Raw genomic sequence first — 72,089 nt, 5'->3', positions numbered from 1 at the left:
CAATCCAGGCGGTTGATGACCATGCCCCATAAAGCCCCAAGTCCGTCCCTAGACATATGTGCGTCACGTCGACACGCCGTGACTCTACATACTACTCATGCGTGACCACCGGTGACTTTGATGTTTCACAAACATTCCCCCTTTCTGAAACCGTGTGCTGCCGAATGCCACCAACCTACAGAATGAGTCTGGCATGAGTACAAACGTGACTCTCTAAATGAGTATTCAAACAAATGCATGTGGTGCCACCCACTCACGCCGTTAGAGACCTCACACCTATGCATCCACAATGGTGCCTTCCTACCTTAGTATTAGCAAGCAAGCCTCTCCGACAACACCACCATGCATCTAGAGGGTTAAGGGCCAGTGATGCCTCTCAAAGCCCCACACCACTCCATGCCCGTGATGCCAGACACGCGTGACTCTCTAGAGGCTTCACAACCGTGACTCCCTAACTTCGTATTCGAAAGCATGCCTCTGGTATCACACTTTTGAACATCCACAGGATTGATAGCTGTTCGCAACAACAAAACCCCACTTTCGTGCCTCTTGGGTCTTCACCTCCATGCCTTCCATAACTGCATCTACGTGCCTAACGTGTCACGCCTCGCGACTCTTACATGGTCACGGTACCACGCCCATGTCTCTTCACAAACGTCACAACAGTGCATCTCTAACCGAGCATTCCAACACATGCCTCTGAGACCACTCTATTGTGCACCCACAACGTTGATACCCGTGCATCGAGAAGTCGCAATCCCGTGCCTGGCGTACCTGGATCCAGGTGCCTCTCTCACATGACACTTGCCATGACTCTTACATGCCCCATGACGTCGCACAACCTTGACTCTGCACACTTCCAAACCGTGACCCTGTAACTATGCATTCGGAGCTCAACTCTGCTACTCCGTCCACGTGCCTTCGGCCCCTGTAGTAACACACGCCGGTGACTCTAGAGACAGCAAACCCGTGCCTCTCTAACTGCGTATACCGACCCATACCACTCCTGCCACTCCTCAAGAAGTCGCGCTTGTGTGAACAACTAAAGTGTACTTAGCGCAAAAAGACTGCTTTGCATTTTGTTGTTTTTAGAGTAAAAAGCAACATTACTACTTCAAAATCACATGATTGCTGAATAAACATAGTACTTATCAAGCGAAATAACTTGCTCAATCACATAAACAAACTACAACTTGACATAAGGAAACTTGTTTAACCTGATACAGATGACATTAGAAACTGCTTCGTTCTAACAGAAGTAAACTACGAACCTGATACAATAGAAAGGACAAGCATAAACACAAGCAACTCCACGACCAGTTTTCTATGTTTTCGTCATCACTAGTATCCGTAGTAAGGATCATCATAATTCTTCTCTGCCTCTTTTGCACTCTCCAGACCTTCTCTGATGTTTTCAATTCTCTTCCATGACTCGTAGGTTGCGTACGCATCTATCGCTGCATACTCAATGAGGTAATTTGGCAGTGGGCTGATCCCCCATAGTTTATGGTCTTCAACCCTATCAATCTTATCCTTCATCTGTTTGTAGAATGGGTGGATCACGCTCCCTACAACATCAGCCAAAGAGTGGCACCTCTTTCTTCCCTTGAAAGGAACTCTCCATTTGCGTTGGATGTCGATGTACTTGTCGGGGTTGATCTCCAAACCAGAACTTCGCATCATCTCTTTGTCACCTTCAATACTGAACCCGACAAAGGTGTAGAACCTGTCCTCCTTCAGGAATGGGCGCAGGCTCTTGGGCCTGTAGGGGGATGGCACATTTAAGGTGGATCCATCAAGTATCGATCAAGTACATGCTTGTATAGTACGTATAATTCATGGACGAAAACATTTCAGAAACTGCTATGCAGAGTTCAAAAATAATATACAAGCACAGCATGTTATTTTTATTTTTGGAATTTACACTTGAATCAATTACCTATCTACTTCTTAGCCACGCTAACACATCAATTCAAGAAACTGAACTACACTAAAACATGAAATATAGAAAATACACTAGAACAGAAAGTACGCTAGAACATCGAGTTCAGAAAATAATCTCGTACATCAAATCCATAAATTAATCTAGTGCATCAAATACATAAACTGATCTGGTGAGTCAAGTTCAAAATCTATTCTGCTGCATCTACTTTAGAAACTTCACTAATACATCAAGTCAATAAACCAATTTAATCAAATTTCCGGGTGAAAAGCTAATTAAACAGAAGCATGGAGAGGTCGAAACTGTAGGATGGTTCACCATTTTGTTGCCGCGGTGATGTGATATACCAAACAGAGTTCCTCCATGCATAACTGTAGAACCGCTGCCCTCTGCGGAGGTTCGTCCTTCCTGGTATACTCGACATCAACGCCGATGTACTGAGGGTACAAGCCGCAGACCCTCTTCAGGATCCTGCTGATCATATTGTCGGCTTCCTCGGGATTGCTGGTGCATACGACATCCAGCTTTTCCTTGCCGTGGATGTCAACCTCCTTGTGGTGCACTTTGTAGTCGTGCTTCTGACCGGGGACCTGAACATGGTCGACCTCTGTGCTCTGGTCAGACGTATCACCACGGGGACGCTTGGCAGATGGTTCCTCCGCCATTACGCTCCTCCAGCGATGGATGGCCGCCTTGACACGGAGATTGTGAGGAGATGCTAGTTGAGATGGAACGGCAATAGTGTTTTCGGAATTGAGCGGCTGTGGAAGCGCACTTACCCTTTTGTGCCAAGGTCTGGGTCATGGATGAGGCGGTTGGACACGGCCTCGTCGTGGTAGTGAGGGCGGAAGACATGCGCTCGTCATTGCTGTGCGTCGAGGCAACCGCCGAGTGGCAATGCTCGCGGTTGCCGGGAAAAAGCAACCGTCAAATCGTCCGATTAAGCACGTAACAAATGTTATTGCTCGCACCTTTCCCGATGCACGCCGCTACTACCACACGACCAATGCTGCACAGACTTCACACATGTGGACCCACAACCGATACTCTCGAAGTACTATTCGCACCGATGCCTCTACTACCAAACTTCTCGACGCATCACTCTCACGTGCCCGTGGCGACACACGCTCGTAACTCTAAAGACTTCACAACCGTGACTCTCTGAGTAAGTCTTCAGATGCATGCCCCTGCCACCACATATTTGTGCATCCACAGAGTTGATACCAATGCCTCTAAAATTCCAACGTCGGTGCTTATAGAGCCTGGTGTTCCGTGCCTCACACGTCTATTAAGATGCTATAGCGAACAAAAAAAACCAGGCAACACGAATCTTGATACTAAAATCAGACCGTCGAAGATTACAGACGGTTCCATCATTTCCATTTCTCCCACCTCCACTACTCTCTTCCTTCCTCTCTTCCACAGCAAAATCTCGAAACATTCCACACTCACACAAGATCTCCTCATAGGTTCATTACACGGACCCAAATTCCAAGTAGAGTTCACCTCGCAAAACAACCGCCACCATGCTTCGCCAATCACCCTCCCACTTCGAGATACACACCGTCAAACGGTGCGCCGAACAACACAAAGTACCCACCCGACGACGACGAAACAAGGACTTCAACACCGCCGGCGGAGATCACAACAAAAAAAACAAACAGACAGAATCGACCGATGGAAGCGAGAAGCCGAACACAAGCAATCGAATGTAAATAACAATCTATCCCATTACATTCCATTTTCCAGGGACAACAACCCTAGCCACCACAAAAGGCGAGTTTTGCACTATCCAAAATCAACTTGTCTCAAAAATTGAAGTACCGTACACACGACATTTAATAGAAACGCTACTGCTCTTCGCTACAGAATTTTCACCACACGAAATGTGCTTAAAAGTACTACACCTGCCACATCACTAACTATAATACCTCAAATGATCCAAAAAGTTCGAGCATACTGAGAGCTCAAACTTGGTAATTACACCAAATTTTCTCTACCCGTTGTCCCTTGATTGTAACTATTTTCAAGTTAAGTGCCTCGTGTCCGTCACAGCAGTGTTTTTACTTCAGTGCCTCCTGTACCAGAATCCGTGCCTCCTGTACATTCTAAGCCCTGCCTCATGTGCGTACATCCACATGCCTCGCATGACACTTGTCGTGACTCCTACGAGGCCCGTGGTGCCACACCCACATCACTTCACAACCGTGGTTCTCTAACCGATTAAGCGGACCCATGCCTCTGCTGACACACGTTTGTGCATCCAGAGAGTGCACACCCGTGACTTGAGAAAACACATGTACGTGCCTGTTGTGGATTCACCTTTTCTGCCTTCCATGCCTGAACCAACATGCCTTTATCGCTCTCGAGACTTCACAACCATGCCTCTTTAACTGAGCATTCTAACACTCGGACCCATGCCTCTGCCGCCACACGTTTGTGCATCCATAGAGTGCACACCCGTGACTTGAGAAAACACACGTACGTGCCTGTTGTGGATTCACCTTTTCTACCTTCCATGCCTGAACCAACATGCCTTTGCCGCTCCCGAGACTTCATAACCATGCCTCTTTAACCGAGCATTCTAACACATGCCTCTGCCACCGCACTCTTGTACTACATCCACAGGGTTGATACCCGTGCCTCGAGAAGCAGCATGTCCGTGCCTGTATTAACTGCATTTCCGTGCCTCCGCTGCTTACATCCACGTGCCTCACATGACACTGGCCTGTCCCGTGGTTCTCTAACTGCCTGTAGAACCCACACTTCCGTGCCTCCTGTGCTTCCCTCTGGAACTGTCTGTAGAACCCACACTTCCGTGCCTCCTGTGCTTCCCTCTGGAACTGCCTGTAGAACCCACACTTCCGTGCCTCCTGTGCTTCCCTCTGGAACTGCCTGTAGAACCCACACTTTCGTGCCTCCTGTGCTTCCCTCTGGAACTGCCTGTAGAACCCACACTTCCGTGCCTCCTGTGCCTACATCCACGTGCCTGTAGAACCTGCACTTATGTGCCTCGTGTGCCTGCATCCACATTCCTGTAGAGAGGCTCCACTTCAGCACTAACAGTCTCAACACTAAAAAATATATTGTAGCACAAAAAACAAGCCAAGCATAACGAATCTTGATGCCCAAACGGACGGTTGAAGATTAGAGACGGTTCGATGGTTTCCATCTCTCCCTCCCTCTTCTACTAGCTTACTTCCCCTTCCGCAAAGTAAATCTCGAAACCTTCATCACTCCCGCACGCTCTCCTCCTTCCTTCTGCACACAAACACAAACTCGAAATCGAGTTCGCGTCACCGGACAACCACCACCGCGTTCGCCAACCACACTCAAATCCGACATACAAATAGCCACACTCTGCCCACGACAACACCGATAACCCCGCCGGCTGCGGCGACCGACGGCGAGGACTTCAACAGCAGCGGCGGAAATCGCAACAAAAAAGGAGCAACGACACAATAAGCGGATGGAAGCAAAGAACTCCGCACAAGCAACTGAAGGTAATTATCATTCTATCCCACTCCATTCCACCGGGTAGATCGTAGTGATTTTTCCACTTCCAGGAACAACAACCCTAGCCACCGCTACCAAGGAGTTTTCTAATAACCTAAATCAATTTGCCTAACAAATTGAACTAACGCAAAGATAAGATTTAATAGAAATGCTACTGCTCTCCGCCCTGGGATTTTCGCCATATGATTTGTGCTCAAAGGTAAAAAAACTTGAAACATGAGTAACTAGAATATGTCGATAGATCCAAACCCCGCAAGCATCCTGAGAGGCCTAAACTGATAATCGTACGAGATTTTCTACATCCCTTGTCCCGTCAATGTAACCGTTTTTCAACTTAAGTGCCTCTGCTGTGAAATACCGAGCGCAAAGAATAGGTGTACCCTGTGCTTCTAGGGTAAAACAACCCGTGCCTCTCTATCCATGCAAATTTGTTTTCACACCACACAGGGTTTTTTCCTGTGACACTCGACTCTGCTTCTAACACCTGCCAATTTTTATGCATCAATGACAAATCCTCGCGAAGAAGTTAAAACCCAGCAAAATACTGACGAAGACCCTGCTGAAGAGCATGCAAATCAGCAAGCTCGTGTCAAAGGTTTTAGCAAAAAGTCTCCACTGTCCATCTACAAAAAATTATATTGAGAGTTATTAATAACTTAACTGCTATCCTCGACAACAATAACTTAAATATGTCTACAAATAAAACTACCTGCCACTTTTTATATATTTCATTATAGAAAACATTAAAAATGTTCGCACACTATCTTATTTTTAATTCAAGAACAGTTTAACTTACCCAATAAATCTTGAACTATCATTGATGATATTCCTCCAATTATGAAATATCACCTGCAGAGTGCATTTTTTCTCTCAGAAAATGCTTCACCCTAACTTCACTACCCAAGCTGCACTCATAACCATAATCATGGAAGACATATATTTTAAATGTGTATCAGCTATTTTAGGACAAAAAGAACATCCTTTTTTGTTACCTGGTCATTATACAGGACACGAAGACGGTGATATTCAAAGCACAGAAACAGGCAGCATGTCTCCTCATTCATCAGAAAAGGACACAGAACAAAACATAAGGAACAAACCACCTGTAGAAGAAATGATAACTTACACCAGGCTCAACAAGAATAAACATCTAGCAACAAGCAAAAAAAAGAGGAAATCAGATACAAGCACTGTTTTTACTCCTGGAGCAAAAAGGCAAAAGCAAAAGGACAATGCTGAAGACATCATCGACACTAGTACCTTGCAGCATTAGCTATTACCTCTAATGGTACTCCCGCCAACAGCACCAACTGCCACGAAGAAACAAGCTGAATGCAAGAAGAAAAACAAACAACGAAGGATAGAAAAAGAACAAGACGATACCAACAGCAAAGGTTCAGATATCAATGATGACGACGATGACAGGGAACATGATGCAGATTTCATTCCTACAGACGGCGATGATGCCGAAGAGCATGAGACCGACGCAGAACATGACGACGATGTAAAAACACACTTATGTACTAATTTTGAATACGACTATTAAGGACTCAAGATCTAATGTTCCTTTCTAACGAAACCCTTTCTTTTTGTCTTCTGAAACAGAACAAATCAGGACAGAAGGACAGAAAGAGGAGAAAGACAAGCGGAAAAGAATTGGCAGCACCACCAGTTGACGAAGGACAGCAAGAAACAGACGAAGAGAAATGCCAAATCAAGGCAAGGGCAGCATTCGCTCATGTCAAGAAAGCATGGAATTTACTTAAAGACCGTCACAGGCAAGATATTAGGACGGCAGGATTTGGCAGCATAGAGAACTGCAAAATAACGGGCTCCATCTGCAGACCACTTGCAGCACACATCTACGACAACCTGGACATAGAAAGCATGACAATAACCTTCGGTGATGGTACCGAAGACAAGAAACTCAAGATTACCACGGAAGCTATACACAAGGTGTTTGGATACCCAGACAACACGGAAAAGTCAGCACCAAGGCCAGCGAAGAGCCCAGCTTCAATGAAAAAACTGATGTCAGACCTTGGCTTCAAAAAATACAAATTTCAGGCCAAAAGAACTATTCACGGAGCTAAATGAATTGGTGGAACTAGATGACGAACAGTCAAACAGGAAATCGGTTAAAATATTTTTCCTTATTTTTTTCCACAACGTTGTCTGCGGATCAAGTGCCGCTATCTTCGCCAGACAAGCTATAATGGTAGAGGACATGGACTATCCAGAGATGGCAAAGATGGATTTCTGCGAGGTAATCGTCGAATGTATTAAGGAAGGAGCCAAGATATGGCAGAAACACAGAAATTTGCCTCAGGAAGAAAAGAACAAAAAGCATGTCAATGGTTTGGCACAAGGGCCAGTAATCATGTACCTCGACTCCCTGCTGCTGCCAACCAACACAAAAGAAATGCGGAAGATTGCAAAGACAATGGACAAGACCTCATTACCACGAGCAAACCATCTCAAAGAGAGTGACCTAGCGAAAATAGCTAGAGCAGACATGAAAAGGGACGGAAAAGCACGACCAGATGACTATGAATTTGGCAAAATACAGGTATAGCTATATTGTACATAAATCAGTCCTTCCCTTTTTGAAAACGGTTTCTATTCTAATTAACTACATTCCACCAAAACGATGCAGACATGGAAAGGAACAACAGAGAGGATCTTCTATGCAAACACAGCATCAACTTCGTCTTCAATTCGGCAGATAGCAGGAGAACATCACAAACAACAGCAACACCAGAACACGACCAAACTGCTACCACCTCCACCCAAACGCCGGCGCGAACCACGTGTCGGCACCAGTGGAAGCAGGGAACCAAACAAAAGCATCAACACAGGAGCAGAAGAAAGATTCCAAAGGATAAACAAATTGTTGGAAAAAGTACTCCATGAAGCAGAACAGATACCCGCAGTAACCACCAGGGCTGAAAACCAATGCATCGAAAAGGAAAAAATATTGGATGAAAAAACAAGGACCTAGTCGTGCAACAAACAATTGCCCTGATGGATTCATTGGAACAACTCAAACAATTTCAGGACATAGTTTGCACAAGGTACCTGACAGACAACACGACCCTGCAGACACTAGAGCAAGCAGATCCAACAGCCTCAAGTAGACTAGCCGATGCCAGCCGCACGAATGAAATCGTAGCCACAACAGAACCTAGAGAAAGGAGAAAAAGAGAAAGAAGAAGAAGACGAAGAGAGGAAGAGAAGAACAAAATCAAGGGACATAGGCATTGACAAGAACAAGATAAAGCGGCAAAAACAGGTAAGTAAATACTAATGCATGGTGCCATACACATCCTAAAGAAAACCCCTGTTTTCATACCTAAACTAAAAAGAACTGCCTCAATGCTTTCAGGAACGTACCAATAGCACGCCAGGCCAAGATGAACTCCAACAGCAGGATGGTGTCAATAACCCCAAAAACACGAATGAACACAACAAACAAAGCAACCTCACAGCAGACAATGCTACAACAACAACTACCCCAACACAAGCACAAGATACGATCGATGTCAGAACCTGTGAAGAGGTCAGTATGAACATCCATTTTTCCTTTCAAAACCGGATAGAGTTATAAGTGAACTGACAAACCTCCAACAAAATTTAGGCTCAGTTGAAGAACAATCAAGTCAACAACCCCGCCAACCAAGTGCAAGAGCCTAACCCACAATCATCCGTTAGCATAACAAACGACAAAGAAGAAGAAAACAACGAAGAGGAGGTAAACTTCCATACCCCACTATTACCCACACCGAAAACTCATAAATGGCAGGAAAGGAAGTGAACCGCAAACTCATATTGTTTGATCTCCAGGTATCACAAGCACTGCAAGACCAAGAGACAACCCGTGATGAAATTGAACCCCATAGTGAACCTCAAACAGACGAAGGCGTCACAGAACAGGAACTTTGTGTGCAAGAGATTTCCAACGCCACAACATTGCAGATCACCATCACGAGTACAAAGGAGAAAGCGCAAGACATCCCAGCAGATGAGAAACAATAGACTGTTATACCTGACAAAGAAACAGAAGATGCAGACACAAATAACCCAGTCATCAACACGGAGGTAAAAATTCAACAACAACAACCACTTTTCAAAATATTTTTATGATGTCTGAACTACCTAATACACCCGCCACGTCAATACAAAGATTATAAGGGATGTCTCACCCTTTTCTTTGAACAAATGCAGGAAACAAACAAGTATGCTGATCTCGAAGATCAAGAACTTCAAACAACAACATCTGAAGAGGTGAGGTTACAAAGCTCAGACACAAATGAAGTTCAATCTATAATTTCAATTTTTATTAAACAGGAAGAGGAAGCAAGCAAAAGCACTGGCATAGACATTCAACAAGAAAAACTAGAGGACAACACGAGACAAGGAGAAGCCGTAGTACAAGCAGTAGACAGTCCTGCAACTCCAGAGATAGAGGTCTTATAAAAAAAATTGTAACTGAACAGTCAGAAATGCACCCATTCTTAAATATTTTTTGTGTTGGTGCAGACACAAGAAGCTCAAGAAACAATCAACAATCAAGACCATCAAACACAACCAGAGGAGCCCAATGAAGAACCCAAACATGTTCTTCAAACAATAGACAATAATACCACTGAAGACCAAGCCATAAAAAATTCACTCACCAAAAAACAGGTACAAGAGACAGCGGCAGCGTCAACGACTGAAAAGGTAAACTTACGAAACCTGCAACTATGAAATTATAAAATTGCTGCGTGCACAAGCAAATAAACTCCAACCTACCACATTTGTATTCACTCCAATGGACTCTCACTTTGCCGCCTCTATGTTTGAACAACTGCAAGAAAAAAACAAGGTCAGTGACGATGAACAGCAAAATAAAGAGCAAGAGAAGGACCCAAAACCACCACTGAACAAAGAATCAGCAGTAACAACAACAAATACAGAGGTGAAAACACATAACACCTCTTCATGAACTTATAGTTGAAAAACATGCATTTGACATTTCACAACTTTCCTGCATAGCAAAGAGAGGAGACCAATGAGCAAAAGGAGGACACTGAAGAAGGGCAATATGTTCTTCAAAAGGCAGCCATCAACGTAATAGAAGACTAAGCCCAAAAATATTCACTCACCGAAAAACACGCAGCAGAGACGGCAGCAGCAACAACGACTGAAAAGGTAAAGTTACATACGTTGGTCCTATCAAAGTATAAAATAGCTATCTGGAACCCCAAATGCACTGCCACTTAGCCACCTTTGTGTTTCAAAAGCTACAAGACAAAAACGATGGCAGCGGCGATGAACTACAAAAGAAAGAAGAAGATGCCCAAAAACCTCCACTCAACGAAGAACAAGCACAACATTCAGCAGCAACGATTGAGGAGGTAAAGTTACATAAGCTGATTCTACGAAAATATAAAGTAGTTCCATGAGAACTAAAATGCACTCAAACTTAGCCACCTTTGTGATTGAACAGCTGCAAGACAAAAACCATGACAGGGACGATGAACACCAAAACAAAGAACAGGAGGATACCCAAGAAACCACACTCGACAAAGAACGGGTGGAATAGTCAGCATCACCAACAACAGCTCAACAGGTGAAGTTGCACAAAATATTTCCACAAAATTACACGACTTAATCACAATCAAAATAGCTCAAACAACGCACCAAACGCTTCGCTGTTTTCCCATAACAGCTGCTATAATTGAAATAAAGTAGCAAGTTAAATTATTTCAATGTTTTTTCAATGATAACGCAGAAACACGAAGAAGACGACCACAGAGATACAAGCAACGAAGCGGACACACACATTGTTCCATAGAAAGAAGCATAAACCATCGAAGAAAACCCTACACCGTCATACAATGCCAATTCCCCTGGCAGAGAGGTCAGTGCCAAACAGGTCGAGACTCAAAAACAACACGGAAAAAACCACCAGCAAGACACGACGGTTGACAAGGAAAAACATGATGCTAAGAAAGACACAAACGACTCAAATGACGATGCAGAAAAAACTGAACAAAAGGGTACAATGCAAAAAGAAGAACAAAATATGCCGCAAGAACCAGAAGGAGAACAAGAAAGGAACAACACTGGACAGGACATATCTTCTAGCATCGAAGCAGGCAAGACAATATAAACTTAATTGCTATCTTGTGATCTTGTGACTTGGAGTTATTTATATTAAATTCAAAATCATCGCAGGCACAATGGAGAAAGGGGACAAAGATAGTGATTCCGTCAACAAAGCCATCGAAGACCTGTACAACGTTGTATGCAAGCCATGGACACAGAGAGAAATGTAAGTTCATGCAACTAACACAAAACACATTATTACACACGATCATTTTGACAGTATCATGTGTAAACTAAAACATTTTTCTAAATATACTCTACAGGGATGAGTTTTTAATTACAACGAACAAGTTTGATGTCAATCTAGGCCATGTCGCCGAAAGCTTCAAGGTCGGTAAATCAGTACGCACCGAAGCAATCGAGCCCATGCTGACAATCTTGAGAAAACAACTAAATGGCACAGGGAGAAAGATTATGTCGTTAAGCAACACTGTAAGTAAAGATCACGGCAAAAGAATCATGTTTAAAACAATATATATGACTTATAAATAGATAAACTTCCCCTATAACTGAACTTACAAATTCCCTTTGTGTATCTGTGACAAAACAAGCAACACTCGATAAAGGAAGTCGGCGACGAAGATCCAATGTGCTACAGAAATAATGATCAAGACCACATTAGCAAAAAATTACTACCTGCCAGGCTAAGATCATTTTTCAACATGCAAGAAGAAGAAAAACTGCAAGATTATAACATGGTAAGCAGATCAGCTTGCGTGTATATTATGCAAAAGTTCTCATTTTATTTTATGTTTCTAAATATAAGAAGATTTCCAAATATTTTCTTTTTATTTTTTGTTTTGCAGTTCCTTCTACCATGTTCGTTGTGCGGGTTTGAGCAAGACAAAAATACAAGTCATTACTTCACCATTACAGTTAACATGCAAAAACAGCGCTTTGAACTCCTTGACTCTTCAACTGCATATCCAGGCACAATAGAATTCTTTAACAATGTAACCAGCAAATTAATGAAAATATGGAAGCACATAAGCACAGAGCTACAACTTTCACAAAAAAGCATCGACCATTTCAAAAGGGTCAAACTGCAGGTGCCACTTCAAGGAGAAGACATGTAAGCACTTCCAACATTTCACTTCTTCTTTTTTTCAATGCAAGATTCACTACTACAATTACTGAAATAATCCTGTTCTTTCGTCTTTTCAACGCAACAATTACCACTACCATTGCTCCAACACTTCTCTTCTTTCCGTTTCTTGAATGCAACAAACTTACTAGTACCATTCCTCTACATGCAGAATGGACTGCGCATTCTATATGTACATGAACCTGAAGCACTACTCCAATGATGGAACAGCAGCAACCTTAGAGCCAGAACAAGTACCAGAGTTGAGGAAAAAAATTCTATATCAACTAATCAGTCAACACAGAGGGAATACCAGATTGTCATTAATCAAGTGTACAACATGTTAGTCTTTTCAGAAACTAATCCTTACAATTTTGTCACACTAGAAGAAGTAATATTCTTTTTTTAATTATTATTTTTTGATTCTAACAGATATGCTGAAGTATGAAGTTGATATGGGAGACAAAGAAATGCAACCGACAGAATGTTGCGTACTAAAAGAGTTTCTGCCAAATCCCGAGCCAAAAGAACATATTATGCATGAAACAACCACAAAAGAGCATGAAGTTATTGATATATCCAGTAAACACAAAGAGGTTATGGATGTCAGCAGACACGCCGTCGCCCAAAAATCTTGCACAGACCACGAAGAAAAGGATCCTCCGGTAGAACTAGATCAACCACCACCAGACGACAAGATACCACACCATGCTGAAGAGCAAACGGACGAGCAAAATATCAACAACAATACCCCGAGCACAGATCAACTTGAACAAACAGGCACTGATTTAAAAGAGGATGGCACAAGCAACGATGTACCAAATACACAAGAACAGGTTTCCGAGCAGAAGAAACAACATGTTCTTCTTCAAGAAGAAACAGGCTCGACAAGCAATCAGCAAGGCACCTCCAGCACCATCTCTCTAGAGTTCCTAAAACCCAAAACAATGGAAAAGCAGAACGAAGTTGATGAATTTCTTTCAAGCCTTAACCCGCTCCAACTAGAGGAATACAAGGAGCATGTAAAGATGGGCGTTGGATTCGATGTAATCAAAACATGGCTAAATGACCATGAAAGCTATGGATTCAACAAAGATCCCACGCCGTATCTGACAATCTTGCAACAAGAATCAGGAGAACATTCAATGCCTCAATCATCTGAGAACAGCTCAGACAAGAAAATCTCGGTCAAGAAGAGACCGGTAAAGCCAAGGCTGCATGGAAAAATTCCTACTTTTGTCCCAGGAGATTTCAAATTTATGGACAAAGCCAGAACACTTCATAAATACCTATTCAGCAAAGAAGCACATGATGAATGCGGAGAGTAAGTACTTTCTCTTGTCACAACAAAAAAACAAAGAAATGTTGCCCCTTTTAAAACCAACCTAACCAATGTATAAACTTTTTCTGCTTGCAGTCTAAACGTATATATTAGCTCGAAGCGACCCAATTGGATTACAGGAAAACAAATGATGGAATAGCTACAGAAAGGAGATGATGGACAGATGGAGGGATCCATCGCAAATGCATTGTTCGAAGCATGGACAGTGCAACAACAATACAACACAACCGATAAAGCCATACTTCCCGCAGAATTTGCAAACGTATGAAGTCCAATTTGACAAAAACACTTGCATCATTTCAGTGATTACAAAGATTGAACTAAAAAGTAGAAAACTTTTTGGTCGCAGATCGTCCTCGGTGTTAAAATTGGAGGAAAAGGAGGACTAGCAGAATTCAATGAGGACGAAGCATTGAAACAGTTTGCACCCCTTGTAACAGGGAAGAAACTTTTAAAGAAAAAGCTGGTAAGTTAATAGAAATATATAAACAAAATTCATGTTTCCTACAGATTGCACATTTACATGTCATTTAATTCTCCTGACAAGAATGAACTTTAACACACTCTGTCTCCAAACATTGCAGATTATGATACCTCACAACATAGCTAAACACTATACACTGTACGTGCTCAACAAGTACACAAACTCCATTGACATACTTGACTCACTGAATTATAGAGATGGAGACGGAAAAACAACATGGAAAACACACCATAAGGATCACCCAGAATGGGTACATCAATTCAACCTTGTTTTCTAATTGGTTTTACAATTCCTACATTCCCTTGTTTAATGCAAAAACCCAACAATAACACCAAACCGTAATCACAGACTAAAAGGATGCACGCACTCATGAAGAAGCATTACAGCAAAGCGGAGCTACGAGCCAACGGCGAACCGAACTGGTCGAGGATAGCAGAAACACCTAACAGAGTTTGCGTGCCAAAACAGCAGGGTGCCCAATGCGGACACTTCATGGTTCAATTTGCAAAATACTGGAATGGCATTGATCTCATAAAAGATGAGGAGGATTTCGATGTAAGTGAATAATACGAGAGCAACAATTTTAATTTTTACTAGCAGCACTACTTGAATACTTCAATTATCTCATGAAAGAAAAATAAAAGAATATCCAATGACCTCCATGCAGCAAAGCATCGTAGATGCCGAGTGAAAACCAGAGTTCCTTTTTACAAGCATATTTGGTGAAACAAAGCAAGTAAAGTGCGAGGAACTACCTGGAAGAATCAAAGAATTCAAACCAGAAACTTCAAAGTTCTTTTCCACCAATAAAGGTAAGAAAATCATTTCTACTTATCTTTTTTTTGTAATAACCTACCCATCCTACGGTTCACCAATGTCTTTCGTATCACAAGAGCTTACATATTACATATCTGCTTCCGCTGACAGAAACAGATGAAACTAAAAGGGACAAAAGACGAGAACCAGTCCATACCCAAAACATTCTCATTGCTTCCAACACACAACGGAGGCGTTCGACCTCTTCCATCTAGTCATGAGCGACAGCTGGCGGGAAGAATACAAAAAGTGAGTTGTTTTCTATTGCACCTCAAAAATAGTTGGACAGAGGCCAAAATAATGTAAAAATATGTTTCTCACTGACCGTGACCTCCAAAATTATTTAATCTCTCTGTCGCAGCAAAACTATATTTAGGCGCATCCGCATGCACAATGAAAGCACGCAACTTACTGGAGCCCAACTGAAGGCAGTATTTGGTCCAAGACCAGCACAGACGAACATACCACATCATATGGAAAAGTGGGTCCTCGATGACATAGCAGAAATCTGGGAAAGCAGACAAGATTCAAAACAGAGTGACAGAGTAATATTAGGCCCAAACTTTGCAGAGGTAAACTTTTAAAAAGCAAAATCTTGTCTATATTGCAACACCTACTCTTTTTATATTGTTACACAGCTCTTTTTTCTAACAGGTTTTTTCATCGTAATTATTGTTTGCAGCATATATTGAATTTAAAGAAACTCATAACTGGTATTAAAAAAATTTAAAAATGAATTGCAAAAAACAAAGAATCAGCTGGTTCCCATGTATCTCAAGGAAAATCAACGGAAAAAGCTCTCAACAGCAAACATGGTAACAACCCTTTCCTCCATGACAAAATCTCAAAATATGCATTCTACTAAATTACTTTATATTAAACTGTCATTTAAACAACAAGTATTTTGTACGTAGATATTCGTTCCAATGGAGAAGCATGACCGCTATGTACTATATGTGCTGGACAAATACAAACACAAAGTTCACATTATTGATCCTCGAGAAACGACTCCAGAGGAATTTGAGAAAGAAAAGATAGACATGGATAAATTGGATCCAAAAGAAGCAAGTCGAGTTCTTCAGGAAAATGAAGATGCTGAAAAAGAAAGAGAAAGACAGTTTCAAGAATATCATGTTCATAAGTCGGCAATTGTAAGCATTTATACATAACAATTTTTTCAGTTTTACAAGTTGCAATATTAGAACAATTAATTACAAAATGCAATATTCCTAGATACCTAGGTTTAAAGAAGTCTTCAACACCATACTAGGGCAAACAATGAATGCCAAGGGTACAAGATGGCAGATTCATACCGTGCAAGATGTTCCAGTGGTAGAAAATGGAGAATCAACATTTGCTGTTTTAAAGATTGCATTCCTCTACAATGGTGAAAAGTTTGTCGAAGACCTGGAAGATTCGACAGTAAGTTTATATAGATTTACTTATAAAGAACTTAAATGCACAAACTCTAATAATATACTTCTCTTCTCGGCAAAATTTCACAGGATAAGGTCGAAGACTGGAGAGCAGAGGCAATGTACATTCTCTTAAGTAGCGAGATGAATCAAGTCAAAGCTAGTGAAATGGGTGACGAGATTAGCAAGATCTTGAGCAAAAATGAAGACTAAAACTTTTGATTTAGCCCGCGAGGCTAATTCTATCTAGACGTGACAAAAAAGTTTATCAATAACTCACATTTCTGTGTAATGTAGTTAAAAATTGCGTGTTCATGTTGAAAAGAGAACTATTTTCGATAACGGTGCCTCTTATATCATCAGAGTGTCAGTAAACTATAAACAACAATGCCTCTTCTTATTTGTACAACAGCAGTGACTCCCAAAACGAACCTTTACACGTGACTCTGGAAACCACCCTCCCATGGCCTTGTGCTACCAAACCCTGGGTCACCATGCCTCCGGGCAATATCCACACACACATACCCTTACGCGTGACTCTGGAGACCACCCTCCCGTGCCTCCAGAGGTGAAATGACCTTTGTACTATCAAACCCTAGGTCACCATGCATCCGGACAATATTCACACACATACATACCCTTACGCGTGACTCTGGAGACCACCCTCCCGTGCCTTCAGAGGTGACATGGCTTTTGTGCCACCAAACTCTGGGTCACCATGCCTCCGGGCAATATCCACACACACACATACCCTTACGCGTGACTCTGGAGACCACCCTCCCGTGCCTCCGAGCAATATCCACACACAAATACCAAGAACGCCTCAACCGTGGCTAGCTCCTACGCACACGTGACTTCACATGCTTTAAACCCGTGCCTCCGGAGGCAACATACCAATGCCTTCGTAGTATACACACATGTGAATGCCCCTTCAAGATGTTTATGAAAAATTGAACGAGCCGGAGGTTCCCTCGCGCCAGAGGCGCCATGCCACACGTCGACGTACAACGCGCCGCACGAACCAGGACGCCACACGACCAACACACGCTTCGACCTATTCCCCCCCTGAAGATGTTTATGAAAAATTGAACGAGCCGAAGGCGAGCCGGAGATTCCCTCGCGCCGGAGGCGCCGTGCCACACGACGACGTACAACGCGCCACACGAACCAGGACGCCGCACGACCAACACACACTTCGACCTATGCCCCCCCTTCAAGATGTTTATGAAAAATTAAACGAGACGAAGGCAAGCCGGAGGTTCCCTCGCGCCGGAGGCGCCGTGCCACACGACAACGTACAACGCGCTGCACGAACCAGGACGCCGCACGACCAACACACACTTCGACCTATGTCCCCTCTTCAAGATGTTTATGAAAAATTGAACGAGCCGAAGGCGAGCCGGAGGTTCTCTCACGCCGGAGGCGCCGTGCCACACGACGACGTACAACGCGCCGCACGACCAACACACACTTCGACCTATGCCCCCCCTTCAAGATGTTTATGAAAAATTGAACGAGCCGAAGGCGAGCCGGAGGTTCCCTCCCGCCGGAGGCACCGTGCCACACGACGACGTACAACGCGCCGCATGAACCAGGATGCCACACGACCAACACACACTTCGACCTATGCCCCCCGTTCAAGATGTTTGTGAAAAATTGAACGAGCCGAAGGCGAGCCGGAGGCGCTTTTCTTCAATTTAGTAAAGCCTGTGCCTCTTCTAGTGTTCACTTGTGCCTCTAAAGAAGTCACATGATTGAATGATTCCGGAGACTGCTGTTTTACATTAAAAAGTTACTTTTTTTCTTTACTTGAAAGGTCACATTTGATAGTGTTGGTAGTCCCCGCCCGTAACTACCCCATAAATCTTCATTAACCGGAAATATAATGGGAACAAAAAGGGAAACAAGAAAGGGAAACAGGGAACTAACCGCGCAAACTAGTATTTTTTTGTGTTTTCGCGCGAAAAGGGAAAACATAAAATTCTGGTAGTTCGGGGGTCAAACTGCAAAACGCACCAAACCACAAACCGAAAAGGGAAAACCGGGAACCAACCGCATAACTGGTTTTCTCTTGCGGGAGGGCTCCCGAACCGCTCGTTACGAGCGCTCCGTTAACTAGTTGCTCCCGAGGAGGGCAGTGTTTTTTTTTGAGGGCCTTCTGTTTTAGGCTTTAGCTCCGTGTGCGCCCAAAAAACTGGCCCACGAGAGGCCCAGTATCTTCTCTGGCAAAACAAAACCAGCAGGCAACGACGCAGAGCTCGTACCTCTCGTGCGCGCCGCCACAGCACCTGCCTGAGCCCTAAACCCCCAACGCGCCCACCACCTGCGCCGCAGCCGCAGCCGCCGGCGAGATGGGCGGCGCGCGCTCGCAGGTCAACAAGGCGCACAAGACGCGCTTCGCCTCCAAGGCCTCCCGCCACTCGCACAAGATCGGTACAGCACAGCTAGACTCCTGCTCCTCCCTCTCTCGGGAGCTCCCTACGTTTTATACATCGCTTTTCCCCTCTGTAAAACTGCAAATCTCACTGGCTGCCGGGGTGCTGCTGTGTCCGCAGATAAGGTCAGGAGCGGGAAGCCTGCGGGCAGCCACCGCGCCGCCCTCAAGGGCGCCCGTGCGGCGCGCCTCCAGCACAGCAAAGCGGTGAGACGCTCTAGCTCAGCGAGCTGCCCCCTTGTCTGCTTTAGCTGCGATGGTCAAGCTTCGGCTATATGATAGAGTTGACGAAATTTGTTCATATCCTTTATGCTGTTTGGTAGTGTATACTTGCTAGCGATTATACTAGGCGGAAGTAACATACTAGAATTTGTTCGCTTTCATTGAGCTCCGTCCTGTTTTGATCATTTTGAAACCAGAATTCTGTGGCCTAACAATAAACTTAATTTTGCAAATGTGAAACTGTAACCTTCTGTATTTTGCCTATTAGATTGCTTCAATTTGTATAAATTGTTTTGGTTGAGTCCGAATGTTTCTTCTGCCAAACAAGCAGTAGGGACTCATGCCATGTAAAGAATATTTATGTTGATAACATTTTCTTGGGCTTAAAATTTAACGAACTTCTTTTCTTCCAACCTTTATCTGTTCTTGCTAGATAAAGGGACAGCCTCACAAAATTCATTTCAATCTGCACATTCTTTTCGTTCAGTTTGTATTATTTTTAAGCTACATGTCTTTCATCCAAATGAGTTCTGTTATGTTGTTGGATATGTTTTATGTTGGATTTTCATTGATTTGGTGTTTAAAGAGTTTGATCATTACTATCATCATTTTCCATTCTTATCCTATTGCCTGAAATATTTTTAACTGGGACGCAGATCCGTGATCAGAAACGCGCTGCCTTGCTAAAGGAGAAGCGGTCATCTAATGGCTCCTCAAGTGCACCCCGTGTTATTGTCAGTATTCTTGATCTTTGCTCTCGTTGTCCTACACTATTGGCCATTTGTTATTGTTTCCTGCTGTCACACAATAGATATAATCTAATCTCTGGCTGTTGCAGGTTCTTTGTGGCCTTTCCTCATCTGCAAATATTGGACCACTTGCCGAAGATCTTTTGACATTTGCAGCAGGAGGAGATGAGAAACTGACTTCCAACACCGTTGCTTCTCCCGCCTATAAACTTCGAACCACGGTTAGTTCAGTAGGAATAGAGTACTAAAGATGCTCGGTACATAGTGCAAACATTTATTTCCAACCATTCTATTCTGTGGCTATTCATGCATCATTCTGCTGTATGTTTGGCCATGACTGGGCTGCACACAATTCTCATTATATATGTACCTGAGTTAATTTTAGTGTTTAGTTTTTTCTGTTTATTGAGTTTAGTTAGTCAATTTCATTGTTTTATATTCATGATATTTGTTAAGGTACTGCAAGCACCATATGGCGATCTCACTTCATGCATGGAACTGGCAAAGGTATGCTCTTCAACCAAACTCAATATGGCACATTTATGTTTTATTGGAATTTCTTAACTCTAATATCGAACATGCAAATTGTATTTTCCTACCTAGGTTGCTGATTTGTTAGCATTCGTAGTGTCAGCAAATTCATTATACAACAGCAATTCAGGCAATCCAATTGATGAGTTTGGATCACAATGTCTATCTGTTCTTCGAGCTGTGGGCTTACCTAGTACAGCTGTTTTCATTCGAGTAAGTTCGCCATACCGAGCTTTTCTCACTCGAGACGCTATCTCATGAATACCAATCTAATTCTTTAATATTATCAGGATCTTCCATCAGATACCAAAAGTAAGCAGGAATTGAAGAAAGCAGCGGTTTCTTTCCTTTCTCCAGAGCTGCCTGAAGATTGCAGGTTCTATGCAGCAGAAACTAAGGATGATTTGCATATGGTAAATTTTCTTTTGTTTTATTTTTAAATGGAGAAACATGATGACATTTCCTTCTTTTATGTATTCATTCTATAGTCCTAATACTCCTTCTGATTATTTATCACCGATTTGAAATTTTCCAGTTCATGCGGCTTTTCAAGGAGCAACATCTTTCATCACCGCATTGGAGAAATCAGAGACCCTATGTTATGTCTGAGGAGGTTGTAAGAACTTCATCCCACTTTCATCAAAAAGTTGTTAACTGTTATTTTGTTGTAACATAAACCCCTACTGCATTGGTGTTTCTCATCTTAGATGTTTCTTTGAGTATACTGTTTCTGTGTAAGTATGGTACTGTTAAAACACTTGGATAAAACTTAGGTTGTGATTTGTCACATTGGCTTTGATTCCAAAAAAATTAGTTGCAGTCCTAACAATAAAAAATTATAACTCATGGTTGTGCTTGTTCTTGTAAGTTCTAGACCAGCTGACTATATTCTTACTAATTTTGTACACAAACTACTTCCGTGAGTTCACCTACCACTGAAACTCGCATACTTCGTGCAGAGGAGTTTTAATTTGACCCTCCCACCATGCCCTCTAAGAATTGCAGTTACGGTTGCGATCCCGTATTTCAGTTACAAATTAGGCTGAATATCAAAGCAAATCATACTTTTCATTAGATTTGCCTTTAATATTATTACATGTATTGTTAAGATATACCACTGTATCTCTCAATTTTACTACCTCTACAATATCACCCAACTCTAGTCTATGCTTCTTGCAAAGTTTATGTGCACCTGCCTCCTTTTTTATTTGACAATTGATGGTGCTAACTTAAGATCTTTCTTTCAGGCCTGCATAAAACCAGGTGACAGTATGGGATTGTGCACCTTGCTTGTGTCTGGATATCTGCGGGCCCACAATCTTTCAGTGAATCAGCTTGTGGGTGATCTTTGTTTTAATCTTTATTGGTAGTCTTATCTGCTTCTTGTTCTAACACCTGCTCCATCAAAGGTACATGTGTCAGGTGCTGGTGATTTTCAGTTAGGACAAATTGATATCCTGAAGGATCCATGTCCTGTTAGTGAGAGGAAAAACTCCGATGTAATGGATTCAGATGATAATCAAATTCAGGTTTGTTATTATAGGATAAATGCAGAGTTCTAGAAATTGGATAGTGCAGTTACATGTATATTACGACATGCTGTCAGGGCCTCCCCTACAATTTACTTTCAAAAGAAGAAATGTTATCATGATATAGAATCATCCACTATATGAGTCCTTGTTTTTTTCCATCTTACATACAGTTTTTACTGATCACGCTCTGGTAACTTCTCATTGTTCGCCTGTTTCAGATTATTGATACCTTCGTTCCAGACCCCTTGAATCAGGAACCATTACTTGTTGAAAATATTCCAGATCCTCTTGCAGGAGAGCAGGTGATAATTTCCCCGATCTAGCTTAGTGATTTGATAAGCCATTGTTTTGTGTTCTTTCACTTTTGCGGTTGAAAAAGGAAATTGTTGCCCTTTTCAGAACTTCAATTTAGTGCTTAATTTCTGTTGGACAGTGATTACTTCCAAATTTCATCACACGTGGCACTGAGATGTTCCTTTTTGGTTTGATGAATTATTTCTTTATACATGAGATGCTTGACACATGGCCTACTGATTCTTTATTGGAAGTGTTCTTAAAAATGGTCTTTCCCTTCAGCAGGCGCAACACCTGTTTCAGTAGATAGGGTATATGCTTAAGCATAGCATATGGTATATTTGTTTCTGTTGGGCCCATCTTTTTTGGGAGCATTTGTCAGATTTTTATATGATCCACTTTACACTTCCCAAGGCTGCAGAATCTCATGAACTGTGCTGTTTTTCCTTGTTGTGCATACTACGTCAGTTCAAAAGTTTCCTCTTTATATTTGTTGATGACACTGTTTTTCTTTTCAAGTAAAGTCAAACTAGGCAAATCAATTGTAAGTACTAATGTGCAGTATTATTTGTTTTTGGTTAGACTTGGCCAACAGAAGCTGAGATGGAGGAAGCCTATGAAAGCAATAAACAAAGAAAGGTTGTAAAGAGGAAACTTCCTCGCGGCACATCAGAATACCAGGTTCACAAGGCTATTGAAGATTGAATATTTACTCTTAATATAGCCCATGATATTTTTATTTAAAAATAATATTAATGCTATTGGCAGGCTGCTTGGATTGTTGATGATACAGATGATGAAGGTGATGATTCTGAGAATGACAATCCAGATGGTGCTGGAATGGTAATTGATGAGAAAGATCACTCAGAGCACGACAGCGATAGTTCAGATATAGATGCAGTGTCTCACTTCATGGAGAAATTTGATCAAGAAACTATTGGGGGTTCTGAGATGGGAGTAAGTTACCTTATTTCTTGTCCTTGATCTGATGACGTTACCACTATTTAATGCACTTGCTCCATTCGCCAGCCTTTTACTGATTTAGCCAATACATGGCAATACAACTCTTGCCTTTGGAATGCTTATGTTTTTATTTTCCTCCCTTCACATTTTGTTTGCCATGTTTTTTTTGTTTGTGACTGGTTTTGCATGATAGAGAAAACGTAATGTGGGCAGGGAGGGTGAGAGGGATAATGTAAGAAGGATCTAGCGAAAAAACTCCAATGCTCCTACCTAGAGAACTATAGTTCCCAGTGGCGCTGGACTGGAGTACTGGACTGATATTTCCCACCCCATCTGGATCCGGTTGGGACTAGATATGGGCAACATTTTAATATATGTCTTGATGCAAATAGGTCGTTAAAGGTGTAAAACTTTCTGGCATGAGTCATTGTACAAAATTACTTTTGAAATGAGGGATTCAAATGTACACTTACTCAACGCGATATTTTATACTATATATTTGCTCAAATTAAATCAACTTAAGTTACTTAAGTTGATTGGTAAAGTTTAAATAATCCCCAAAAGTTTTCTGGCCCACCTTTTGCAACCTTACATGAACTGTTAGTATGGAGGGAACATTGTCTTCCTGGGGTACTGCTTTGCTCTTCTGTGCTGTTCTGTAAATTGTGAGGTGTGCCTTGCTGGCCTTCTGAAATTACTGTGCTCTTATTTTACTCTTTGGATTCCTTCATCAATTTTTAGATACACGCCTCAAACTAAATGCACCTTTGTGCATTTGCAGGATGATGAAAATCTTACCAAAGAGCAGATAGAGGAAGACATCAAGAGAATCAAAGAATCTAATGCTGATGATGAAGGTATGGGTTTTCAACTGCCTTCAAGTGTTTAAAATCCCTTTTAGTAAGTTTAATGTTCCAAATATCGGCCAGTTAATAGGCATCTCGGTAAATTAATCGCTACTCGGTGGGTCACCGAATAACTGATTAACTGATTTATCGGCCGATTCGCCTATTATCCCTACCCAGCACCCAACCGATACGGTACCAGTTACCGGTATCCTGAACATTGGTAAACACACCACATAGAGGGTCTAAAACCTGGTTCCTGTTTTTGGCACACGTTTCCACCTAATTCCCAGTGCCAATCAGTATGTAGCAAACTGTAGACCCCTTCCCCCCCCCCCCCACCCCCCCCCCCCAAAAAAAATACTGGCCCAGAAAAGGTACAAAAGGTTTCTAAGTTTCAATCAAGTGATGAATATTTACTCATGACGACATAACTGATTCTTGATCTTGCCAATTCATGAAGTATTGTGTTCTCCAGTAGGAAAAAAGAAGGAATTAGTCAGATTAGGTGAAGACTGGTCATAACTCATAATAACCTGACAAAACTCGGTTTTGGAGAACCCAGATTGTAATAGTCTTTATTCTTGAGATCTTTTTGAGGACACTACATGTTTCAAAAGCATATTCTATGCTATTTTGCAATATGGAGAGTTGGTGTTGTCAGAAATTAATCTTTGGTATGACAGATGACAGCATGAATTAGGAAGCTAATTTTATTTCCTTTTATCACCCTATTATTGGCGTGTTATTAATTATTAATTTTGAAGAGCTATGGTTGCTTTGGGTTTCTTATGTGAAGGAACATAAGAGTAAATTCCCTATAACCATAACTTTTGGGCCAATGTTAACGCACACAGCCACTATTTAAATTTCATTGCCGTGATCCTCAAGCTACTACCACCAATGAACCCGTGTGCCACCCTGTTCATGGACCTACACCGCTTACTCGTGGCCCTCAAACCGCGACGATGATAGCTGTGCCAACTGCCACCACTATCGACACTTGCTAGTGTGCTGACATGTGGGATGGAAGAGGGTTCTATCTGTCATATCCCATTGTATTTAATTTAGGTGGCAGAACTGGGTTTCTTGACCCATTGCCCCAAAAGTTATCATTATATGAAGCTAAGTTAAATGGTTATGCGTGTCCATTGGCCCAACAGTTGTGTCTATGGAAATTACTTGAAGATAAAAATGGGCCATTAAAATATTGTGGATAAAGAACCTGGGCTTGGAACTGCCAAGACCAAGATTCTTGTTAGAATCATTGTGTCAATGTACTAACTCCTTGGAGGGGTCACCCAGGAATCAACTTAAGTCTCTAGTCTTATTAATTGTTCCAGTTGATTCCTGTTTGGTTGACTTCTAGCTCCAGGTTTGTTACTATCCCTATACACTATGTGATTCCTAAATATGACATGCATATCTTATATAATGTTTCAGAATTTCCTGATGAGGTGGAGACACCCTTAGATGTCCCGGCAAGAAAACGTTTCGCAAAATACAGAGGTCTAAAATCATTTAGGACATCATCCTGGGATCCTAAGGTGCGTATGATTTTGCTATTACTGCCTAGTGCAAATTTAATATAAACTTTATGTATGTCAGGTGACGTGGTTGTTTCTCCCCATTTTATTGACCTCAGGAATCTTTGCCACCTGAATATGCAAGAATATTTGCATTCGATAAGTTTACACGAACACAAAAGCACGTGCTTGCTAAAAGGGCTGAGCTAGATGAAGAAAGCTCAAAGGATTGTGCCCGAATAGGATCATATGTTATGCTTCACGTGAAAAATGTTCCTACAGATGTTGCCTCCAAACTTTGTCATCCATCAAGAAGATTACCTGTGGTTGTTTCTGGTCTTCTTCAACATGAGTCGAAAATTTCAGTTCTTCATTTCAGGTATTCATTTTTTCATCTACTTGACAAACTCACGTGGTCCAATTTTCTTTAAGTATGCATATACTAAGTTGTGTATTAATTTTTATTGATGGATCCTGTTAGTGCGTGCTTATATGAATATTGGCATGCTGTGCATGTGAACAGGCTGTAACATAGTTTCATTCAAAGCACTCATTGACGATTCAATATAATTTGGATGTTTGGTTAGTGTAAGTTCGGGAGTAATTGTGTTATTCCTCAGGATTCCCTTGGCTACTAAAGTGGTCTTGTGTAGGACGTTCATACTAACTTGACAATAGTAAGCCAGTATACCTCCACTAGCTTTGTGTTGACTGTTGTCTTATTGTACACATTATGTGCATTATCTTGGGTTTCCAAACTTGTATTTGTTTGCTGGATACATAATGCTAGAATGCCCCTGCACTGAGCTTTAATTGGCACTTGCTATTTATTGCAGCATAAAAAAGCATGACTCCTATGAAGCTCCTATCAGAAGTAAGGAACCTCTTATTTTCAATGTTGGATTCCGGCAGTTTACGGCAAGGTAATGAAAGTTCAGCCATACCATTGAGAATAATATACTCCCTCTGACAATTAGTATGGATCGGAGGGAGTAGATTTTTTTTTCATTTTTTGTATAGGTATATGCCGTTGCACTGTATAACCAGAGAAGTATCTTACTGATTGTTTTGACCCTTCTCTAGGCCACTATTTTCATCTGACAACATCAATTGCAATAAGCATAAGATGGAGAGATTTTTACATCATGGGCGATTTTCTATTGCTTCCGTCTATGCTCCAATTTCCTTTCCACCCGTTCCTCTGATTGTTTTGAAGAACATAGATGGGCAACAACCTGTCATTGCTGCAGTAGGTACACTGAAAAGTGTGGATCCTGACCAGATTATTCTCAAAAAAATTGTTTTGACTGGGTAAGTTTTGGTAGCATATTTTACAAGGCAAATATGCCTGCAACTTGTACATTGTTTTCCTACCATATTATGTACTTGTGTCCACACAGTTTCATTTGTAGAACTGATTATTGAATGTTATATTTCTGTATTTTTAGAATTAATTATATGTAGTTGCATTCATACAAAATTTGGTTCCCATCATAGTCACGGTGCCCCAGTTGGCTCCAAGTCCCTCCCCTCTATTAGAGGGTGGAGGGCTGATGTAGGCTTGAACCAGGAGGTATCTTTCAGTTTTTCTCCTATGATGAAGGCCTTTTAAGTGGACCTAGTTTCTTTCGAAGTCAAAATATTGGGCGATTGGTTTCTGAAACTACTCTTATCTATACCATTAGTGCTATATGTAGAAGGGGATTCATCTATGGAGAAATGGGAACATATCTTGCAATTTTGTTTGGTTGGAGGATAGAATAATAGAGCTAAACCAACTGTTACAGTAGGTTCTACGCGGACCTGAAGTAGGTGCATTTGTACTTAATTTTACTGAGATACTAATACTATGCTTTATAGAAGAATAAACAAACACATTCTTTGAGGAAAAATATAGAATACTATTTTTTTAGTTGACCAAAAAATGATCAGAAACTGGCTGGTTAGCGCCCTAGCCTAGCTCGGCAATTCTTCAAAGTTCCTCGCTCGGTAATTCTTCAAAGTTCATGTTCTTTAGAATGTTCAAAAGGGGATATATCAGATGATGCGGGCTGCTTAATCTGTCTAGGGTTGCAATCTTGTATTTTTTGTTGTTTCAACCTGAACTGAACAATTGCAATCTGCCCATCTTGGAATTTTTCTTGGGATGCTCAGGATGAAATTGACATAGATTGATCATATGAAAACGTTCTCAGTTGATGCATACACTTAACTCAGGATAGGAAGAAGGGAAATTGAAATGTAATCAATAAAAATTAAAGCCAAAATAACAAGTTGTAGATGGGAGAGCACAGATTCAAATGGTTTTGGCTGAAACTGTTTTCTTGTCCCAACACATTATGTGAGAAAAAAAAGTATTCAGCCTTGGAATTTTTCTTGGAAGTTGTTCTTCCTGGTCATATTTTGAATACATGCACCGCTGATGCTTCCACTTGATCTACTGTGATATGCGTAAAGTATTTCACCCCTTGAATGGTTCTTGTTTTGGTTTCATCTAATCAATGCTGTCCTATTTGACAACTTGTGCAGGTATCCCCAGAGAGTCTCGAAACTCAAAGCAATGGTGCGGTACATGTTCCACCACCCAGAAGACGTCAGATGGTTCAAGGTGAGTGTTTCGGTGTTGTATCGATATATCCCATCACTTTGTCTTCACTGCTAGTAACACACACCATTGTTTTTTGCAGCCTGTCGAGCTGTGGACGAAACATGGCAAACGCGGCCGGATCAAGGAGACTGTCGGCACTCACGGTATGTTTGACTGATCCCGCAGCCGATGTATTGGTGCAGTTCGATCTGGTTTTCTGTGTCTGAACCCTTTCTATTCTTGCCCCCAGGTTCCATGAAGTGCATATTCAACAGCAGCGTCCAGCAGCATGATACCGTGTGCATGAGTTTGTTCAAACGAGCTTTCCCCAAATGGCCAGAACAGTTCTATCTTCAGATATAAGAATACTCGTATACTTTGCATACCGGCTATAAAGGGTGCGAACGAGCTTCTGGCTCTCGGTGGATTGTATCCCGTAGCCCATGGAAGTGGAGTGGTGGCGCGTGCTTGTTTGATGCAGCTCATATAGGTCTTGTACCAAGATGGAGGGAGATGCAGCTTTGCTGTGTGTTGTATTGCCTTGACTGTTTTGTCTGTTTATGTTACCAACATGGCTGGATTTTGGGCATACTGATAATACCTCTCAATTTAGTGTGTTGTTTTCTTGCACCAGCCATCTGCTTGTGTGTGATGCATAGCTCTTTCTGAATTTAATATTGGTTCGCAGTTATGCAGAGAATGGCTTTGTAGCACAGTGTTTTGTTTCGATGTAAGATAAGTTACGGAGGTTCAGATTTTCCATTGGAAGAAACGGTTGTGCTCAGCCGCTCAGGGAACAACCTTGGAACATTTCTCTTGGACAGAAATAACCTTAAACAACGTAGTATACGATCGTTCATCTGCTTCCTTTTGTTCCAATAAGATTGCAATTGTGTGGCTGGCGTTTTGTATCCGAGTGCAGACTGCTTGAGTTGTACTCCCTCCGGGTATCTAGACAAATCTAAGACAATAATTTTGTCTAGATACGGGTATCTAGACAAATCTAAAACAATAATTTTGTCTAGATACGGGTATCTAGACAAATCTAAGACAAGAATTTTAGAACGGAGGGAGTATTAAGTCTTTGCAGAGATTACACTATAGACCACATACGAATGTATATAGATACATTTTAGAGTATAGATTAGTGAAATCTCTCCAAAGACTTGTACTCCCTCCGTCCGAAAATACTTGTCATCAAAATGGACAGAAAAAGATGTCTTTAGAACTAAAATACATCTAGATACATTCCATTTTATTTATTTTGATGACAAGTATTTCCGGATGAAGGGAGTACTATTTAGGAATCGGAGGAAGTATGTTGCACATGTTTGGCGCCTTTGGCACTTCCATCCACGTTTGTCACCACTTGAGGTCCCATTCTCATATCAACTAGCAATTTGAGAATGACAGACATTGCTGCTAGTTGATCTGTCCCATTCTCATATCAACTAGCACTTGTATCCGAGTGCAGACTGTACTTGATTTTTATGTTAGGTTGCAAAGGTTTGGCGCCTTTGGTGATAATATGGCTGCTTGGATCTGGAGAAGATTAGCTTTGCGACACTTTGGAACCTACATTGTCATTGTCAAATCAACTAGAATTCTGACTTCAAAATCAATAGATCAAGAGGAGATGAGCATAGAATAAAGGACGAGGAGGAAGGTGAAAGTGGCATCCGGCCCAACGCCTCACAGCCTCCAAATATGGAATGACCTTTTTGGCCAAAATCATCATATCGGCGATTATTATGTCAAAATCTATGTACTTCGCCTTGAATTAGCTTTTGTCGCACAGCGAACTGTAGCTGATTTTGTCTGAAGCCCAAACAAACAGGGCCCAATTCAGCTTGGAGCATCGAACCGCATGCATAGAGGAGCATCGCGAAGGGGATATGTAAGGCGGCGGAGTTGATCGACCCTGGGACGGGCCAGTGGGATGTGGCGCAGGTGAATGATATTCTCTGGCCGATGGAGCTGCAAGCCCCCTCCGTCATAATTTTGAAGATGGTCGGGTGTACAAGATGACAAGCGCGGTATACTCATCCATTACCAGCTTGAGTATACCCACCACAACCAGGACCTCAAGTGGTGAACGTGGATGGAAGTGCCCCAGCGATGAGAATGGGACAGCAATTGCTCCTGCCATATGTCACTGCAGGAGCGGAATGTCAAAACAGAACAAATTTAGAACTACTAGCAAATAAAAACCTGCAATTAACCAACTGTGAAAGCAGGAAATTAAGCAGAGTAAACCAGTAAGTAGAATCAAAGCAAATAGCAGTGTGACATTTGAACCGGCAGCACATAATAGCACCTCCCATGCCCCACCCAGCCTCTCTAAATAAAACTCCCCCAAAAATAGATCCCAGCCAGCCATGGATGCTGCTGCTGGAGCTAGGGGTAAACTCTGACAAACCATTGCTGCGCTGCTACTCGACATTTTTTCAGATGGAGTACTATCTACTAGTACATTTTACATTGGCATTCTCATATCAACTAGCAATTTGACTTGATTCAGTGGATCAAGAGCATACAAGAGCCAAATTTAACTTATACTGTAGAATAAAGGACAAGGCCATCAGCTCATATCCTCATCAGAGGATTCACTCCCTCCCGTTGTTGCATCGAATTCATCAGAGTCACTGTCCTGATAATAGAAGGGAAACTGTATATCTTCCCTGCCCATATCGTATATCCCTTCTAATGGGTGCCTCAATTCACCCATTCCGTGGTTCTCACATGCATAACATTCACCTGCCAAAGTAAATCACAAAGTTAGAATCTTTTTAGGTCCACTACAAGTCATAAGGTGAAAATTTTGCATACCATATTGATCTTGCTCCAAAGGATAACAGACATAGCGTTTTATCATGCATATCAATTTGACCTGAGCGAAGTACATAGCCGATGTCCAATCAGCTGAGCCAGGCTTCTTTGTCTTGACAGTAAAGTTGAAGTGATAAAACGTCTTCAAATAATGCTCCACATGGAAACATTGATGGACAAGCTCGTCAAATTCATAATCAAGTCCCTAAGATGAAACAAGTGTTAGTCATACTTCTCCACAGTGCCAACAATAAAAATGATTTAGAGCAGAAATGGAGAACCTTAAGTTCATCTTTGCTCTCAATGTATCTTCTGAAAGCCACCATCGCCTCCTCGCTCAGCCATCGTTTCGCATTTGCAGCAGCTTCTTCCTTTTTAGAAGCATAAGTATGTTGCCCTCGCGCTTCAACTGATTGTGTTTGTTTTTCAGCTTGTTTATCTGCATATCGTGTATTAGCTTGATAGTCAAGTGGCCAATATCCTCGTGCTTGGAATAGTTGAGCTCGTTCTTGATCTTGTTTTCTTGCAAATTCTATACTACCTTGAAAATCGAGTGGATACAATCTTCCAAGTTTATGCTTCCTAGATATAAAAATATCAGAATGCGGTCAGCAAAACATGGTTAATAATGTAATCTACACATGTACCAAATACAAGGGGCAGGATGCAATACACTGATTCGCAACTAAATTGAACTTGCAGTAATAAACTATAAGCACTCTTTACTTGGATACAGGAAAAAGTTCATGTAATACACCTTGCTTTATTCACAAATGAACCTCTGATTATAGTATTCGTGTATGGGTATAATACTAAAACCAGGTTCTAGAAGTACAGATGATGTGGGGTTCACTATGCATAGCAACTGAGCTAATCTGCATTATGACCTACGAAAGACAGATCGCATAGCTTCAATAAAAGGTATTGTGTTGGCGTAAAGAAACATATCAACACAGTGTTTTCTGAAAATCAGTATCCATCATATGAGATTATGAATCGACTGTTTCAGCATGCATCACCATCCGTGCTTTAGTCAATTTCTATTGTGACTAAATTGGAGGCTTGGAAGTCCTTATGAAGAAAAAACAGTTATCAAATAACAATCTTCAATGTACGAGGAATCAGTGATTATTTCTATGTCCTGTGATTAGTCAGCGGATAATCCATGATTCAGTTTAGGTGGAGGTTGAGATTCAGAAGAAACAACCCAGGCACACACCTGGGCGGCAGGCCACAGCCAACTGGTTGTGGTTGACAACCGGATCCTGGATAAACTACAACCAAAGTATCAAAATAAACACCTAGTAACAGACTGCCTCACCGCCAACAATAGGTTTCAACACAAAAGAGAGAGAGAGACACCCAAAGAGCGCGTCCCTGAGACTGGGCTGGGATTGTAGCGAAATTAAACTTGAGGCTTGGGCGTACTATCTCACTGTTGATTGAGCCAGTTCACAAACTACAGTAGTATAGATAGAAGAAAATAAACGGGCAGGGAGGTGAAGGGGAGGAAATCTCACCGAGTTCCAGTTTCACTCCAAGAGGATCCGTCGCTGGCCATCGCGAGGAGGGCGGAGTACAACCTAGAAAACAAGTTTGGGTCTCTCCCTCAATTTAGGCGATGAACACTTTTTGTTTTGATTTCTATAGGGAACAGGAGGCCTCCAATTCCACGCTTTAATGCCCGGAAGACCGAAACAGACCGAAATCACTAATTGAGTACTCGTTGCTTGCAAAGAACACTTCGCTTTCCCAGGTTGCGACAAGTGACGTACATGCAGCGCGTCACTTGTCACAACCTGAAAGTTTTCACTTTTTTCGTAGATTCGTTTATTCAAAACGTTTTATCTTTTAAACCGTGCGTCTAAATTTCGAACTGTTTTCATCATTGGATTCCTCGTGTCAAGATCTTTAAAACTAGATCCCATGTTGATAGGTTTTGATGAATTTTTTTCATGAAAAAAACCGGGCAAAAAAGCCGAACCGGGAGCACGGTTTTTTTCCTTTCCGAAAGAGACACGCCCGTGCCTCTCGTGAATTCACACCCGTGCCTCTTTGTGGAAGCAAAATCGTGACTCTCATGAAAGGAAAAAAATACAGAAAACGCGTATTTTTTCCCTTTTTAAGAGGCACGGCCGTGACTCTCACGAAAGCACAACCGTGCCTCTCGCGGAAGCAAAACCGTGACTCTCGCAAAAGAAAAAGAAAACAGAAAACGCGTTTTGTTTTTTCCTTTTCGAGAGGCACGGCCGTGATTCCCGCGAAAGTACAACCGTACCTCTCGCGGAAGCAAAACCATGACTCTCGTGAAAGAAAAAAAAACAGAAAACACGTTTTTTTTCGTTTCCGAAAGGCACGGCCGTGACTCTCACTAAAGCGCAACCGTGCCTCTTTGCGAAAAAAAACCGTGACTATCGTGGAAGAAAAAAAGGAAAACATGTTTTTCGTGCAAAAAAAAAATTTCGAATTTTTTTTATCGAAAAGCTAAGGAAGACCGGGAGAAAACCAAAACGTCGAAAAAACCCAAGAAAAAAACCGCTTAAAAAGCCGAAAACACGTGCAGAAAAATTAAAAAACAAAATCCGAAGGGAACGTCTAGAGCGCGACACGTGGCAAATGGTTGAGAGCGCGTCAAATGGCGCCGATCGTTACGAGTCTTCTGAAAGAGCGCTCGTTAACTAGTTGCTCCCGAAACAGAGGAGGAAACAGAGAACTCCTCCCAGCGCCCATCATGGGCCGGCCCAACAAGAGGTCAGCGCTAGCACGGGGACGCGCCGGTTTTTCTGGTTCGCTGGTCGCTATGACTGGTCCACTGTTGACCGGTGGCTTTTGTAGAAAAATACTATTTAAAAAAAGGATTCAGAAAAATCATGAATTCGAAAAAAATTCATGAGTTCAAAAAAAATTAGAAGGATCTGCAAAAATTCACAAATTCGGAAGTTCAAGAAATTGAAAAAGTTCACAATTTTGAAAAATATTTCACGAATTTGAAAAAAAGTCCCCAAATTTTAGAAAATGGATTTCAAAAAAGTGCATTCACTTTGAAAAAATATTTTGAAAATCAATTGCGGATTTCTAAAAACTCATTGATTTTGAAAAAAATATGCATGGATATGAAAAAAAATCATGGATTTGGAAAATGTTCTTCGATTTTGAAAAGAAAATTCATGAATTTGGAAAAAATGGATTTTGAAAGAAAAACTTAAATTTAGAAAAACTTTGTGGGTTTGAATTTATTCATGCATGAAAAAAGTTTTTTGATTCAGAAAATAATCATAAATTTGAATAAACTTCACATGTTTTGAAAAAATAGGTTCACGAATTTTACGAAAGTTCTCAAACTTGAAAAAAGTATGCGCATTTAGAAAAGGAAAAAAACAAAAAAACTGTCTAGAAAACAAAAAAATATGAAAAAAAAACCAACCAGAAGCTTCACAAAACAAGCAACAATCACTCCTGAGAAAAAAACGAAACAGGCTCGCTGCGGCCGAAGAAGGAAAAAAAACTAAGATGGGTCAAGCCCAAATGAAGGAGGGGGTGTGCGGTCCGGTCATGGACTTTGAAGAAAAAAAACTAAGATCGGTCGCTAGTTTTGTCAGCTGTTTTTTCTTTCCGATTTCTTTTTGTTGTTGGTCTGCAATGTGAAGCAGTGATGAGCTTTTGATTAGAGACAATTTCCTTAGTATGGATGCTGATAGAATTTTGAGTATCCCTTTGAGCTCGAATATGACCGATGATTTCATTGCATGGAAGTACACAAAATCATACACCTTTTCTGTGTGGTCGGCATATTATGTTGAATGGAAACATCAGTATGGAGCACAAAGGAGGAAACACAATGGTCCTAGTACATTTGGAAGCATGCTACATTGGTACTAGCACCTAAGCAAGGAAACATGATGGTCATACAACATGTATGAGCATGCAAATTTGTCCTATCTACCATGAACACCATGCAGGTAAATAAAAACTTGCAGTTCACCAACCATGATAGCAAGAATTTAAAGCAGAGTAAACCAGTCACATCAAAGCAAATACGAGAGTGACACTAGAACCGACAGCGCATAATACCAGTGTGACAAACCATTGCTGCGCTGCTACGCGACATTTTTCAGATGCTGCTGGAGCTAGGAATACGTTATGCATTGGCATTCTCAAATCAACTATCAATTTGACTTGAATCAATAGTTCAAGAGCATACATGAGCTTTCCCGCAAAATAGAGAGCATAAAAGATCTACAGCTAACTCACAGTACTAGAATAAAGGACAAGGCCATCATCAACTCATATCCTCATCAGATGATTCACCCCCTCCCGTTGTTGGATCGAATTCATCAGTCACTGTCCTCATAAAAGGGAATTGTGTATCTTCCCTGCCCATATCGTACACCCCTTCTAATGGGTGCCTCAAGACACCCATCCCTTGGTTCTCACATGCATAAATAGCGAGAATTAGGATTCTTGATCCCTCTCAATCTCTCTTTCAATTCGAGGATCCAGAGAGGTGTTTTCATAGTCATCTCCGAATATTTGCCATCTCGGAATATTTTCGATTTCATTTTTCTATGATATGTCTTTCTATATGAAAATTGGTTATTTACGATGTACGATGATCCCTGTTAAGCATCCATGGCTGAATGGTTAAAGCACCCAACTCATAATTGGTAAATTTGCGGGTTCAATTCCTGCTGGATGCACACGAACGGGAACATTCCATAAGTCTATTGGAACTGGCTCTCTATCCATGACTATAATATCCTTAATGTCTATAAGTGGAGTCCTCTTTTATGCAGGTTTCCACTTTAAGCAATGATTTTAGAATCCGATTCAATAGAAAATGAGAAAATATGCAAACAAAATAGAAGAAACAAATGTATATATATAGGATATTATATTATATATTCCTAGGTTAGATTCATTATCTAATCCGATATATGGATATGGAATTCCCTTCTATGTAGTTCGGACAATTCACATTATCATTTCAATTTGTACTTTTTAGTTACTTTACTTCTCCCCAATAGAGCTTAGAAGTAAGAATTTATTGGTTGGTTGTATCCTTAACCATTTCTTTTTTTTTGACACGAGGAACTACTCACCATGAATCCACTAATTGCTGCTGCTTCTGTTATTGCTGCTGGATTGGCCGTAGGGCTTGCTGCTCGGATTAGCGGGGGATCTGCTAAAGAAACATTATAGAATAGCACCCTTTGATGAGAGATATGAGCAAGAGGCTTCAAGAAAACTTGTGTTTTCAGAATTATATGAAGCCAGTAAAGAAACAAAAAATCCATGGGTATTTGAACCCGAGTACCCGGGAAAAAGCAGAATATTTGATGGAAGAACAGGCGACCCCTTTGAGCAACCTGTTCTAATAGGGAAGTCCTATATCTTAAAATTAATTCATCAAGTTGATGAGAAAATTCATGGGCGTTCTACTGGGCCCTACTCCCATTTCTTTCTATTGAGATGAAAAAGAAGAAAAAGTGGATTTCTATTCACAGGCTGCAAAATTCAGAATAAATTGGAACCGTTAACTAGAATTCTCTTTTTTTATTGCAGTAGTGAACTACTCTTAAATCGGTATTATCTCCCCCCCTTCAATGGCATAATAAAATATTATGGCTTTACCAACCCTTTTTTATTCATTAGTTCCCGGCCCTAGAGGGCAAAATTGAGCGGTTTGCGAAGTCACTTGCCTTCAAAAAAAGAAGGCGCAAGGCCTCTCCCTACCCTGCAGAAAATAAAAATGAAACGAAAGGGACAGTCTACCTCTCCCTTCCCTTTAAAAAAAGTTTGCCTGTTGTTTGTCTCAGTTAATACCCAATTTTTGGAGCTCTGTTGGCGAGTTCTATTTCTGCCTCTGGAGCGCCCTCTTTTTTTGAGTGGGATGCAAAGGAAGGGTTAGTAAGTCTATTTTGTACAAGAGCCCCTCCTATCTGATAGAAAAGGGTCCCATGATCCCGAGCCGATCTTACCTTGGCTCGCAAACCCCAAGTTTGTCTATGAAGAGCTAATCTAATTGTATTTTTTTCTAGAATGGATTTCTTATGTGGAATACTAATGGATAGGGCTTCGTTGCTAAGTGCTACAAGATCTAGTGCACTGGAACTCGTGGTTATAGACCCGAATCCTTTAGTATGGAACATTGTCTTTTCCAAGTAAAAACCCCTAGTATATGAAAGAATGAAAATGTGCTTTCGTTCTTGTGGAATAAGAAGCCCTCGTACCTTAATGAAAGGAAAATCGTAATTTTTCGTTAGGTATTTGACCAAATAGGATCGTCCAGTTCCTATAGAACCTATCACTAAAATACCTGATAGGGCTAAGCGGAACGAAAAGGGTTTTCCATGAGATGGTAAATGAAAACGATTAGTCCCACACGAGGTTTGGGAATAAATTGCAATTTTTACTTCAATTTTTCTTCAATTTTTCTATAAAATTGTTTCCGATTCACCAAACCAATTCTTATCTCTTTCTGAAAGAATAAATAAAAAGAATAAGAAAAAATACTGAAATTCTTAATTTTTCCAAAATTTATCTCATGAATTTAGTAGATCCTTTTAGGAGGCCCTCAATGACCATAGATCGAACCTATCCTATTTTTACAGTGCGATGGCTGGCTATTCACGGACTAGCTGTACCTACTGTTTTTTTCTTGGGATCAATATCAGCAATGCAGTTCATCCAACGATAAAACAAATTCCAACTAAGGAGAATTTGGCCATCGTGATTAGGGTCGCTCTTTTTTTAACTTTACTTTAGTGGAATTTCACCGGACCTGTTCGTTTTGGCATTTGAGTGTTTTTCATGGTCAGTAAAAAAAATCTTTTGATGTCTTGCTAGTTCAATGTTTTGACAGAAGCGCGCGGTGTAATTCCATTGATTTTTGGATTTCGATCGTATCTAAGATCCTTTTTTTATCTGGGTTGCTAACTCAATGGTAGAGTACTCGGCTTTTAAGTGCGACTATGATCTTTTACACATTTGGATGAAACAACAAATTCGTCCAGACTTTTGGTAGAGTCTAGAAGACCACGACTGATCCTCAAAGGTAATGAATGGAAAAAATAGCATGTTTGAGCAACCTCTTTTGGATTCTTAAGACCACCCTTGCAGTAGGATACCATCTGCTTTGGGTTCTTTATTATCTCCTTCGAGGGATTTTTAGGATCGTTCAGGCTATATATATTTAGTCTATTTTGGCTTTTACTGTCTACTTTTCTCAGGGAGATGGTTAAGGACCTCAGAAGAACAGATTCATGTTAGAAGTATTTTTCCTTCCAATATTTTTCTATTGGGGGTTCTCTCATTCCTTTTATTGAGCACAATGATGCGAATCGGGCTTTAATGAGTTCTAATATGCAGCGCCAAGCAGTTCCGCTTTCTCGGTCCGAGAAATGCATTGTCCAAGAAACATGATCGGTATAGGGATTACTAAGGGGACTAAAGAAACAAGAACAACAACGACTAATTCATCCGCCAATATATTCCCGAAAAGTCGAAAGCTAAGCGATAATGGTTTTGTGAAATCTTCTAGGATGTTAATTGGTAAAAGGATTGGAGTTGGTTTAATATATTTCTCGAAATAGCTCAATCCTTTTTTGCTAAGAGACCAGCTAAAAATATTCGTTTCGTTGGAAAAACCAACGCCGACGTCAAGATCAGTCTCCTTTCCTTTCTCTTTTCGGGAGCAGAGCTGAAAAAGATGGACAGTAACGATCGCGTAATATCAATTTATCGGCCTCGTCATCGAAAGCGGCTTCCAATTGCTCGGAAATTCTCAGCTATATGGGGGACTTTGATGGTGAGCAAAAAGAATTGATGCTCGTAGCCTATATCCGCATCCATAACCGTTTTTCATTTGTGTGTAGAAAGTGTGGTGTAGAAAAAGCCACATACCCTAGCCATATTATATTACTTACACTAAAAAATACTAGACAATCTTATTTTTTTGCACATAAAGAAAAAAGAAGTCATTGCAATTGCCGGAAGCCAGTTAGAAAATGGATTCCTATTTGAAGAGTGCCTAACCGCATGGATAATCTCACATTAACCCGTCAATTTTGGATCCAATTCGGGATTTTTCTTGGGAAGTTTCGGGAAGAAATTGGAATGGAATAATATAGATTATACAGGTATTTGACCAAATAGGATTCCAGTTCCTACAGAACCTATCACTAAAATACCCGATAGGGCTAAGCGGAACGAAAAGGGTTTTCCATGAGATGGTAAATGAAAACGATTAGTCCCACACGAGGTTTGGGAATAAGTGATTGTCTGATAATGAGCAAGGAATATACGTCTTTCTGCTAAAGAGGATCTATTAAACTCATAATTCATTGATGAAAAGGGGCTAGGGAAAGCTTAAACCCAAGTCCTACAGTGATGGATATAAGCGCAATTGAAATTCCTGGGGAGTTATACATTTGTGTATTGATAAGACCGTTCACAATTTCTTGAAGCTCGATCTCCCCCCCAGATGAACCATATAGCCAAGAGAAACCATGAACCAGAATAGAAGAGCTTGCCCCACCCATGAGTAAATATTTCATAGTAGCCTCATTAGACCGTAGATCTCTCTTGGTATATCCAGACAATAGGTAGGAACATAAACTGAAACATTCTGGAGCTACAAAGATAGTTATTAAATCGTTAGCAAAACATTCCAAGAATATTATAATAGAAGAACATTCAATTCTGGGAGAGCAATATCTTTTGAAGAAAAACAGAAATCTGTTCGTTTTCATTATGGTCTGACAGAACGACAATTACTTAGATATGTACATATCGCTGGAAAAGCAAAAAGGTCAACAGGCCAGGTTTTACTACAATTACTTGAAATGCGTTTGGATAATATCCTTTTTCGATTGGGTATGGCTTCAACCATTCCTGGGGCCCGCCAATTAGTCAACCATAGACATACTTTAGTTAATGGTCGTACACCAGACGAAGCAATGGTTTATCCAAACTTCAAAAATAAAAATCTATTTTTTAATCTGTTTGTGAGAAAGTGTGAAGAGAGCCAAGAGACTTTAATTTTGGATTTCAGCAATAAATAAGAAATAAGAAAGAATTTTACGAATTGTACAGACGAATTCGAATTAGCCGCTCTACAATCTCAGTGGTTAATGATGCATGTCAGTATGATGTTATTAAGCTATGCAACTCTTTTGTGCGGATCCTTATTATCTGCCGCTATTCTAATCCATTAGATTTCGAAATAATTTCCATTTCTTTTCTAAAAAGAAAAAAAATGTTTTAAATAAAACATTTTTCTTTAGTGATATTAAATATTTTTATGCAAAAAGAAGTGCTTTAAAAAGAACCTCTGTCCCTTCATTTCCAAATTATTACAAATATCAATTAACGGAGCGTTTGGATTCTTGGAGTTATCGTGTCATTAGCCTAGGATTTACCCTTTTAACCCATTCACCTGCCAAAGTAAATCACAATGTTAGAATCTTTTCAGGTCCATTACAAGTCAAAAGGTGAAAAATTTCCATACCATATTGATCTTGCTCCAAAGGATAACAGACATAGCGTTTTATCATGCATATCGATTTGACCTGAGCGAAGTACATAGCCGATGTCCAATCAGCTGAGCCAGGCTTCTTTGTCTTGACAGTAAAGTTGAAGTGATGAAATGTCTTCAAATAATGCTCCACATGGAAACATTGATGGAGAAGCTCGTCAAATTCATAATCAAGTCCCTAAGATGAAACACGTGTTAGTCATACTTCTCCACAGTTCCAACAATAAAAATGATTTAGAGCAGAAATGGAGAACCTTAAGTTCATCTTTGCTCTCAATGTATCTTCTGAAAGCCACCATCGCCTCCTCGCTCATCCATCGTTTCGCATTTGCAGCAGCTTCTTCCTTTCTAGAAGCATAAGTATGTTGCCCTCGCGCTTCAACTGATTGTGTTTGTTTTTGAGCTTGTTTGTCTGCATATTGTGTATTAGCTTGATAGTCAAGTGGCCAATATCCTTGTGCTTGGAATAGTCGAGCTCGTTCTTCATCTTGTTTTTCTTCAAATTCTATACTACCTTGAAAGTCGAGTGGATAAAATCCTCCAAGTTTATGCTTCCTAGATAGAAATATCAGAATACGGTCAGCAAAGCATGGTTAATAATGTAATCTACACATGTACCAAATACAAGGGGCAAGGTGTAATAAACTGATTCTCAACTAAATTGAACTTGTATTAAATAACTATAAGCACTCTTTCCTTGGATATAGGAGAAAGTTCATGTAATAAACCTTGCTTTATTCACAATGAACCTTTGATTATAGTGTTCATGTATGGGTATAATACTAAAACCAGGTTCAAGAAGTACAGATGATGTGGGGTTTGATAGATCTCTGGATCGGTTAGGGTTAAGGATTCACGGTGGTCTTTACCTTTTCCTTGGATCGGTGAGCCCGATGGGGTGGCCATGGTGGATGGCGGCGGTGGTGATGGCAGATCATGGGCGAAGTGGTGGCAGCGCTTCCCATCAGCACTGCACTAATCCTAGATCAGTAGGGGATGTAGGTGGGGTGTACGGCGTTGTGACGAACCTCGTGTTGCGACCCGTGGTCCCCACCTCTTTATATATAGTGCAGGTGACAGGGGCCCGTCACCCATAGTGGGTTGAGCGCCCCCGAGTAGGGCACGGATCTAAGGGCCCGGTGGGCCATTGGGCCCACACGGTCGAGATCATCCTAACATTCTCCCCCTTGATCTCAACTTTTACTTTGGACCTTATACTTTTATTTTACTCGTTTCATAACAGATCAATACATAGAACATGTTTCATTGTCACAGCTCAATTGCCGATAGAATCAGACAGCCACAACGCACCTCTCTGTTTTGAAACAAATTCTTTAACCTTGGGCCCTTTATTGTCCGGAAATCTTAGACTATACCATAAAACCCACGTCGACTGTGTGTTCTCCGAACACACTAGGCGGTAAGCCTTTAATAAGCAGATCTGCAAACACTTATCTATTGCTTTTATGCTTCAAGCATTTCTACATAATTCTGGACTTTCTCCTTTACAATGCATAACTCTGTGTCAGTGTGTTTGGCATCAACACTTGACTCGTTGTCATATGAGCGAAAAACTTAAAATGGTTATCGCTATTGTCAACCATTATTAACTCCGGGTACAGGTCTCCTTAACAATTTTACCTGTCCCTCTGCCTCATATCAAGCTATAAAATATCTTTGCATCACATTGATGATAATTGTTTCATTCTTTGGAGCTTTTCCACACAAAAACCTCCAAGTATGAAAGTTAGCGACAATTGTGGATTTCGCTATACATTTCACAAGTCTTGTCTATGTACTCACAATCTTTTGAGAGCACTTATTTCTTTCAGCATGAGGCCGATATCTTTGACTCCATTCCAGTGATCTATATATGGAATGGACATTGCCAAAACAATCCGGATACGTGGACTGTGTCAGGGTAATATATTGAGCTTCCAACAGCTGAAGCATATGGTACCATATCCGTTTTCAATCTTTTCTCATCAACTTTTGGAACACCATAGTTTCCAGTTCCATTACCCTTGACTATAAGAACAGACGTAGGTTTTCTCGCATGCATACTTTAGATACCTTTGTTAGCATGTCCATGCGACATTCCTAACACCCCATTTTATTCTTTTCTTGGTGAATCTCAATATTTATAACGAGAGACACTCTACCGAGAAATGCAATTTTGAACTTTGAGGTCAAGAACTTCTTTTCTCCTCCTGCAGTAGATTGACATCACCACTAGCAAGTAAGACGTCATCCACATGCACAAGATTGGGAAATGAATTTCCCATTCTATAACTTTGCATGAATATAATTGTCCTCCCATTTTCTTTAACCCAAAATAACATCTGATTCTTTTAACTTTAAATGCCACTGTCTAGAGACTTGCTCTAGTCCATAAAAAACTTCTTGAAGCAGTATCCCTTGTGTTCTTTACTTTCATCTGATGTAACTCAGATCATGATGTCGGTCATGATGTGCCACTAACACTCATTGTAATTTGTTCATTCTCTTTGCACAAAATCTTTCGATTCAAGTCGTGCTTTACACCTTTACATATTTCCTTTGGAGTCACATTGACCTTGTAGACCTTTTACAGCCTACTGTTTATGCTCCATTGGAAATTACTTATGAGTCCCAAACATTGTCGGGATTCACCAATTTTATTTCATCTCACATAGTCTCTTATCATTTAGACAAACAGACACTTTTCTAAGCTCGATTGAGCGCTTTAAATGAGGTGGGATCAACCTCGATTTGAATTTCACTAACATAGACTTTATAGTAATCAGAAGTATCTGATTTTCTCATTCCTTGAGACCATCTGTGTCTCAGGTACTGGCACTTCTTTTATATGGGGCTGTTGTTGCTCTGTCATTGCTAAGAGGCAAATTAATTCTATAGTCTTTTATTTCCAAGAGGCAATAGGTTTTACAAGGACCTGTGTCACAAGATCCATGTGTACTCATTCTTCCTTTATAGAGCTAACATCCGGTGTTGTATAGGTCATACAACATGCTCCCCCAGATTACTCCATCTTCACTAAAAATGGCGTATCTTTAAACTTTATTATTTGGGTTTATTCTGTTAAAACTTTCTTCTTTATGGCACTTTAAACATCATCTTAGTATTCCTTAGTCTGCTTCCGGAACTGTAAAAGATCCAGGAATACATCTATTTATTTTCTTTAGGGGTATTATTATGATCGTCGTACTCCCCCAGACGATCACATTCTTCATTAATGGATATCTCATATTTCTTTCTCCCCCTCGAAATGTGGCAAGAACTTTTCTGCCACAATTTCGAAAGACCATTCACAACTCTTGTGAATTGAGGAAACTTTGAGTATCTACTTCATTTATCTGATTACTTCATATGTAATGAAGTTATCTGTTAACTGGTATGGGAGTACTTTTTCCTTATTACTCATTCCATTCCGGAAACTCAAAATAGTTCTTTATCATTAGTACTTTTGCAAGTCACACTTGCATATCATTCTTATCTTTAGGTTCGTCTGTAACTTTTATTCTCTTTTGGATTTATTGAGTGCTTAATGACCGTTACACATAAGGTGTACGGTCGATACTAGGAAAGCATAATAGCTACTCCATACTTTTCTCCCAGAGTGGGACACATTAAATGCACATGAGTCATCATATCTTTCTCCTGTCATACAGGATCAGTCCTTTGCCAGAATCTCTCCTGCCATACGATATTTTTGACATAATAATATGTCAACTTTACCCCGTTAATTACGCAGGTATTTTCCCAGACTTTTCCCGCCATACGGGTTTTATCATAATCATATTCTCCCGCTATGCGGGTAATTCCCTGTAAGGGACATAAATGCAAGAATTGACTCTTTTGACTGCATTATTCCATCATCAAATTTAGGAATAAATCCTAATGCTCTTTGACACACATGCTTGATCCGACGTTGGTCAAATTAAACACGCATGTTGCTTGTTTCATCTCAAATCATGTTGACTGATAAATCTTCTTCATATAGAATACATGAAAGACATTCGTCAACCAAGACTCTCAATGATCTATCTGTTTTCTTCTCTTGGATTAATATCCAAGAATTCTTTTCTTTTGAAGCCATTCTTTAGAGAGAACATACTCCCTCACGTTAAGACCTTTCTTGGTCATCTTTCGGGTCACGAATACCCAGCCATTCGCTTTCACGAATGAAAGCATGGAAAACTTTTAGTCTGAGAAAAAAAATCCAATAATCAACAATATTGAGCATAAAAAATAACCCCATGTTGGTCTAGTTAAAATATATGCACATTAAACTTTTAAAACCTTCTTCTATATTCTAAATCATCGTTGGGCAGAATTAGAATAAAACATCATCCTTCTACATTAATTCCATATCACCGTTGGGCGGAAATGGAAATAATGCATATAACTCATAAACAATGTGATGATAGTATTTCTATTAAACAACTTTCCTAAGAAATAATAATCATCATCAACTTTATTGCAGCGGGAACAAGAAATATACATTTCTCTAGTTCAAGAGCATTTCTTGATCTTTATCTTGTTGGGGAACGTAGTAATTTCAAAAAATTTCCTACGCACACGCAAGATCATGGTGATGCATAGCAACGAGAGGGGAGAGTGTAGTCTACGTACCCTCGTAGACCGACAGCAGAAGCGTTATGACAACGCGGTTGATGTAGTCGTACGTCTTCACGGCCCGACCGATTAAGCACCGAAACTACGGCACCTCCGAGTTTTAGCACACGTTCAGCTCGATGACGATCCCCGGACTCCGATCCAGCAAAGTGTCGGGGAAGAGTTCCGTCAGCACGACGGGGTGGTGACGATCTTGATTCCACGGCTCATCGTAACGTTAAGCGTGCGGACCCTACGGGTTCGAGAACAATGTAGACATGATCGAGACATGTCTCCGGTCAATAACCAATAGCGGAACCTGGATGCTCATATTGGCTCCCACATATTCTACGAAGATCTTTATCGGTCAGACCGCATAACAACATACTTTGTTCCCTTTGTCATTGGTATGTTACTTGCCCGAGATTCGATCGTCGGTATCTCAATACCTAGTTCAATCTCGTTACCGGCAAGTCTCTTTACTCGTTTCGTAATACATCATCTCGCAACTAACTCATTAGTTGCAATGCTTGCAAGGCTTATGTGATGTGTATTACCGAGAGGGCCTAGAGATACCTCTCCGACAATCGGAGTGACAAATCCTAATCTCGAAATATGCCAACCCAACATATACATCTGGAGACACCTGTAGAGCTCCTTTATAATCACCCAGTTACGTTGTGACGTTTGGTAGCACACAAAGTGTTCCTCCGGCAAACTGGAGTTGCATAATCTCATAGTCATAGGAACATGTATAAGTCATGAAGAAAGCAATAGCAACATACTAAACCGTCGGGTGCTAAGCTAACGGAATGGGTCAAGTCAATCACATCATTCTCCTAATGATGTGATCCCGTTAATCAAATGACAACTCATGTCTATGGTTAGGAAACATAACCATCTTTGATTAACGAGCTAGTCAAGTAGAGGCATACTAGTGACGTTTAGTTTGTCTATGTATTCACACATGTATTATGTTTCCGATTAATACAATTCTAGCATGAATAATAAACATTTATCATGATATAAGGAAATAAAATAATAACTTTATTATTGCCTCTAGGGCATATTTCCTTCATATCTCTTCTCTGAAAATTGATCACTTTGATACAAAATTTATCAGATATTTAAGCTTTGAACATAAGACTCATAGAATTATAGCATTGTTATCAACAACGTTGGTCAGAAAATAACAATACCATATTTTAACTTAAAAAAATATCTTTCTTTTATCATAGGAGAAACTATCTGCATCTTATTTCACCCACAGGGGAAAAACATTGCTTAGAACAATTCTTCCAATTAAAATTTCCCGTTGGTTTCAATTTAACTGGAGGATCAACTTTTACTTTGCAGCGGAAACTTTACAGTATTTTATTCAGAAACAATTCTGTACTCTTTTACTCTCTAAGCAATTTTAACCGGCTGGTTAAAAAATGCATTAGAGAAGCAACAATTTGATCTTTTACTTTAATTCTATTCACTTTTAAAAGATCACTTTTATTTTTATTTGCAGCAGAAAACATGAATAAAAATTCATGAACCTTTTATTCTTTACAGAAGCATTTTCTTTTACTTTTCTATTTTCTAAACAGACATTTCATTGGATTTGTTTGAACAGAATAAATCTGAGCAAATATAAAATAAAATAAAAAATAACAGACAAACTTTCTGATGGGCCCTTTTAACTGCGCGGCCCATCCCTCGGCCTGCCAGCGCGCGCGCCGCTCGCGGCTCACGGCCTGCTGGAAGCTCTGCTCGTCCGCCCGAGCTCCTCGGCCCACGGCCGACCGCGGCAGCGCTGCTGGAGCCTGGTCCGTTCTCTCTTTCGGCCCACTGGCCTGGAGCTGCTTTAGGGTTTCGATCCAGACCGTTCAGTCCGATCGAATGGCCTAGCTCTTTTTTCGGTCAAACAAAAGTGAGACAGAGAGCTCCCGACCCGAAAACCCTAGCCACTTTCGTTTCTACTCTGTCCCCTCGTCTCTCTGTTCGCCACAGACGGCGGAACCCCGGTCGCCTTTGACGGCGGAGGAGCCATCGCGCCGCGCGAGCCGTTTCCCTTATCCCTTTCCTTTCTTCTTTCGCAGAGGGAGAGAGAGAGCGACGACTGCGCCTCCTCTGCTCCCCCTCGCCTCTCCCTCTTGCTCGCGACGGCGGCCTCTGAACGGGTCGTCGAGCCACCGCGCCACGCGCAGTCGCCGGCGACGGCCACCGCCGTCGCGATTCTTTCTTTCCCTCTTCTTGATTTCACCCATCCACTAACCTCCTGTATGCGCGCGAGAGAGAGCAGAGAGGTGTCGCGGCCTTCCGATGCGGCGCCCCCGCCGACCCCTTTGCCGGCGTGCGCGAGCACCTCGAGGGTGAACGCGCCGCCGTCAAACGGCTTGGTGGTGGTGCCCTTTGCCCCGTGTGGGGTTGGTTCTTCGTTCCCGCACCTCGGCTTGCCGATGCGTGTGGGGATCGAGAGGAACAGGCGCGGCCGGAGTGGCGGCGCACTTTGCCGGCGGCCCAAGGCCTTCTCCGGTGTACTTTTGTGTTCTTTTGTTTGCTTTTCATTGCCCTGTTAGGGTTCTTTGGGGAGGAGGGGATTTCCTTTTCTTTTCTGTACCGAAAATCCTAAACCAATCTCTGGCTGATACCATTGATAGATCCCTGGATCGGTTAGGGTTAAGGATTCACGGTGGTCTTTACCTTTTCCTTGGATCGGTGAGCCCGATGGGGTGGCCATGGTGGATGGCGGCGGCGGTGATGGCAGATCGTGGGCGAAGTGGTGGCGGCGCTTCCCATCAGCACTGCACTAACCCTAACCTAGATTGGTAGGGGATGTAGGTGGGACCTCGTGTTGCGACCCATGGTCCCACCTCTTTATATATAGTGCAGGTGACAGGGGCCCGTCACCCATAGTGGGTTGAGCGCCCCCGATCAGGGCGCGGATCTAAGGGCCCGGTGGGCCGTTGGGCCCACACAGTGGAGATCATCCTAACAGGGTTCACTATGCGTAGCAACTGAGCTAATCTGCATTATAACCTGCGAAATACGATCGCATAGCTCCAATAAAAGCTATTGTGTTGACCTAAAGAAACATAACAACACAAGTGTTTTCTGAAAATCAGTATGCATCATATGAAATTATGAATAGACTGTTTCAACATGCATCACCACCCTAGGTTGTGGCGTGCGCTCAGCTTTGCACCCAGCCTGCCACCCGGGTTCCATTGTTGGGCCCCACAAATGTGCGTGCCTGGGTTGTTTCTTCTGAATCAATACGCTACAGGGGCTAGTCCCTGTTGGTCGAATTTCGTTTTGGTTGGTCAAATTAAATTTGTTGCACTATCTTTCTCATGAGAAAAACAGAAAATGCCAACAAATCCTAGCTATGTTTCTACATCTTCGTCGTAATAGTCACCTGACACATCATCGTGCTTGTTTTGATCAGGGTCCCGGAGCATGTGGAGGAGGTGAGCAGCCGTGAGCTTGGGGATACAAGCAAGGATCTGTCTAGGTTTGAGACCCTGACGCTGAATGACACACCTCACACGCTTGAATCAGCTGACGGGTATGTCCATCTTCCTTTTGTAAGTTACTAATAACTGGTTTGTTGAAGCGCTGGGTACTTTTTATGACCCGTATGGCTGCACCAATGGGTAGAGTACTTGTTATGACCCCTATGGTTGTACACTGGTACTTGTTGGGTGTGTTTGGTAACAATCTCACCCTAGCATGGTTGTTCTCTCCTGAGACTGGTGGCATGTATCCATATCTGATAGATTCGGTTACCTTCTCCTTGAGGTGGTGAGGATGCCACCACGATTATGAGATTATGATGGAAAATGAATTATGTAAACAATGGTAGCAAGAATTTGTGGATAATTCGTTTGATTCAAACAACTTCTTCTCAGCACACACACTTTCCTCGTGCATTGAAGATCGATTATTGATATCTGTTTTTGTTAGGACTTTCAAGCTTCAAATTTAGTCACAGTAGACGTTGACTAAAGCATGGATGTAAATTGTTTGGCCTAGGGTGGTGATACATGCTGAAACAGTCGATTCACAATTTCATATGATGCATACTGATATTCAGAAAACAGTTGTTGTTGTTACAGTTGTTGTTGTTATGTTTCTCAACAAATAGCTTTAAATGGAGCTATGCGATTGTCTTTCGCATGTCATAATGCAGATTAGCTCAGTTGCTACGCATAGTGAACCCCACATCATCCGTATTTCTAGAACCTGGTTAGTGAACCCCACGTAGTGAACCTGTCTTATATCCATACACAAATACTATAATCAAAGGTTCATAGTGAATAAAGCAAGGTTTATTACATGACTTTTCTCCTATATCTAAGCAAAGAGTGCTTATAGTCTATTAATGCAAGTTTAATTAAATTGAGAATCAGTTTATTGCATCTTGTCCCATGTTGTATCACTACACGAACTTTCTTGTATATCTATCTAGATTACATTATTAACCATGTTTTGCTGACCGGATTCTTATATTTCTGTCTAGGCAGGAAATATTTGGAGGATTTTATCCACTCGACCATCAAGGTGATATAAAATTTGAGAGAAGACAAGCTGAAGAGCGAGCTCAATTTTTCCAAGCACAAGGATATTGGCCACTCGACTTTGAAACTAACAGAGAATATGCAGACATGAAAGTTGGAAAACAAACTCAATCAGTCCAAGCACGGGGACAACATACTTACGCTTCTAAGGAAGAAGAAATTTTGTAAATGCGAAACGATGGATGAGCGAGGAGGCGATGGTGGCTTTCACAAGATACATTGAGAGCAAAGATGATCTTAAGGTTCTCCACGTCTGCTCTAAAATGCTTTTTATTGTTGGGACTGTAGAGAACTATGACTAACACTTGTTTCATCTTAGGGACTTGATTATGAATTTGACGAGCTTGTCCATCAATGTCTTAATGTGGAGGATTATTTAAAGATATTCCATCACTTCAACTTTACTGTCAAGATAAAGAAGCTTGGCTCAGCTGATTGGATGTCGGTGATGTACTTCGCCGAGGTCAAATCGATATGTATGATAAAACTCTATGCCTGTTATCCTTTGGAGCAAGATCAATATGGTATGGAAACTTTTCACCTTATGACTTGTAGTGACCTAAAAAGATTCTAACATTGTGATTTACTTTGGCAGGTGAATGTTATGCCCGTGAGAACCAAGGAATGGGTGAACTGAGGCACCCGTTAAAAGGGATATACGATATGGGCAGGGAAGATATACAACCTCCCTTCTATTATGAGGACAGTGACTCTGATGAATTCAATCCAGCAACAGTCCGGAGTTTATCTTCTGATGATGATATGAGTTGATGATGGCCTTGTCCTTTATTCTAGTACTGTAAGTTAGCTGTAGCTCTTGTATGCTCTTGATCTGTTGATTCCTAGTTGATTTATGAATGTATTCCTAGCCCCAGCAGCATCTGAAGAATATCGAGTAGCAGCGCAGCAATGGTTTGTAACACTGGTATTATGCGTTGTTGGTTCTGATGTCACACTCGTATTTTCTTTGATGCGACTGGTTTACTCTGCTTTAAATTGTTGCTGTCACGGTTGGTGAACTGCAAGTTCTTATTTACCTTTTTTTGGTATAATTGGCATTCCGTTCACCAAAGCAAACGGCCAAACCAGCAGGTTTGCAGAATTGCAGTGGCCGCATGGCCTGGTTGTGCACCACCTGCAGCTAGACAGTCTGCTACTTTGAACTTGACAAGATTTAAACGAGCAGAGAAGTCAATCTCCCTGGCCAGTCATATTCTTCTCCGTTTAACAGCCTGCACCAGAGTAGTAGAATCCTATTCTACCATTGCAGAGGGCGTTCCGCGCCTGTAGTTATTTACGGTCCATTTTTTGTGCTGGAGATTGAATTTTGCTTGCCTTTGTTAGATACTGAATGTAATTTTCTTAAATTTTTATGTCTTTTATCGTTGGAAATTTTGAATATAAATCCAGAACCTTATATGTCTTTCATCGTTGGAAATTTTGAATATAAATCCAGAACCTTAGGGCATCTCCAACGTGACCCGCAAACCTCCTGCAACCGTCCGGACCGTGTGGTCCGGACTGCGGAAGCCATCCAAGGCAGTCATGTATCGGTCCGCGACGCGGTTCGGACGCGATATCTTCCACAAACCGAAAACAAAAATGGGGAAGGTTTGCGGGTGTGCGGACCCATCCAAGCCCGCTTCTGACTGCCCTGACCCACCAAAATCCAAACCCCCTTCCCCTCCCCACGCGTTTTCGGTCACCGCCGCTCCAGAGCGTCAGCGTCTGCATTCACGCCCGGCTAGAGCGGACGCGACCACTCACTGGCACTGACATTGAAGCGGTGCGCCGTTCGAGAAAGCGTCACCTGCATCATTTCCTCGTGTAGGTGACTGTCGCGCGTTCAAACGACACGACAGTCGCCCATCTACCACCTGCATTGATGGCACACAGTTGCCGAGGCGTGATGACCCACAAGTATAGGGGATCTATCGTAGTCCTTTCAATAAGTAAGAGTGTCGAACCCAACGAGGAGCAGAAGGAAATGATAAACGGTTTCCAGCAAGGTATTCTCTGCAAGTACTGAAATAAGTGGTAACAGATAGTTTTGTGATAGGATAATTTGTAACGAGCAACAAGTAACAAAAGTAAATAAAGTGCAGCAAGGTGAACCAATTCTTTTTGTAGCAAAGGACAAGCCTGGTCAAACTCTTATATAGAGAAAATCGCTCCCGATGACACATGGGAATATCGTCAAGCTAATTTTCATCACGCTCATATGATCCGCGTTCGGTACTTTGATAATTTGGTATGTGGGTGGACCGGTGCTTGGGCACTGTCCTTACTTGGACAAGCATCCCACTTATAATTAATCTCTATTGCAAGCATCCGCAACTACAACAAAAGTATTAAGATAAACCTAACCATAGTATGAAACATATGGATCCAAATCAGCCCCTTACAAAGCAATGCATAAACTAGGGTTTAAGCTTCTGTCACTCTAGCAACCCATCATCTACTTATTACTTCCCAATGCCTTCCCCTAGGCCCAAATAATGATGAAGTGTTATGTAGTCGACGTTCACATAACATCACTAGAGAAGAGACAACATACATCTCATCAAAATATCGAACGAATACCAAATTCACATGACTACTAATAGCAAGACTTCTCCCATGTCCTCAAGAACAAACGTAACTACTCACAAAGCATAAACATGTTCATAATCAGAGGGGTATTAATATGCATATAGGATCTGAACATATGATCTTCCACCAATTAAACCAACTAGCATCAATTACACGGAGTAATTAACACTACTAGCAACCTACTAGCACCAATCCCGGACTTGGAGACAAGAATTGGATACAAGAGATGAACTAGGGTTTTGAGAGGAGATGGTGCTGATGAAGATGTTGATGGAGATTGTCCTCTCCTGATGAGAGGAGTGTTGATGATGATGATGGCGATGATTTCCCCCTCCCGGAGGGAAGTTTCCCTGGCAGAATAGCTCTGCCAGAGCCCTAGATTGGTTCCGCCAAGGTTCCGCCTCGTGGCGGCGGAGTTTCGTCCGAGAAGATGGCTTATGATTTTTTCCCATCGGAAGACTTCATATAGCAGAAGATGGCCACCGGAGGGCCACCAGGGGGCCCATGAGGTAGGAGGCGCGCCCAGGGGGTAGGGCGTGCCCCCCACCCTCGTGGGCAGGGTGTGCCCCCCTGGTGAACTTCTTTCACTAAGTATTTTTTATATATTTCGAAAACGTCTTCCGTGAAGTTTCAGGACTTTTGGAGCTGTGCAGAATAGGTCTTTAATATTTGCTCATTTTCCAGCCCAGAATCCCAGCTGCAGGCATTCTCCCTCTTTATGTAAACCTTGTAAAATAAGAGAGAATAGGCATAAGTATTGTGACAGAATGTGTAATAACAACCCATAATGCAATAAATATCGATATAAAAGCATGATGCAAAATGGACGTATCAACTCCCCCAAGCTTAGACCTCGCTTGTCCTCAAGCGAAAGCCGAAATCGAAAAATATGTCCACATGTTTAGAGATAGAGGTGTCAATAAAAATAAAATACGGACATGAGGGCATCATGATCATTCTTAGAACAACAACTTATATAATTCTTGTCATATGATTTCTTATGCTAGAGTAATAATTCAATCACAATTTCAAGTATGAATCGTAAACTTTATTGAAAACTAACAAACTATAATCTCAGTCATTGGAGCAATTATAATTTATCATAACATAGGAAAGAGTCAATGTATAAGAGCTTTTCCGCAAGTCCACATACTCAACTATCATATAGTCTTTCACAATTGCTGACACTCACGCAATACTCATGGGTATGGAGTTTTAATCAGACACAGAGAAAGATAGGGGTTTATAGTTTTGCCTCCCAACGTTTTACCTCAAGGGTAATGTCAACAATAATAGTTCATGGAAACTCACATCCAATAAGCCATATATACCAGGATCTTTCCAACATACTGTGCTTGCCAAATGATGAAATGTAAAAAGGAAGGGTGAAGATCACCATGACTCTTATGCAAGGTAGGAGATAAAAGTAAAAGATAGGCCCTTCACAGAGGGAAGCAGAGGTTGTCATGCGCTTTTCTAGTTGGATGCACAAAATCTTAATGCGAAAAAACGTCACTTTATATTGCCACTTGTGATATGGACCTTTATTATACAGTCTGTCGCTTTTATTTCTTCCATATCATACGATCGTATAAAGCTTATTTTCTCCCACACTAATAAATCATACATATTTAGAGAGCAATTTTTATTGCTTGCACCAATGACAACTTACTTGGAGGATCTTACTCAATCCATAGGTAGGTATTGTGGACTCTCATGGCAAAACTGGTTTTAAGGGTATTTGGAAGCACAAGTAGTATCTCTACTTGGTGCGATGAATTTGGCTAGCATGAGGGGGAAAGGCAAGCTCAACCATGTTGGATGATCCATGACAATATAGTTTATCTCAGATGTAAGAAAACATAACCCATTACGTTGTCTTCCTTGTCCAACGTCAACTCTTTAGCATGTCATATTTTAATGAGTGCTCACAATCATAGAAGATGTCCAAGATAGTATATTTATATGTGAAGACCTCTCTTTCTTTATTACTTCCTATTAATTGCAATGATGACCAAAACTATGCTTGTCAACTCTCAACAACTTTTATTCATCATACTTTTTCTATGTGAGCTCATTACTCTCCATAAGACTCACATGATCTCTTTGTTTCTTTTTATTTCTTTATCTTTTCTTTTATTCACTTAGGATCATGGTAAAATAATCAAGCCCTTGACTCAGCACTAATCTTTATTATATATAGCTCACGGATAGAGATGGCAATTTTATCCATGGATCTGGATACCCATGGATACCCGACCCGGTTGGGCAAGGGTATGGAGCGCATTTCTGCCCATGGGTCCGTGTATATGGATACCCACGAACAGCCGGGTTGGGCACGGTTATAGTTTGTGCTCCATGGATATCCAATGGATACCCGTATGACATGTGAGGCCATATGCCAGTGATAGTAGAAAGAGCGAATCAATGGGAAATGGCAGGCAATATGCAACTGGTGCCATAAGCTATATGCTGCAGAATCAACCTCTAGTATGTCACACTTAAGGACTCATCGTATTACTTGTTGCCTACTTATGCATGTAGGTTATGTTGTCATTTGTGAGTGAATGACAATGAGCTAATTTGATATTTGGGAAGGCTTCATGCTGACTTTTCTATGCCCATGGAGCTCCATGGGTATGTGGGTATCCAGCGGGTTTGGGCATGGGCACAAGTTGTGCCCATGGATAATTTGGTGGATGGGCACAGGGTAGGAAGATGGGTCATGGGTTGGATTTGGACCAGCTCCACCTGCCCCAAACCCGACCCATTTGTTGGGATTCGTAGTAATTTCAAAAATTTTCCTACGCACACGCAAGATCATGTGATGCATAGCAACGAGGGGGAGAGTGTTGTCAACGTACCCACGCAGACCGACTGCGGAAGCGTTGACGCAACGTAGAGGAAGTAGTCGTATGTCTTCACGATCCAACCGATCAAGTACCGAAACTACGGCACCTCCGAGTTCGAGCACACGTTCAGCTCGATGACGATCCCCGGACTTCGATCCAGCAAAGTGTCGGGGAAGAGTTCCGTCAGCACGACGACGTGGTGACGATCTTGATGCACTACAGCAGCAGGGCTTCGCCTAAACTCCGCTACAGTATTATCGAGGAATATGGTGGCTGGGGGCACCGCACACGGCTAAGGAATAGATCACGTGGATCAACTTGTGTGTTCTAGGGTGCCTCTACCTCAGTATATAAAGGACTAGAGGGGGGAGGCTGGCCGGCCACAGGAGGCGCGCCAGGAGAGTCCTACTCCCTCTGGGAGTAGGATTCCCCCCCAATCCTAGTTGGAATAGGACTCCTTGAGGGGGGAAAGAGAGAGAGGGGGCCGGCCACCTCTCCTAGTCCTAATAGGACTAGGGGAAGGGGGGAGGCGCACAGCCACCTTGGGCTGCCCCTTTCTCCTTTCCACTAAAGCCCACTAAGGCCCATATAGCTCCTGGGGGGGTTCCGGTAACCTCCCGGTTCTCCGGTAAAATCCCGATTTCACCCGAAACACTTCCGATATCCAAACATAGGCTTCCAATATATCAATCTTTACGTCTCGACCATTTCGAGACTCCTCGTCATGTCCCCGATCTCATCCGGGACTCCGAACTCCTTCGGTACATCAAAACTCATAAACTCATAATATAACTGTCATCGAAACCTTAAGCGTGCGGACCCTACGGGTTCGAGAACAATGTAGACATGACCGAGACACGTCTCCGGTCAATAACCAATAGCGGGACCTGGATGCCCATATTGGCTCCTACATATTCTACGAAGATCTTTATCGGTCAGACCGCATAACAACATACGTTGTTCCCTTTGTCATGGGTATGTTACTTGCCCGAGATTCGATCGTCGGTATTCCTATACCTAGTTCAATCTCGTTACCGACAAGTATCTTTACTCGTTCTGTAATACATCATCCCGCAACTAACTCATTTAGTTGCAATGCTTGCAAGGCTTAAGTGATGTGCATTACCGAGAGGGCCCAGAGATACCTCTCCGACAATCGGAGTGACAAATCCTAATCTCGAAATACGCCAACCCAACATCTACCTTTGGAGACACCTGTAATGCTCCTTTATAATCACCCAGTTACGTTGTGACGTTTGGTAGCACCCAAAGTGTTCCTCCGGCAAACGGGAGTTGCATAATCTCATAGTCATAGGAACATGTATATGTCATGAAGAAAGCAATAGCAACATACTAAACGATCGGGTGCTAAGCTAATGGAATGGGTCATGTCAATCAGATCATTCAACTAATGATGTGACCTCGTTAATCAAATAACAACACTTTGTTCATGGTTAGGAAACATAACCATCTTTGATTAACGAGCTAGTCAAGTAGAGGCATACTAGTGACACTAAGTTTGTCTATGTATTCACACATGTATTATGTTTCCGGTTAATACAATTCTAGCATGAATAATAAACATTTATCATGATATAAGGAAATAAATAATAACTTTATTATTGCCTCTAGGGCATATTTCCTTCAGTCTCCCACTTGCACTAGAGTCAATAATCTAGATTATACAGTAATGATTCTAACACCCATAGAGCCTTGGTGCTGATCATGTTTTGCTCGTGGAAGAGGCTTAGTCAACGGGTCTGCAACATTCAGATCCGTATGTATCTTGCAAATCTCTATGTCTCCCACTTGGACTAGATCCCGGATGGAATTGAAGCGTCTCTTGATGTGCTTGGTTCTCTTGTGAAATCTGGATTCCTTTGCCAAGGCAATTGCACTAGTATTGTCACAAAAGATTTTCATTGGACCCGATGCACTAGGTATGACACCTAGATCGGATATGAACTCCTTCATCCAGACTCCTTCATTTGCCGCTTTCGAAGCAGCTATATACTTCGCTTCACATGTAGATCCCGCTACGACGCTTTGTTTAGAACTGCACCAACTGAGAGCTCCACCGTTTAATGTAAACACGTATTCGGTTTGTGATTTAGAATCATCCGGATCAGTGTCAAAGCTTGCATCAACGTAACCATTTACGACGAGCTCTTTGTCACCTCCATATACGAGAAGCATATCCTTAGTCCTTTCAGGTATTTCAGGATGTTCTTGACCGCTGTCCAGTGATCCACTCCTGGATTACTTTGGTAGCTCCCTGCTAGACTTATAGCAAGGCACACATCAGGTCTGGTACACAGCATTGCATACATGATAGATCCTATCGCTGATGCATAGGGAACATCTTTCATATTCTCTCTATCTTCTGCAGTGGTCGGGCATTGAGTCTTACTCAATTTCACACCTTGTAACACAGGCAAGAATCCTTTCTTTGCTTGATCCATTTTGAACTTCTTCAAAATTTTTGTCAAGGTATGTTGTTTGTGAAAGTCCAATTAAGCGTCTTGATCTATCTCTATAGATCTTAATGCCTAATATGTAAGCAGCTTCACCGAGGTCTTTCATTGAAAAACTCTTATTCAAGCATCCCTTTATACTATCCAGAAATTCTATATCATTTCCAATTAATAATATGTCATCCACATATAATATCAGAAATGCTATAGAGCTCCCACTCACTTCCTTGTAAATACAGGCTTCTCCAAAAGTCTGTATGAAACCAAATGCTTTGATCACACTATCAAAACGTTTATTCCAACTCCGAGAGGCTTGCACCAGTCCATAAATGGATCGCTGGAGCTTTCACACTTTGTTAGCTCCCTTTGGATCGACAAAACCTTCTGGTTGCATCATATACAACTCTTCTTCCAGAAATCCATTCAGGAATGCAGTTTTGACATCCATCTGCCAAATTTCATAATCAAAAATGCGGCAATTGCTAACATGATTCGGACAGACTTAAGCATCGCTACGGGTGAGAAGGTCTCATCGTAGTCAATCCCTTAAACTTGTCGAAAACCTTTTGCGACAAGTCGAGCTTTGTAGACAGTAACATTACCATCAGCGTCAGTCTTCTTCTTGAAGATCCATTTATTCTCAATTGCTTGCCGATCATCGGGCAAGTCAACCAAAGTCCATACTTTGTTCTCATACATGGATCCCATCTCAGATTTCATGGCTTCAAGCCACTTTGCGGAATCTGGGCTCATCATCGCTTCTTCATAGTTCGTAGGTTCATCATGATCTAGCATCATGACTTCCAGAACGGGATTACCGTACCACTCTGGCGCGGATCTTACTCTGGTTGATCTACGAGGTTCAGTAGTATCTTGTTCTGAAGTTTCATGATCATTATCATTAACTTCCTCACTAACTGGTGTAGGTGTCACAGGAACAGTTTTCTGTGATGTACTACTTTCCAATAAGGGAGCAGGTACAGTTACCTCATCAAGTTCTACTTTCCTCCCACTCACTTCTTTCGAGAGAAACTCCTTCTCTAGAAAGTTTCCGAATTTAGCAACAAAAGTCTTGCCTTCGGATCTGTGATAGAAGGTGTATCCAATAGTTTCCTTTGGATATCCTATGAAGACACATTTCTCCGATTTGGGTTCGAGCTTATCAGGTTGAAGCTTTTTCACATAAGCATCGCAGCCCCAAACTTTTAGAAACGACAACTTTGGTTTCTTGCCAAACCACAGTTCATAAGGTGTCGTCTCAACGGATTTTGATGGTGCCCTATTTAACGTGAATGCGGCCGTCTCTAGAGCGTATCCCCAAAACGATAGCGGTAAATCAGTAAGAGACATCATAGATCGCACCATATCCAGTAAAGTACGATTATGACGTTCGGACACACCATTACGCTGAGGTGTTCCGGGTGGCGTGAGTTGCGAAACTATTCCACAATTTTTCAAATGTACACCAAACTCGTAACTCAAATATTCTCCTCCATGATCAGATCGTAGAAACTTTATTTTCTTGTTACGATGATTTTCAACTTCACTCTGAAATTCCTTGAACTTTTCAAATGTTTCAGACTTATGTTTCATTAAGTAGATATACCCATATCTGCTTAAATCATCTGTGAAGGTGAGAAAATAACGATATCCGCCACGAGCCTCAATATTCATCAGACCACATACATCTGTATGTATGATTTCCAACAAATCTGTTGCTCTCTCCATAGTACCGGAGAACGGTGTTTTGGTCATCTTGCCCATGAGGCACGGTTCGCAAGTACCAAGTGATTCATAATCAAGTGGTTCCAAAAGTCCATCAGTATGGAGTTTCTTCATGCGCTTTACACCGATATGACCTAAACGGCAGTGCCACAAATAAGTTGCACTATCATTATCAACTCTGCATCTTTTGGCTTCAACATTATGAATATGTGTATTACTACTATCGAGATTCAATAAGAATAGACCACTCTTCAAGGGTGCATGACCATAAAAGATATTACTCATATAAATAGAACAACCATTATTCTCTGATTTAAATGAATAACCGTCTCGCATTAAACAAGATCCAGATATAATGTTCATGCTCAACGCTGGCACCAAATAACAATTATTTAGGTCTAATATTAATCCCGAAGGTAGATGTAGAGGTAGCGTGCCGACCGCGATCACATCGACTTTGGAACCGTTTCCCACGCGCATCATCACCTCGTCCTTAGCCAATCTTTGCTTAATCCGTAGCCCCTGTTTCGAGTTGCAAATATTAGCAACAGAACCAGTATCAAATACCCAGGTGCTACTGCGAGCATTAGTAAGGTACACATCAATAACATGTATATCACATATACCTTTGTTCACCTTGCCATCCTTCTTATCCGCCAAATACTTGGGGCAGTTCCGCTTCCAGTGACTAGTCTGCTTGCAGTAGAAGCACTCAGTTTCAGGCTTAGGTCCAGACTTGGGTTTCTTCTCTTGAGCAGCAACTGGCTTGCCGTTCTTCTTGAAGTTCCCCTTCTTCTTTCCTTTGCCCTTTTTCTTGAAACTAGTGGTCTTGTTGACCATCAACACTTGATGCTCCTTCTTGATTTCTACCTCCGCAGCTTTCAGCATCGCAAAGAGCTCGGGAATAGTCTTGTTCATCCCTTTCATATTATAGTTCATCACGAAGCTCTTGTAGCTTGGTGGCAGTGATTGGAGAATTCTGTCAATGACGCAATCAGCTGGAAGATTAACTCCCAATTGAATCAAGTGATTATTATACCCAGAAATTTTGAGTATATGCTCACTGACAGAACTGTTCTCCTCCATCTTGCAGCTATAGAACTTATTGGAGACTTCATATCTCTCAATCCGGGCATTTGCTTGAAATTCTTGATCCATATGCTCCTGTTCGAGGCCCCGTAACTTTGCATCCGTAGCTCCGATTTGGGCATATAGCATATCAAAATGTTCATCTCAGAGAGTACATCATTTCATTCCATTGCATCATTTTCATTAGAGTTCATCTTGATGCCCGAAATGCTGTTAGAAGAGGGCTACTTGAGTTAATTGTCAGATCTGTTACTCCGTTTAGCACTTTTGTCATTTTTGCCATGATTATTGTGTGCATGCTATGCCCGTGAGTTCTACATGTGTTTTGTTAAGGGTTTTGTCATATTTCCAGAGGTGCAACCCATATATTTTTAGGATGTGTGTGGTGACTTGTGCAAGCTTGCAAAGTGGTGCACTTGCTAATTCTGTTTTCAGGGACTTAGTAATTTCACTAAGTCCTGGGATTGTTTATCTCACGATGCCATATGTTCATATTGTTTCCTAGTGATCCGTGCCTCTTTTGAGGATGATCAGTAAGGGAGTTTTGTTAATATTGTAGTGCTCTATCCATACATGTCTTTGTTTGCAATTATGGATCACCCTAGCTTGAGTCAATAGAGCTCTACTTTTGCTTCGTTGCGAATCTGGGCAGATCGTCAACTTGTTTGCGATTTTGCCGATGTTATTGTAGTTGATCCGTGCATGCTATGCCATTGTTCTTGCCAGTTCTAGCTTGCATTTTGTGCCTTCTTAGGAGATGTATGCTTGTCTTGCCATGACTTGCACCGTAGTGAGTGCATCGAGCTCGTAAACATGCCTTCGTGAGTTTTGTTTCAGCATGTGTCAGTTTTTCACTAAGTCTGGAACTGATTATGTTTTTGCTATGTTCACATGCTTGCAATTGTATTTTCTGCTCCGTTTTGGCTCAAGGTCACTAAGGGACTTTTGTTAAGCTTGTTGAGTAACTCCATGCCATGTCTTTCTTTGTCATGTTCAGGTCCTGTAGCATGTTGTTTTGTTGCTCCGAAGAGGGCTATATGATCTGAAATTCCAGACAAGTGTTAATTTCACTAAGTCTAAGATCTGTTTTACCATTTGCGTTTTTGCCATGCTTGTTTGAACCTGTTAATGGATGATTTGGCCGTAGCTCAGTGCTAGACTTTTGTTAAGCATCTTGTGTGCATCCCTGCCATGTATTTTGTTGTCATGTTTGGTGGCTGTAGCATGTTCATCTCATTGCATTTAGATGCCTACTTGCTGTAAATCGCAGACCGGTGTCATTTTTGAATCGCTTGCCATTTCCAAACCGTAACTCCGATTCCGGCGTTCTTTATATCGTTTTCAAGCGATTTCATCTCATCTTTCCAGTGGCACCCTTGGAATTCCAAGTTGAGGCCAGGTTCATGCATTTCCTGTCATATCTTGCATTTTGCATCCCGCATCGCATCCCGCATAGCATATCATCTTTGCATCGTGTTGTTTGAGTTTGCACGTGGTTGATTGTATCCTTGTTGCTTGTTTGTCTTGTTTGGGTAGAGCCGGGAGACGAGTTCGCTAACAAGGAGCCCGTTGAGTTTGCTTTCGAGGATCCAGTCAACTCTGACAACTGTGTAGGTAAGATGATCATACCCTCGAAATCACTACTATCTTTGCTATGCTAGTTTGCTCGCTCTTTTGCTATGCCATTGCTACGATGCCTACCACTTGCTTGTAAGCCTCCCAAATTGCCATGTCAAACCTCTAACCCACCTTGTCCTAGCAAACCGTTGATTGGCTATATTACCGCTTTGCTCAGCCCCTCTTATAGCGTTGCTAGTTGCAGGTGAAGATTGGAGGCCGTTCCTTGTTAGAACATCTTTTATTTACTTGTTGGGATATCATTATATTGCCATGTCATCTTAATGCATCTATATACTTGGTAAAGGGTGGAAGGCTCGGCCTCTCGCCAAGTGTTTTGTTCCACTCTTGCCGCCCTAGTTTCCGTCATATCGGTGTTATGTTCCCGGATTTTGCGTTCCTTACGCGGTTGGGTTATAATGGGAACCCCTTGATAGTTCGCCTTGATTAAAGCTTTTCCAGCAATGCCCAACCTTGGTCTTACCATTTGCCACCTAGCCTCTTTTCCCTCGGGTTTCCGGAGCCCGCGGGTCATCTTATTTTAAACCCCCCCGGGCTAGTGCTCCTCTGAGTGTTGGTCCAAACTAGAGTCCTGTGCAGCGCCCCCTCGGGGAAACTCGAGGTTTGGTTTTAGTTGTATGGAGCGCTCATCTGAGTGTGCCCTGAGAAAGAGATATGTGCAGCTCCTATCGGGATTTGTCGGCACATTCGGGCGGTGTTGCTGGTCTTGTTTTAACCTGTCGAAGTGTCTTGAATTACCAAGATACCGAGTCTGATCGGAACGTCTTGGGAGGAGGTCTATTCCTTCGTTGACTGTGAGAGCTTGTCATGGTCTAAGTTGGGATTCCCCTGCAGGGATTTGAACTTTCGAAAGCCGTGCCTGCGGTTATGAGAAGATGAGAATTTGTTAATGTCCGGTTGTAGATAACTTGAAGCTTAATTAAATTAAAATGAATCAACTGAGTGTGTTACTGTGATGGCCCCTTCTCGGCGGAGTCCGGGAAGAGGACACAGTGTTGGAGTAATGTTTGCGCAGGTTTCTCTATAGTTACTCGCTCGTGCTTTGCCCCCTCTTCTCGCTCTCTTTTGCGGATAAGTTAGCCACCATACTTGCTAGTCGCTTGCTGCAGCTCCACTCATATTTTTACCTTGCCTTACCTATAAGCTTAAATAGTCTTGATCGTGAGGGTGCGAGATTGCTGAGTCCCTGTGGCTCACAGATTACTATTACATCAGATGCAGGGCCTGATGATTCCGCTCCAGGAGACGCGTATGAGCTCAAGTGGGAGTTTGACGAAGACTCTCAACGTTACTATGTTTCCTTCCACGATGATCAGTAGTGGTGCCCAGTTGGGGGTGATTGGGACCGTGTCGCATGTTGGGTTCTCTTTTATTTTGGCGCCGTAGTCGGGCCATGAGTGTTTGGATGATGTAATGTTATTTATGTACTTGATTGACGTGGCTAGTGTAAGCCAACTATGTTATCTCCCCTTTATTATTTACATTACATGGGATGTTGTGAAGATTGCCTGACTTGCGACATATGCCTTCAATGCGATTATATCTCTAAGTCGTGCCTCGACACGTGGGAGCTATAGTCGCATCGAGGGTGTTACAAGTTGGTATCAGAGCGATCCCTGACCTTAGGAGCCCCATTGCTTGATCGTTTTTAGCGGCTGAGTTGTGTCTAGAAAAATGTTTTGAGTCTTTTAGGAATTATATATCGGAGAGTTTAGGAATTCTTTTTACTTCCCAGTCTCCTCATCGCTCTGGTAAGGCATCCTGACGTAGAGTTTTGACTCTTCTCTTCTCAAATTTCACTAAATTTTTTTTAGGATCACGCGGGTATCTTGGAATCGTTCCGATGGTTTTATGATGAGAACATTGACTTGGTGCCTCCTGTCAGGGGTTTAGTGGAAGTGTCCCGGGGAGTTGAGCTCTGAGGTGTTGTCATCATAATTTTATCGTTGCAATTCTGGAATACCTGAGTTTAGTACGCCGACATCGAAAATCTCTTTTATGCAGTTCGTTGGTGAGATAACCTCGATGCCACCCAGTACTGGGGCGGGAGTTCGGGAGTATCGCCATAACTTGTATAACGGATACTTTTTGAAGGTTGAGGTAGATGTTTTCCGAAGGTTTCTTGGTTATGTGTTGAAGGATGGATACAGCTGGATGTAGGATTTGCTAGTTTGGGTGAGATATTATGCTTCCCCTGTATCCCCAACACCTGATTGCATAACCGGAAAGGTTCAGGAGTTTCATAGGTGGGAATTCTAGTAGCTCTAGTTCTTCTTCCACGGATATTGGTTTGAGATTGGGATTTCTTACCGATTATTCGTTCTTGATCCGCACCTTGTTGATTTATTTCTCTACCTTAATTCTACGTGGCTTCTCAATTTATGGATATGTGACCATTTCAAGAGGAATGCATTCATTCATTTTGTTCGGATGTGAAGACTATATGTTGCAATTTTTCATTCCGTTGGATTCAGCTTCAATATTTATCTATCAATGTGCTAATGGTGGTCAACCTCTTCAGGATGGCTCCTCCAACGCGCACGACTCCGAATCCTGATCCGCCACCACCTCCACCTCCTCCAGAGGCATGGCAAGCTGTGATGGCCGCAACCAATGCAAACACACATCTGATCATGCAAATTCTCCAAGAGCGCAATCAAGGCAGTCAAGGGAATCAAGGCAGCAATCAGAGTCACTTTGCTACACTCAACCAGTTCCTTGCTAATGGGCCAAAGACTTTCAGCAATTGTGTTGAGGCAACCGATGCTGACGATTGGCTTGTGGATCTGTGTAAGCATTTCGAGTGCAGTAACGTCAGGCCTGAGGACTTTGTTAAGTTCGCTTCCTTCCAACTCAAAGATCAAGCTGCAGAATGGTTCCAGCAGTACAAGGACTCCAGAGGTGGACGTGTTATCACTTGGGATGATTTCTGTCGAGATTTTCGAGCTCATCATATTCCCTAGAGCGTGGTTGAAAGCAAGCGTGAGGAATTCCGCAATCTGAAGCAAGGCTCTTTGTCTGTCTATGACTACAACAAGATGTTTCAGAAGCTCGCCCGCTTTGCCAAGCAGGACGTCCCTGATGAGAAGAGCATGATATATCAGTTCAGGGGTGGTCTCAGAGAAGAAATTCAGCTAGCTCTTGTTCTTTTCGAGCCATTGAGATACGATGAGTTCTACAACATGGCACTGAAGCAAGAGGCTGCTCAGTTGAGGTGTGATGCTTCCAAGAAGCGAGTCAGAGATGCTACTCCTTCTTCCTCTACTCAAGTGGCCAAGCAACAGAAGTTTTGGCTTCCTCCTCCTCCGTTCCGTCAGCCGTATCAGCAGAAGAGCAAAGGTGGCAGTGGTTCTTCCCCCCCCCCCAACCCCGGCTTTAGAACAAGACTTCGTCTCAAGCTCCAAGATCGAGTGCTCCGTATCACCGTCCGCTTTCAGAGGTCACGTGCAACAAGTGCCAACAGAAGGGCCACTATGCCAACAAGTGTTTCAACCAGAGGCGTCTTCCTCCTCCTCCTCCTCCTCCTCCTCCTGTCAGATCGGCAAGTAAAGCTGTGGTCAAGCATAACCCCAAGTTCGCCAAGGTCAATATGGTGAATGCAGCTCAGGTAGAGGACTCACCAGATGTCATCATGGGTAACCTTCCTGTTAATGATATTCCTGCAAAAGTTCTTTTTGACACGGGTGCATCGCATTGCTTTATTTCCAAACCTTTTGCATCAAAGTATGAGTGTGATTATCAGTATATGCAAAGTTCCTTGCAAATTGTGTCACCGGGCAAGCAGATGACAGCTAACACCTGCGTCCCTGAGGTTACTATCACATTGGGTGACTACAAGTTCCTTTCTTCCCCAATCGTTCTTGGTAACTCGGATATTGATCTTATTCTCGGAATGGATTGGCTTTCTAAGCACAAGGCACATCTTGATTGTGCTGCCAGGCAGATTCAATTGACTCATTCGTCTGAGGATGTAATTGTCTTTGCCGCTCGGGATAATACTATCCGTCTGTTTTCTCTCAATGAGAAGGGTGAATTGGATGCCATCTCTCAAATTCCAGTTGTTTGCGAATATCAAGACGTCTTTCCAGAAGAGCTTCCAGGAATGCCTCCGCACCGGCCAGTTGAATTTGTTATTGATCTTGAGCCTGGTACGGAACCTGTGTGCAAACGTCCTTACAAGCTCGGACCTGAAGAGTTGAAGGAGCTGAAGAAGCAACTCGATATGCAAGAGAAAATGGGTCTCATCCGGCCTAGTTCTTCTCCGTGGGGTTGTGGTGTTCTTTTTGTGAAGAAGAAGGATGGAACGGACCGACTTTGTGTTGATTACCGTCCAGTGAACAAGAAGACCATCAAGAACAAATACCCACTTCCCAACATCAATGAGCTGTTCGAACAACTCAAAGGTGCCCAAGTATTCTCCAAGCTTGATCTCCGTATGGGCTATCATCAGATTCGCATTCGTGAAGAAGATATTCCCAAGACAGCATTCAAAACAAGCTTTGGTTCATATGAATACACTGTCATGTCTTTTGGCCTCGCCAACGCTCCTCCGACGTTCTCTCGCATGATGAACTTCATCTTCAACGCCTACACCAATGACTTCGTTTTGGTCTATCTCGACGACATTCTGGTTTTCTCCAAGAACAAGGAAGATCATGCCAAACACTTGCGTTTTGTTCTTGATAAGCTCAGGGAACATCAGTTCTACGCCAAGTTCTCCAAGTGTGAATTTTGGCTCGATGAGGTTCTTTATCTTGGTCATATCATCTCTGCCAAGGGCATTGCCGTGAATCCTGAGAAGGTGTCTGCAATTGTGAATTGGGAACCCCCTCAGAACGTGAAGCAACTCCGCAGTTTTATCGGTCTCGCAAGCTATTGCCGAAGATTCGTTGAAAACTTTTCTAAGATCGCGAAGCCTCTCTCTAATCTTCTCCAAAAGCACGTCAAGTACGTTTGGTCTCCGGAGTGTGACATTGCTTTCAACACTTTGAAAGAGAAATTGATCACTGCTCCAGTTCTGACTCCGCCTGATGAATCCAAGCCGTACGAGGTCTTTTGTGATGCCTCTCTCCAAGGTCTTGGCGCAGTATTGATGCAAGAGAAGAAAGTTGTTGCTTATACATCTCGCCAGTTGAAGCCTAATGAGAAGAACTACCCCACTCATGATCTCGAGTTGGCGGCAGTTGTGCATGCTCTTTTGACTTGGAGACATCTTCTATTGGGAAGAAAAGTGGATATTTTCACTGATCACAAGAGTCTCAAGTACATCTTCACTCAGCCTAATCTCAACCTCAGGCAAACTCGATGGGTCGAAATGATTCAAGAGTATAATCCGAGTATTGAGTATACTCCAGGCAAGGCCAATGTGATTGCTGACGCTTTGAGCAGAAAGGCTTACTGCAACAGTCTGATTCTCAAGCCTTATCAACCCGAGCTTTGTGAAGCTTTCCGCAAACTTAATCTGCAAGTTGTTCCTCAAGGATTCCTCGCCAACCTTCAAGTCTCTCCTACCTTAGAAGACCAGATTCGCCAAGCCCAGCTTCTTGATGCTATGGTGAAAAAGGTGAAGATTGGGATTGCCAAGAGTCAGTCCAAGTACAAGTGCTACCGCCTTGATGACAAGGACACTCTCTTCTTCGAGGATCGTATTGTTGTACCCAAAGGTGACCTCCGTAAAGTGATCATGAACGAGGCTCACAATTCTCTCCTCTCTATCCACCCTGGGAGCACGAAGATGTATCAGGACCTCAAGCAAGCTTATTGGTGGACTCGAATGAAGCGCGAGATCGCCCAATTCGTGAATGAATGTGATGTCTGCAGAAGAGTGAAGGCAAAACACCAAAGGCCAGCAGGTCTCCTCCAACCTCTTGCCATTCCAGAATGGAAGTTTGACCACATTGAAATGGACTTCGTGACTGGATTTCCAAAGTCCAAGCGTGGCAATGATGCTATATTCGTTGTCATCGACAAACTCACCAAAGTGGCTCACTTTCTGCCTATCAAAGAGTCGATCACTGCAGCTCAATTGGCGGAACTCTATACCTCTCAAATTGTCTCTCTGCACGGTATTCCTCAAGTGATCTCTTCAGACCGTGGCAGCATCTTTACCTCGAAGTTTTGGGATTCTTTCCAGAAGGCCATGGGCACGAACATCCGCTTCAGCACTGCTTTCCATCCTCAAACAAGCGGTCAAGTCGAGCGTGTCAACCAGATTCTTGAAGATATGCTCAGGGCTTGTGTGATCTCCTTCGGCATGAAGTGGGAGGATTGTCTTCCTTATGCTGAATTCTCCTACAACAACAGTTTTCAAGCAAGTTCGGGCAAGGCCCCTTTTGAAATTCTGTATGGCAGGAAGTGCCGTACCCCTCTCAACTGGTCTGAAACCGGTGAACGTCAGCTTTTGGGTAATGACTTAATCACAGAAGCAGAAGAAATGTGCAAAGTCATTCGAGATAACCTCAAAGCAGCCCAATCCCGCCAGAAGAGCTACTATGATAGTAAGCACCGCGATTTGGCTTTCGAGATCGGAGATCATGTTTACCTCCGTGTCTCTCCTATGAAAGGTACTCGTCGCTTCGGTATCAAAGGGAAGCTTGCCCCTAGATACGTGGGACCTTTCAAGATTGTCAGCAAGAGAGGCGACCTCGCCTATCAACTCGCGCTTCCTTCAAACTTTGCAAATGTTCATGACGTGTTCCATGTCTCTTAGCTTCGAAAGTGCTTCAAGACTCCTAACCGCACCGTCAACTTCGAGGACATTGAGCTCCAAGAAGATCTCTCTTATCGTGAGCACCCAGTTGCTATTCTTGAAGAGACTGAACGCAAGACTCGCAACAAGTCAATCAAATTTCTCAAAGTCAAGTGGTCACACCATTCCGACCGTGAAGCTACCTGGGAACGCGAGGATCACCTCCGTTCTGAGTACCCGGTGTTCTTTCAGTCCTAGATCTCGGGACGAGATCCTTTCGTAGTGGTGGACTGTTGTAACACCCCGGATGTAACTTTCCCTATTTGTACTCCAACTCTTGCCGTTTCCGGCGTTAAGTTATATTTATTTCCTCGGGTTCGGGTCTTTGTCTCCATGTGTTTTTGTCGTTGTCATGCATCTCATATCATGTCATCATGTGCATTGCATTTGCATACGTGTTCGTCTCATGCATTCGAGCATTTTCCCCGTTGTCCGTTTTGCATTCCGGTGCTTCGTTCTCCTCCGGTGGTCATTTCTAGCTTTTTTTCGTGTGTGGGGATTAAACATTTCCGGATTGGACCGAGACTTGCCAAGCGGCCTTGGTTTACTACCGGTAGACCGCCTGTCAAGTTTCGTATCATTTGGACTTCGTTTGATACTCCAACGGTTAACCGAGGGACCGAAAAGGCCTCGTGTGTGTTGCAGCCCAACACCCCTCTAATTTGGCCCAAAACCCACCTAACTCTGCTCCATGTCCTAGAGCGTTCGATCACGATCGCGTGGCCGAAAAACGCACCTCATTTGGACTCTCCTAGCTCCCTCTATGCCTATTTAAACACCCCCCCGAAATCCGGATCTTCCTCTCCCCCGAAAACCCTAATTTCGCCTCCGCGCCGGCCGGACACGTCCGTCTGGGCCGGACAAATCGCCGCCGCCCGCACCAGTGGCAAGCTGCCACGTGGCGCACCGCCGCCACTGCCGCCGAGGCTCGCGAGGCCCATCCGGAGCCCTCCCGGCCCGAATCGCCCCCCCGCCGCCTACCGAAGCTGCCGCCCTCCTCTTCGCGCCTGGCCGCCCGAGGCGACCGGAGCCGCCGCGCGCCGCTCGCCGCCGGCTGGCCACAGCCCGCCGCGCCGCCCTGGTCCGGCACCGCCCGAGCCGCCGCAGGAGCCCGCCGGCGTCGCCCCTAGCTCCGGCCGGTCCTAGCTCCAGCTGCCGCGGGGCCCTGCGCCGCCGCCCCGGCCGCAGGCGACCTCGCCTCCGCCGGCCGGCGTCCTCGTCCCCGCCGTCCTCGACTTCCGCGCCGCCGGTGAACAGTGTCGCGAGATCCGATCCGGTTTCGGTGAACAGTAAACCCTAGGAGTAATTTCACTAAGTCCCGAAATTCTTGATCCATATGCTCCTATTCGAGGCCCCGTAACTTTGCATCCGTAGCTCCGATTTGGGCACATAGCATATCAAAATGTTCATCTCAGAGAGTACATCATTTCATTCCATTGGATCATTTTCATTAGAGTTCATCTTGATGCCCGAAATGCTGTTAGAAGAGGGCTACTTGAGTTAATTGTCAGATCTGTTACTCCGTTTAGCACTTTTGTCATTTTTGCCATGATTATTGTGTGCATGCTATGCCCGTGAGTTCTACATGTGTTTTGTTAAGGGTTTTGTCATCTTTCCAGAGGTGCAACCCATATATTTTTAGGATGTGTGTGGTGACTTGTGCAAGCTTGCAAAGTGGTGCACTTGCTAATTCTGTTTTCAGGGACTTAGTAATTTCACTAAGTCCTGGGATTGTTTATCTGACGATGCCATATGTTCATATTGTTTCCTAGTGATCCGTGCCTCTTTTGAGGATGATCAGTAAGGGAGTTTTGTTAATATTGTAGTGCTATATCCATACATGTCTTTGTTTGCAATTATGGAGCACCCTAGCTTGAGTCAATAGAGCTCTACTTTTGCTTCGTTGCGAATCTGGGCAGATCGTCAACTTGTTTGCGGTTTTGCCGATGTTATTGTAGTTGATCCGTGCATGCTATGCCATTGTTCTTGCCAGTTCTAGCTTGCATTTTGTGCCTTCTTAGGAGATGTATGCTTGTCTTGCCATGGCTCACAGATTACTATTACACCAGATGCAGGGCCTGATGATTCCGCTCCAGGAGACGCGTATGAGCTCAAGTGGGAGTTTGACAAAGACTCTCAACGTTACTATGTTTCCTTCCCCGATGATCAGTAGTGGTGCCCAGTTGGGGGTGATTGGGACCGTGTCGCATGTTGGATTCTCTTTTATTTTGGCGCCGTAGTCGGGCCATGAGTGTTTGGATGATGTAATGTTATTTATGTACTTGATTGACGTGGCGAGTGTAAGCCAACTATGTTATCTCCCCTTTATTATTTACATTACATGGGATGTTGTGAAGATTGCCTGACTTGCGACATATGCCTTCAATGCGATTATATCTCTAAGTCGTGCCTCGACACGTGGGAGCTATAGTCGCATCGAGGGTGTTACATCTACTTACCGTACCACATACCTATTCCTTTTCGGAGTCTGAAACGTTCCGGAAAGTGTCCCTTATGTATTCCTCCGGGGTTACGGTTTTAATAACATTTGTTTCAACATTTATGGGATTACCTGAGATATAATGTTTGATTCTTTGACCGTTCACCACCTTCGGATTTGTGCCTTCGAAGTTGTTGATTTTTATGGCACTGGAACGATAGACCTCCTCGATAACGTAAGGACCTTCCCATTTAGAGAGAAGTTTTCCTGCAAAAAATCTTAAACGAGAGTTGTATAGCAATACATAATCACCTACATTAAACTCACGCTTTTGTATCCTTTTATCATGCCATCTTTTAACTTTTTCTTTAAACAACTTGGCATTTTCGTAGGCTTGGGTTCTCCATTCATCGAGTGAGCTAATATCAAATAACCTCTTCTTACCGGCAAGTTTAAAATCATAGTTGAGCTCTTTAATAGCCCAATATGCCTTGTGTTCTAGTTCGAGAGGTAAGTGACATGCTTTTCCATAAACCATTTTATACGG

General features: G+C 42.3%; 3 protein-coding genes and 1 long non-coding RNA gene across 6 annotated transcripts; 2 read left to right on the top strand and 2 right to left on the bottom strand.

The window, feature by feature from the left end:
- The first annotated feature begins 18,996 nt into the window (after positions 1 to 18,996).
- Positions 18,997 to 29,065, top strand: LOC125524730 (pre-rRNA-processing protein TSR1 homolog). Its single transcript, XM_048689768.1, has 21 exons — positions 18,997 to 19,185; positions 19,308 to 19,393; positions 20,065 to 20,142; positions 20,247 to 20,378; positions 20,614 to 20,664; positions 20,761 to 20,901; positions 20,979 to 21,101; positions 21,224 to 21,301; positions 21,936 to 22,025; positions 22,098 to 22,217; positions 22,439 to 22,522; positions 23,097 to 23,195; positions 23,283 to 23,471; positions 24,259 to 24,334; positions 25,766 to 25,869; positions 25,968 to 26,227; positions 26,685 to 26,771; positions 26,932 to 27,159; positions 28,378 to 28,456; positions 28,536 to 28,599; positions 28,686 to 29,065. The coding sequence occupies exons 1-21, from the start codon at positions 19,104 to 19,106 to the stop codon at positions 28,796 to 28,798; spliced, it is 2,364 nt and encodes a 787-aa protein (XP_048545725.1). The 5' UTR covers positions 18,997 to 19,103; the 3' UTR covers positions 28,799 to 29,065.
- LOC125524734 lies at positions 24,425 to 38,341 on the bottom strand. The gene is made up of 3 exons (XR_007290925.1): positions 37,975 to 38,341; positions 24,864 to 24,867; positions 24,425 to 24,436 (listed from the first exon to the last, which is right to left on the bottom strand). It is a non-coding gene; the product is annotated as an uncharacterized LOC125524734 (long non-coding RNA).
- On the bottom strand, positions 30,196 to 32,937 carry LOC125524733. 2 transcript variants are annotated; one of them, XM_048689770.1, is made up of 5 exons: positions 32,785 to 32,937; positions 31,806 to 31,846; positions 31,546 to 31,703; positions 31,265 to 31,469; positions 30,196 to 31,192 (listed from the first exon to the last, which is right to left on the bottom strand). In XM_048689770.1, the coding sequence occupies exons 1-5, from the start codon at positions 32,823 to 32,825 to the stop codon at positions 31,017 to 31,019; spliced, it is 621 nt and encodes a 206-aa protein (XP_048545727.1). In that variant the 5' UTR covers positions 32,826 to 32,937; the 3' UTR covers positions 30,196 to 31,016. The 2 variants fall into 2 exon arrangements, with proteins under 2 accessions (XP_048545727.1, XP_048545726.1); XM_048689769.1 differs by having other exon boundaries at positions 30,201 to 31,192; positions 31,546 to 31,846.
- A 9,024-nt stretch (positions 38,342 to 47,365) lies between the features above and the next one.
- On the top strand, positions 47,366 to 51,003 carry LOC125524669. 2 transcript variants are annotated; one of them, XM_048689704.1, is made up of 4 exons: positions 47,366 to 48,972; positions 49,931 to 50,226; positions 50,304 to 50,508; positions 50,580 to 51,003. In XM_048689704.1, exons 2-4 carry the CDS (start codon positions 50,167 to 50,169, stop codon positions 50,753 to 50,755), a joined length of 441 nt encoding a protein of 146 aa, XP_048545661.1. In that variant the 5' UTR covers positions 47,366 to 48,972; positions 49,931 to 50,166; the 3' UTR covers positions 50,756 to 51,003. The 2 variants fall into 2 exon arrangements, with proteins under 2 accessions (XP_048545661.1, XP_048545660.1); XM_048689703.1 differs by having other exon boundaries at positions 49,927 to 50,226.
- Positions 51,004 to 72,089: the final 21,086 nt, after the last annotated feature.

This window comes from Triticum urartu, chromosome 7 (assembly GCF_003073215.2).
Source record: "Triticum urartu cultivar G1812 chromosome 7, Tu2.1, whole genome shotgun sequence".
Taxonomy (NCBI): domain Eukaryota; kingdom Viridiplantae; phylum Streptophyta; class Magnoliopsida; order Poales; family Poaceae; genus Triticum; species Triticum urartu.
This window is presented reverse-complemented; position numbering and strand designations above follow the sequence as displayed.

Bases quoted from the DNA above. Each gene is read 5' to 3' on its own strand.
- LOC125524730 (XM_048689768.1), top strand. From the start codon at position 19,104: ATGGGCGGCGCGCGCTCGCAGGTCAACAAGGCGCACAAGACGCGCTTC. The intron at 20,902-20,978 runs GTAAGTTCGCCA...TAATATTATCAG, and splicing joins GTACAGCTGTTTTCATTCGA to GATCTTCCATCAGATACCAA. The intron at 22,026-22,097 runs GTGGGTGATCTT...GCTCCATCAAAG, and splicing joins ATCTTTCAGTGAATCAGCTT to GTACATGTGTCAGGTGCTGG.
- LOC125524733 (XM_048689769.1), bottom strand. From the start codon at position 32,825: ATGGCCAGCGACGGATCCTCTTGGAGTGAAACTGGAACTCG. The intron at 31,847-32,784 runs GTGAGATTTCCT...TTTTATATCTAG, and splicing joins TGGAGTGAAACTGGAACTCG to GAAGCATAAACTTGGAAGAT. The intron at 31,470-31,545 runs GTTCTCCATTTC...GTTTCATCTTAG, and splicing joins AGAGCAAAGATGAACTTAAG to GGACTTGATTATGAATTTGA.
- LOC125524669 (XM_048689704.1), top strand. From the start codon at position 50,167: ATGAGCGAGGAGGCGATGGTGGCTTTCACAAGATACATTGAGAGCAAA. The intron at 50,227-50,303 runs GTTCTCCACGTC...GTTTCATCTTAG, and splicing joins AGAGCAAAGATGATCTTAAG to GGACTTGATTATGAATTTGA. The intron at 50,509-50,579 runs GTATGGAAACTT...TTACTTTGGCAG, and splicing joins TTTGGAGCAAGATCAATATG to GTGAATGTTATGCCCGTGAG.